The 72,089-nt window shown below is 43.5% G+C and overlaps 1 protein-coding gene across 1 annotated transcript; it reads left to right on the top strand.

Annotated features, from left to right (window-relative positions):
- The first annotated feature begins 26,046 nt into the window (after positions 1 to 26,046).
- On the top strand, positions 26,047 to 66,795 carry LPCAT4 (lysophosphatidylcholine acyltransferase 4). The gene is made up of 14 exons (XM_063454815.1): positions 26,047 to 26,242; positions 48,960 to 49,102; positions 49,317 to 49,534; positions 49,672 to 49,784; positions 51,414 to 51,474; positions 51,680 to 51,738; positions 55,438 to 55,472; positions 56,160 to 56,214; positions 56,305 to 56,387; positions 56,578 to 56,703; positions 59,024 to 59,165; positions 62,218 to 62,316; positions 62,419 to 62,572; positions 66,039 to 66,795. Exons 1-14 carry the CDS (start codon positions 26,123 to 26,125, stop codon positions 66,197 to 66,199), a joined length of 1,569 nt encoding a protein of 522 aa, XP_063310885.1. The 5' UTR covers positions 26,047 to 26,122; the 3' UTR covers positions 66,200 to 66,795.
- Positions 66,796 to 72,089: the final 5,294 nt, after the last annotated feature.

The raw sequence follows: 72,089 nt of genomic DNA, 5'->3' as shown, positions 1-72,089 counted from the left end.
GGGATTTAGTATTAGGCTAACTAGGGGTTAACGTTAAAAAAAGTTTAAAAATAAGCTTTAAAAAGTTAAAAAATTACGTTAAAAAAAAGTTTTAATAACGTTTAAGTAAAACATTTTAAAAAATAAACCCTTTACCCAGTTCAAATAAAAATTAACCCCTTCCCTGCCAGTCGATCACTGCCTACAGTGATCAAAATACAGATCACAGTATTATACTGTGATCTAATTTTTTTTAACCCCTGACGATTAACTTTTATTTATTTTTTAACTCTCAGGGGTTAAATTTATTTAATTAACTAATTTAAATATTGTATAATTAAATATTTTGCTAGCTGGGGTGGGTGGGAGTTATGGGAAAATGGGGAATTTACTGTTAGTGCTGCTTACTGCTAGTTAGGGGTTAACGTAAAAAAAAAGCTTAGAAAAATGTTAAATCTGTAAAAAAAAAGTTTTACGAAAGTTTAGGAAACTTTAAAAAAATTAATAAGCAAAACAAAAGTTTAAAAAATTGTTTTAAAAAGTAAAAAAAGTTTTAAACAGTAAAAAAATACATTTAGTAGCGCTCATTACCACAACACCTGGTACAAGCTAGCGGAAAAATGATCCCACGCTAAGGTTCAAAATATGCCTTTTGAAATACCCTGGGATGTCTTCTTTAAGAAATGGTATGGCTTTATGGGGTATTTGGATTATATCGCCTGGTAAAATACTCTAAAATGGGACATGGGCACAGCGTAAAAATGTAAAGTTTGAAAAAAAAAAATGGAATGGCTGTGTCCCAAATGTGCCCCTCCGATGTCCACATATACCTGGCAAAGGTACATACGGGGTATTTTTGTACTCAGCAGACATAGCTGAGCAACATATGAAGTATTATACAGTGGTAGTACACATATGTGTGTCAAAAAGGCAGAAAAAAAGGCTTATTACCACTACACCTGGTACACGCTAGCGGAAAAATTATCCCACGCTAAGGTTCAAAATATGCCTTTTGAAATACCCTGGGGTGTCTACTTTAAGAAATGGTAGGCCTTTGTGGGGTAGTTTGAATTTAAAACCTGCGAAGATGCTTGGAAATTGCACATAGGCCCGGCGTCAAAATTCAAAGTTCGGTAAAAACTGATATGGCTTGGTCTCCTATATGGCACTGTAGCTTCACAAAATAGTGCCATAGACATACGATGGGGGTGTCCTTTTACTCAGAAGACTTAGCTGAGCATAATTTGGGGGTTTTGAACTTAGTGGCACATATGAAATATACAAAATGCCCAGCAAAAATGCAATCTGTATGTAAAAAATGCACAAAATTATTTTTTACCACATACTTTGGCATGTAATGGTAAAAAAATGGGGGCATGTTAAGGCACAATATGCACCTTATGAGATACCCTGGAGTGTCTACTTTTACAAATGGTAGGCCTTTGTGGGGTTTTTTTGAACAGTCAAACTGTTATAATACCCCAAATGGAAGCATAGGCTCATTAAATCCGTCTCTCAAAATTCTACTGTGAATACTGAAAAGGACAGATCTCCTGTATTGCACTGTAGCTTCACGAAATAGTGCCAAAGACATACAATGGGGGTACCGTTGTACTCAGCAGAAGTAACTGAACACATAATAAAACTTTGTACAGGAATAGCACACACCAACTTTACAAAATACACATGAGAAGTTCTTTGTTATAAGTTTGTGTGCGAAAACCCCCCAAAAACACAATGTTACTCCAATATTTAGCAGAGGTTGGCGGTACAATGGCTACGTAGAAAGTGTCAAAACAACCTTAGGTAAATAGCCTGTGGTGTCTACTTTATATAAATATATACTTTTGTGTGGCAATTTTGTTTTCTTTTATGGCTATTAAGCTTACAAGACAAACATACCAAACTCTAAAATCGCTCCACATTAAAAGTTTATTTTACTCCTTGTGCTTTGTGACCTGTAACCAGGGCCGGATTAACATAGGGGCTGATGGAGCTGCAGCTCCAGGCCCAGGCCCATGGAATAGGCCCATTGGTTTTAAAAAAAAAAAAATTTTTTTTTTTTTTTTTTTTTACACACTACTCTTAGGGTTGCCAGGTATTTCTCATGTATTTCTTAGGGTTGCCAGGTATATCTCAGAAGTATTTCTCAGGTATTTGAGGCTGCCTAGCCGGTGCCGGTATTGCAGTAATACCGGCAATACAAATGTCTGTCTCAGTATAAACATAGATTATTCTGCAATACCAGCGCCGGCCAGTAGGGGTCGCTGTTTGTGTGGAGAGAGGCAGTGATAAGAAGTTACCGCATCTCCCTCCCTGCCTCTCTCTACTCACTGATCCGCGGGGGAGCAGCTCTGCACAGAGAGTCCAGACAGCAGCTCCGAGACATGGGGACGCCTGAGACATTGGGACACTGGGGAACATGGGGACCCTGAGCATGGACGTCCGCAGGAATTTTTCCGGGGGGGGTGGGGGGGGGGCATAATTGTAATGACATCCATGCTTGGCCCCCTTTTGACAGTGTCATGAAAGGGAAGGAGCATAGTCATTTTCACATAAAGCAAGGATGAATAGCGTTTTCACAACTATGGTGTCAGGAATATATGTTTGTATTCCTGACACTATAGTATCCCTTTCATCAAATTACAGGAACATTCTGGTCACCATAACAACTTTATCTAAATGAAAATGCTGTGCAAGGAGGCCCCTGGGTGCTCTTTCTTTGAAGGGGTGAAACCGCTCTCAAATGGTTTACCCCCAAAGGCTTCCTTCAGCTCCAGATCTCCAGGTCGCTCAGTGGTATTCGACTTCTGAAACAGAGTGTCAGGAAGTGCAGATTGACGTTGGGCATGGGTACCGCTGATTGGCTAGAGTGGTCAGCTGACACTCTAAGCCAATCGCTAGTTCCCGATTCATAAAAATGTTTTACGTTTTTATGAATGAGGAGCTACTGATTGGCTTAGAGGGCTAGCTGACCCATCTAGCCAATCAGCGGCACCCCTACCCAGTGGCCCTCTGTGTTTCCTGACACTCAGTAAATAAAAGTGAACACATTAACACTGATATTGTTTGTTTTTACCTGGGGAGATGAGAAGGTCCAAAGTTTCCCTGCCAGGCCCAGGTACCAACGCCTTATGATGTGGTGTCCAGAATGAAGTGCTCCAATCTCATTATCTTCTCCTTCATTTGACACAGTCTTCTTTGTCTTCTGAGGCTCCTTCTGCTCCTTTACCTTTCTGCTACTTTCTGCTTATTTTGCGCCCTTCTGCTCCTTTCTCTTTCTGATCCCTTTCTGCTTCTTGATGGCTCTTCCTGCTCCTTGATGGCCCTCCCTGCTTCTTGCAGACCATTCCTGCTTCTTACTGCCCTTCCTGCTTCTTTCTGCCCCTTCCAGCTTCTTGCAGCCCCTTGCTGATCCTTTCTGTTCCTTCTGATTCTTCCTGCCCCTTCCTGCTCCTTGCTGCCCATTCCTGCTCCTTGCTGCCCCTTCCTGCTCCTTGCTGCCCCTTCCTGCTCCTTGCTGCCCCTTCCTGCTCCTTGCAAACCCTTCCTGCTCCTTGCAGACTCTTCCTGCTTTTTGCAGACCCTTCCTACTCCTTTCTGCCCCTTCTTTCTCCTTGCTGCCCCTTCCTACTCCTAGCAGACCCTTACTACTCCTTGCTGACCCTTTCTACTCCTTGCAGACCCTTTCTACTCCTTGCTGACCCCGCCTGCTCCTTGCTGCCTCTTCCTACTCCTTGCTGCCTCTTCCTACTCCTTGCTGCCTCTTCCTACTACTTGCTTCCCCTTCCTACTCCTTGCTGCCCCTTCCTGCTCCTTGCTGCCTCTTCCTGCTCCTTGCTGCCTCTTCCTACTCCTTGCTGCCTCTTCCTACTCCTTGCTGCCTCTTCCTACTCCTTGCTGACCCCTCTTGCTCCTTGCAGACCCTTCCTACTCCTTGGTGACCCCTCCTGCTCCTTGCAGACCGTCCCTACCCCTTCCTGCTGCCCTTCCTATTCCTTGCTGACCCCCCCTGCCTCTTGCAGACCCTTTCTACTCCTTGCTGACCCCTCCTGCTCCTTGCTGACCCCTCCTGCTCCTTGCTGCTCCTTCTACTTTACCCTCCTGCTCCTTGAAAACCTTTCGACCCCTTCCTGCTTCTTGCTGCCCCTTTCTATTCGTTGCTGACCCCTCCTGCCCCTTTCAGAACCTTTCTGCTCCTTCTACTTTACCTTACTCTATGCAGTCTCCCCCACCCACCATCCCTCACTTACCTGCTCTGTAGGCTGCCTCTGTGCTGCTCCCCTGCGGTTTCAGTCATGAGAGAGAGGCAGGGATAAGCTGTAGCTTCCTGCCTTTCTCCATTCACAGCGCCACCTACTGGCCAGCGCTGCTATTGCACTGTATTCTCACACTAAAACGAAAAATAGCAGCACAAGCTGAAAAATCCGGGGGAGGGGGGGGGCAAGTACCCCCCTTTACCCCCCATTCGGACGCCCATGACCCTGAGACACTACGGATACAGTGGCCCCATGTCTCCCAGTGGCCCCTAGTCTGTGTCCCCATGTCTCCCAGCCACTGTCCCTTGTGGCTCAGTGGCCCCATGTCTCCCAGTGTCCCCATGTCTCTAAGTGTCCCCTAGTGTCCTAGTGACATCAGGACACTGGGATACATGAGTACACAGACTCTAAGGGACACTGGGAGACATGGGGATACAAACACTAGGGGACACTGGGCGACATGGGGACACTGGGCGACTTTGAGACATAGGAGACATGGCAGTGTCCCCATGTCTCCCAGGCAGTGTCCCTAGTATCTCAGTATCCCCATGTGTCCCTGGTGTTTCAGTGTTCCCTAGACTCCCAAAGTCCCCTAGTCTCCCAATGTCTCTGTGTCCCCATGTCTCCTAGTGTCTCAGTGTCCCCGAGTATAAAAGAAAAAATCTCAGGAACTCACTGTGATAGATTTAGGCAGGTTTATTGGACACCGCAACGTTTCGACCTGTACCCAGGTCTTTATCAAGTCTCCAATGTCCCCTATGTATCAGTGTCCCCTATGTATCAGTGTCTCTCAGTGCCCATGTCTCTCTGTGCCCATAGTGTCTCTGTGCCCGTAGTGTCTCTGTGCCCGTAGTGTCTCTGTGCCCGTAGTGTCTCTGTGCCCGTAGTGTCTGTGTCCCCTAGTATAAAAGAAAAAAATCTCAGGCACTCACTGTGATAGCTTTAAGCAGGTTTATTGGACACCGCAACATTTTGACCTGTACCCAGGTTTTTATCAAGTCTCCAGTGTCCCCTATATATCACAGTGTCTCAGTGCCCCATGTCTCCCCGTGTCCCCTCGTGTCTGTCACCCAGTATCCCCAAGAGTCTCAGATTTCCCATGTCTCCCAGTGTTCTCTAGTATCTGTGTCCCCATGTCTCCCAGTGTCCCAATGTCTCTCAATGTCCCCTAGTGACATGGGGACACTGGGAGACATAGGGACACATACATTCCCCCTTTTTGTGTATGTTCGCCCTTTCGGCCGTTCTGATAATGTGATTTGTGTCAGTAGCCCACCCTTTTACCGCATCCATAGACTTCCTGCTTTACTGGACACTGCTGTTAGGGGGTATGGGTTTACTTGAAAGATGAAAGCATGAGATTAGCAAAGGGTATGTGTTTTCTCATAGTTGCATCCTATGAGTTTCCCTACAGCATCATCTCCATCAGATACATGACGCTTAGGAGGTAGGACTGTTTTAGTGTTTTTGGTCAATAAGATTTTGTAATTAGGCCCATCATAATTATCAGCACCAGGCCCACTGGGCTCTTAATCCGGCCCTGCCTGTAACTACCAAAAAAAACTTAAAATCCCAGACACATTATATATTCTGTAAATCAGAACAACTAAATGAATTTATTTTTAATTACTTTCCTTAACCTGCACTAATTGTGCACACATTATTATTGCAAAAACTGTACAAAAAAAACACTTTAATTTTTTTTGCATTTTTCTGTATTTTTTTTATAATAAATAAGCATGTATATATATATATATATATATATATGTTACATCAAATGAAAGCCCTTTCTGTCCTTTAAAAAACGGTATATAATATGCGTCGGTGCAATAAATTAGTTAAATGCAAATTGCAGTTGAACGCAAACAGCAAAAAATGCAAAAAATGCCGTTGTCATAAAGTGAAAGACAAGCTTCCGAAGCTCTGTCCTTAAGGGGTTAAAAAATATAAAACCCTCGATGGGAGACAAGTCTCAAAGAAGTAAAGAAATTGTTTCACAAGGTTTACCTGGAGCACATTATGCATTCCAAAGTAATACCTGTTTTGGCTTCTGCATAAGCAAAAATATTACTGTACACCTGTTATTCCTATCGAGTGAAAAAAAAAAAGAATACAAAAAAAAAAGAATTGTTTGAGTTGTGTTTTATTTTATTTTGCATTTGGAGATTTACATTTAGCTAGTCTTTACTTTCTGTTTTAGTGAGGGAAGTCAGGAACCACCTAATCTAGTTGTGTCGCTGCCAGTGGCAATGCTTACTTTTTCATTGGCATTCACATTGTATCTGAACAAGTGAATATCCATCATAACACATATGATGGCCATACTGATGGCAAACATTGGCATCATAATTAAGTGAATCATGCACGCAAAAAATACAGTTTTAAATTTGTCAACAAATATGAGGAATTGATTACATCTTCATCTCTTGTCTGAAGCCTTTGCAAGTCCTCCCTCTCTAAACAGGTCCAGACGTTCTGTGGCTGTCCAATCACAGACTTTCCAATGCAGCTCCGTGAGAAGTCTTTGTAGGGCAGGTGATCTGAGCAATTGCTGCCTCTTGAGTTTAGCTTCACCTAGCTAACCAAACCAGGAAGTAACAGGACAGTTGTCTGATTAACTGCCAGGAAGGTATAACAAGGATAATTTATAAAAGAGCCTCATGTGGGGCTGGGACTTGGGCATGTATGGATGTTTGTAGCAGTTGGCCTACATCGCGCTGAGTCTTTGGGGTGCCTGGAGGCGACTTTTGCAAGCTTTGCCCCATCTCACCTGCAGTGTGAAGGCCAAATTTTGCTGGTCCACTGACCCGAAAGTGCAGCACGTTTGGGTCCCTCAAACAGCGTTGTGGGCTTGTGCGCCCATGCGGTAGGCCTTAAATCCTCGACTGCAGTATTTCATGCCGAATTAAGGAAGAAAGTCATCGATCGCTTCGTCAGAATGCCCAGTAATTGGGTCCAACACTATTTTAGCCGATGGGCTCCCAATGTGGTTGATATTAGACAGATTGAATGCCAAGTATAAACTAATAAATACATATGTAAGAAATTATTCTATATTGTTTTCATAGTGCAACTGTCACCGTCTGGGGATTGTAAAATTGCCTCTATGGGTCTGGTGGCCGTGTGGGCAGGGAAAGGTGAGTTTAACTTACCTGAACCTGTCACTCGCAGGCGCTACCATCATCTTTTGGTGGTCCTCTTCTGCTCGCACCAGGAGCTGAACTCTCGCACATGCATTGACGTCTATGGAGGATCTTGTGAGACCGCTGGATCCTTCATAGACAGAGCCAATTTCCTGCAGCCGTCAGTGGTGAAGGCTGGGGGAATGACACTTCTTGATGGCGGTAGCTTTCCCCAATATCAAGAAGTGTCAGCTGGAGGAAAAATACTGAGACAAAGTAGGGACTATCTTTACAGTGGGATTAAATTTCAGTGAAATTCCAATACAGTCAATGTGAGTTAACCTCTACTACTTCAGCTGGAAGGCTATTCCATTCATCCACTACCCTCTCAGTAAAGTAATACTTTACCTGATATTATTATTATTTTTTCCTAATTTATTGAGGAGGCAGAACATCTCATGCCCTGAGGAAGTAGGCGCTGTCCTACGAAACGGGTAGGCTTTGGATGACAGCCAAATCTATCACTTGTGGATCTGCTTGAACTCTGTAATTGCAGTGCTCCACCTGTGAGACTTGCCTTGCATGCATGGCTGCGAGCCGGAACAGAGGAAAATGCTGCCAGAATATAGAGGGATCACAGGAGGACACACATACATTTAAAAGGGACACTGTGGGCATTTTAACAACTTAAAGGAACACTATAGTCACCTAAATTACTTTAGCTAAATAAAGCAGTTTTAGTGTATATATCATTCCCCTGCAATTTCACTGCTCAATTCACTGTCATTTAGGAGTTAAATCACTTTGAACTTTAAACAGAACTTGCAATAAAGAAAGCCTAAATAGGGCTCTCTTTACAGGAAGTGTTTATGGAAGGCTGTGCAAGTCACATGCAGGGAGGTGTGACTAGGGTTCATAAACAAAGGGATTTAACTCCTAAATGGCAAAGGATTGAGCAGTGAGGCTGCAGGGGCATGTTCTATACACCAAAACTGCTTCATTAAGCTAAAGTTGTTCAGGTGACTATAGTGTCCCTTTCATTTTATTGACATTATTAAAGGGCCTGCAGCTCTGACCCTACTTTCCTAACCACTTCCCCCTAAGCACTTCAGTTCACTAAGTGGAAGCGCTGCATCAAGCCACACCTGTAACGGACCGTTTCACTTACAAGAGGATAAAACCCAGTTTAGGCGATATCCCCCTTTCCAGATGCACAGGCAGCTATTGCAAACACCACTCTCCCGAATGGAACCACACGAACACTGGAACAGCTGAACAAGAAAAGCAGACATCAGCTTACACTCCTGGCAGTCAGCATACAATCCAATTCCCCCAAAGAACGAGACGACACATCGCTTTGAGGGTTAAGCAGGAACTGAGGACTGGCTCATCCAGCCTGGCTTTTATTTCCAACTCACACATACAGGCCACACCCAGGGGGAGGCATAAAAGAACCAATGACATAGATGTTACCTCCCACACATCCCCTCCCCTTAGTATGACACATAATCCCATTATGCATACAGTTTAAAATATACTTTTACACAACTTTCCTAACTCTAAAACCATACATCACATTCACATAAAAATACACAATCAATCCATTCAGGGTAACAACATATTAAAAAATGGCATGGATCAGACCAGGGGTTCAAAAGTTAGTAAAGTATCTTTTAACACCCCTAGCTTTCCAGCTCAGACTGTTTTTTACAGAGCCTTCTCTGTGCTGGAGAAGTAATCCAATTATCTCCAGCACAGAGACAGACTCCATTAACCACATGGTTACAGAAAGACATAAAACACTTTAAAATACAGAAAGTTACTTTTTATCCATAACACACAGACATTTCACATATCCCCAGATAGCTGGGATCTGAGCGCACAAAACTACCGAATAGCGCGCAGATCCTATTCACACAGTAAAATTGCCATGGAGCTAAAGTCTTTCCCATAGTCTTTCATTATATGAATAGGCTCCATGGTATAGCTATCTGGGGTATCACATTCCCATAAAGTCTGGTCCATAGTCCAAAGGCAAGAGGCGGGCAATCAGCCCCCTCCAAAGACACGTGGCGAGGTTGGTTTCGCCACACTTCTCCCCTTTACCCCCCAGACTAACAGGGTATCTGACCTCCTGCCGGTCAGTGCCCTGGTTAGTCCAGCAACCCACCCACAAAGCAGAAACAGCAGTACAGCCCACCCACAATAACTGGTTACTACACCTGGGTAGAGGAGAACTTTGTCCAGGTCCAGGTGTCTCACCACGGCTGTGTGGGGGACTGGTAGTCTGCCTTGGTGGGTTGCTGAGTGGGCAGAGACCAGCGGTACTCTGCCCTGGTGCCAGTACTACCGCGGAAGTAGCCTGGTTGGAGCCTGGTTGTGGGAGGGAGAGACCGACTGTCTCCCCTCTGGCTATACTGCTCTGTGGCTGGGGGACAGGACCGACCGTCCCTACCCCTTGGGCTGTAAGTGCAGAGACTACGGTCCCATCTGCACAGTTGCGGGGCTCAACATCTCCCCTTGGTGGGTTAGGCTGCCGCTGGAGAGAGGGTTTAACAGGCTCCTCTCCCTGACACTCTCTCTGCTGGTGGAGAGGGGGACCAGCTGTCTCCCCTTTCATTATTTTGTCCTGCTGCTGGGGTGCGGGACTGACGGTCTCTGCTCCCTGCAGGACACACTGCCGCGGGGGAGGAAGAACTGCACCTTCCGCTCCCTGGGATACGCACTGCCGCTGGGGAGTAAGGATTGTACCTTCAGCTCCCTGGGATACACACTGCCGCTGGGGAGGAAGGACGACACCTTCAGCTCCCTGGGGTACACACTGCCGCTGGGGAGGAAGGACGGCACCTTCAGCTCCCTGGGGTACACACTGCCGCTGGGGAGGAAGGACGGCACCTTCTGCTCCCTGGGGTACACACTGCCGCTGGGGAGGAAGGATTGCACCTTCAGCTCCCTGGGATACACATTGCCGCTGGGGAGGAAGGATTGCACCTTCAGCTCCCTGGGATGCACACTGCCGCTGGGGAGGAAGGACGACACCTTCAGCTCCCTGGGGTACACACTGCCGCTGGGGAGGAAGGACGACACCTTCAGCTCCCTGGGGTACACACTGCCGCTGGGGAGGAAGGACGACACCTTCAGCTCCCTGAGATACATACTGCCGCTGGGGAGGAAGGACGACACCTTCAGCTCCCTGGGATACACACTGCCGCTGGGGAGGAAGGACGACACCTTCAGCTCCCTGGGGTACACACTGCCGCTGGGGAGGAAGGACGACACCTTCAGCTCCCTGGGATACACACTGCCGCTGGGGAGGAAGGATTGCACCTTCAGCTCCCTGGGGTACACACTGCCGCTGGGGAGGACGGACGACACCATCAGCTCCCTGGTATAAACACTGCCGCTGGGGAGGAAGGACGACCCCTTCATCTCCCTGGGATACACACTGCCGCTGGGGAGGAAGGTCGGCACCTTCATCTCCCTGGGATACACACTGCCGCTGGGGAGGAAGGACGGCACCTTTAGCTCCCTGGGACTTACTCTGCCGCTGGGGATCTGGGCCGACTGCCCAGCATCCCTGTAGGGCCGGTAGAGAGACCTCGGTCCCATCTCCACCTGCCTGCTGGGGGCCTTTCCAGTACCACTCTGCGCAGTCCTCTACTTTGGGTTTCTCTGGTTTGCGTTGGAGGAGAATATCGGCTACCTCATCTCCTTGACCATGTCTTACCATGAACAGGGTGAAATCGTGCTCGAGATCACGTGACCTTTGGTTCTCTTCAAGCAGTTGCTGCACAGCTGCATCAACAATCACCTTCAGGGGATTCGGGCCATATTTGGCTATTCTCCTCATTAACTCAGTAGCAAACTCTACGCCTTCATATCGATAGAACATGACTGCTGGTGGGGACGCTGTACGAGTGAAAACGTTTCCCTCAATTTGTAGCTCCAAGGAATTGGTGTTCTGTAGCTGTCCTTCTGGCCGTAGGAACGATCCCGCCGCTTGTCACCAATTGTAATGGACCGTTTCACTTACAAGAGGATAAAACCCAGTTTAGGCGATATCCCCCTTTCCAGATGCACAGGCAGCTATTGCAAACACCACTCTCCCGACTGGAACCACACGAACACTGGAACAGCTGAACAAGAAAAGCAGACATCAGCTTACACTCCTGGCAGTCAGCATACAATCCAATTCCCCCAAAGAACGAGACGACACATCGCTTTGAGGGTTAAGCAGGAACTGAGGACTGGCTCATCCAGCCTGACTTTTATTTCCAACTCACACATACAGGCCACACCCAGGGGGAGACATAAAAGAACCAATGTGTCAGGATCGGGACAGGGATCCAACACGCAGAGTACAAACAGTAGCCAGATACGTATACCGGACCTTAGAATGGCCGGACTAACGTAAGTAGTACAGTATAGAATGGTCAAAGACAAGCCGAGGTCGAGGGTAACAGAAGACAGGTAAGCGAGAGACAAGCCGAATCAAGGGTAACAGAGATAAGCAGAGTAAGGTAAACAAGCCGGGTCAAAACCAAAAGGGATAATAGAATACACAAGCACTGAGTGACTAGAACAAGCTAGAACCACGACAGGGCAATGAGCTAATGAAAGAAGCTCTGTTAAATACCCTGTTCAGAGCAGTAACCACGCCTCCGAGGCGTCCTGATTGGTCCTGCAGCAATTGACTGACAGGTCGTTCCGGGGGAGTGTCCTGATGACTACTTCCTGCCTAGATGCTGTAAAAGGCAGTCACTCCCTCGCGGCCGGCCTAGCATGACCGGATAGACCGCAGGGAAGGGAGCCATCAGACCGTCTGGATGGAGGAACAGCCAAGTCTCTACCTCTTTCGGAGGTAGAGACCACAGGTACCCTGACACAATGACATAGATGTTACCTCCCACACATCCCCTCCCCTTAGTGTGACACATAATCCCATTATGCATACAGTTTAAAATATACTTTTACACAACTTTCCTAACTATAAAACCATACATCACATTCACATAAAAATACATATCCACAATCAATCCATTCAGGGTAACAACATATTAAAAATGGCATGGATCAGACCAGGGGTTCAAAAGTTAGTAAAGTATCTTTTAACACCCCTAGCTTTCCAGCTCAGACTGTTTTTTACAGAGCCTTCTCTGTGCTGGAGAAGTAATCCAATTATCTCCAGCACAGAGACAGGCTCCATTAACCACATGGTTACAGAAAGACATAAAACACTTTAAAATACAGAAAGTTACTTTTTATCCATAACACACAGACATTTCACATATCCCCAGATAGCTGGGATCTGAGCGCACAAAACTACCGAATAGCGCGCAGATCCTATTCACACAGTAAAATTGCCATGGAGCTAAAGTCTTTCCCATAGTCTTTCATTATATGAATAGGCTCCATGGTATAGCTATCTGGGGTATCACATTCCCATAAAGTCTGGTCCATAGTCCAAAGGCAAGAGGCGGGCAATCAGCCCCCTCCAAAGACACGTGGCGAGGTCGGTTTCGCCACAACACCTCTAAGCCCTCTGGGTATGAAAGGAATCTTACTCCCCGGTTATGATGCCATAATATAAAGTGATGTTGAACGCGCAGTGCCGTCACAGGCGGCAATAGAGAATCATTGTTTTCATATAAATACATTGTATTCACATAAATAACATAAAAAAGGGTCTGTTGTCACATTCGGTTTCGGTCTACTGTAACACTTGTCCATCATTTTATCCAGGCGGTATCACCTGTATCGGCATGGAAAAGATCCTGCCCCATTGGAGAGGGGAGGACAGGGTCAAAAAGCTGGCACAGCGTACAGAAATTACAAACTTTAACACTGAAGGGATTGAATGTAGATATAGATGCAGTTTGCTTTCTGCATTAGATCTATTTAGACTGTATCTTAGATATTTTTTTTCCTTTTTCTTGTTCTTTTTGACAACTCTAACTGCATTTGGAAAACACCAAGGGGTGTTATCTAACAAGATTCGGGCTTAATAGCTGTGGAATGCACAGCCATCTTGACTCAAACTGACTAATGGTACGCAAGAAAGTGCGTCATCGTGAGCGAGGAAGTCAACGGAGGAAAAAGTCAAGAAGTGACAAAGCACCTAATTATCAGTCAATGAGGAAGTTCTCAAGGAATGAAAGGGAAGAAAGAAAATAAGACAACAAACCAGGAGCCCGAATAAGCATCAGGGGCTAATGGGTTGTCCCTAAATTAAGCCTATGGTCAACCTCCCAAAAAAGGAGGGGGTAACCCTCAATGAAATAAAAAAAATAGCTACAAGGAACCCTCAGGTAATTACGGTTCCTAGCAGGAGGGCGGCCAGTAAGAGAAGGGAAGGAGGCTTTACCTTTAATAAATGCTAAGGATTAAAGAGACTAAAAATGGCTAGGATGAAAGTCACAGGCAGCGGCGTACATACCACGGTCGCAGGGGTCGCAGGGGGCCCGGCCGCCCTGAGGACCCCTGTGACCGGGTATCCACCGCCATCATCTTCTGCAAACCGCCGGGGCCGCCGTCCGAGAGGTCCATCAAGTGACCCATGCTGTCAGGGCCACTCGATGGATATGGATTGCCAGTGGGCCCGGTCAGCGCTGGGCGCTTTAACAGCGCGACCAGGCCCCCTGTGAACATCACAGGCTGGGAGGAAGTGACTGCACGTCACTCCTCCCAGCCAACACTGAGAGCCGCGCGGGAGGAAGCAGAAGGAGTCAGAGTGTGAACTCTGACTCCCATTCACCTGAGCCACCACTGGACCCCAGGGAAAGTCACCCTCCTGCACCTTAAAGGTAGGAAACAGGAGGGTGACTTAAACATTTTGTGTGTGTTTGTATATATGTGTGTCTGTCTGTATGTATGTGTGTGCCTGTCTGTATGTGTGTGTGTCTGCCTGTTTGTATGTATGTCTTTGTATTTATGTGTGTGTGCCTGTCTGTGTATGTCTGTATGTGTGTGTGCTTGGCTGTTTGTATGTATGTATGTATGTGCATCTTGTGTGTGTCTGTCTGTTTGTATGTGTGTGTCTGTGTGTCTGTCTGTCTGTATGTGTCTGCCTGTGTGTATGTGTGCCTGTCTGTTTTTTTATGTGTATTTGTATGTATGTGTGTCTTGTGTGTGTCTGTTTGTATGCATGTGTCTGTGTCTGTATGTGTCTGTGTGTGTCTCTATGTATGTGTGTGTCTGTCAGGGGGAAATGGGGGGGGGAGAATAGGGAGGGGGAGAATAGGGAGGGGGGCCCACAAATCATTTTCGCACCGGGGCCCCATGGTTTGTGTGTACGCCATTGGTCACAGGACAGAAACATTGGATTCTCAGGGTTTAATAGCAGATACAGAGTGTCAAGAGAGCGAATAAAGCTACTAAAGATAACATCCATGTATTGAGTCTGCTGGAAAAGAGGAGTAATGTAGGTAAAACAGGAGGGATAAGGGAGGAGAAGAAGATACGGTGGTCCCATCCGCCGCTCAGGGGTGGGGGCCAGGGGGGAGGACCTTAGATCCCCCCTTATTAGTATTTAGGGTCCCCACCCGCCGCTGAGGGGTGGGGGCCAAGGGTGAGGACACTAGGTCCCCCCCTTATTACAATTTAGGGCCCCCACCTGCCGCTCAGGGGTGGGGGTCAGGGGGGAGGACATTAGGTCCCCCCCCTTATTACAATTTAGGGCCCCCACCCGCCGCTCAGGGGTGGGGGCCAGAGGGGAGGACATTAGGTCCCCCCCTTATTTTACTGTAGGGCCCCCACCCACCGCTCAGGGGTGGGGGCCAGGGGGGAGGACAATACGTCCCCCACCCCATCATTTTACGTTAGGGCCCCCACCCGCCGCTCAGGGGTGGGAGCCGGGGGGTGCTATTTTTTTTTTTAAACAGTGAGCAGCCACAGGCTGCTCACTGTTTACTAGACATGCCCCTACTCGCGGTATAGCGAGTAGGGGCAAAATTTACTAATACTAAGTCATTTTTACTTACATTTGGCTGAAAGACCGTGGGAATTAGGGAGTTATCTACCAAGCGGCTGCAAGAGAAGTCCCGAGGTGCCGAAGTCCCGAAATTACGAAATGCAGAAGTGTCGAGGTGTCGAGGTGTCGAAGTTCCGAAGTGCCGAAGTTCCGTAGTGCTGAAGTGCCAAAGTTCCGAAGTTGCCGAATTTCCGAAGTGTCAAAGTGCCGAAGTTCCGAAGTTCTTAAGTCTTGAAGTGTCGAATTGCCGAAGTCCCGAATAGCGAAAATCACGAATTTCGGAATGCCGAACCGAACCGAAAATTTTCCCCATGCACATGCCTAATAGCTATACAGGGAGTGCAGAATTATTAGGCAAATGAGTATTTTGACCACATCATCCTCTTTATGCATGTTGTCTTACTCCAAGCTGTATAGGCTCGAAAGCCTACTACCAATTAAGCATATTAGGTGATGTGCATCTCTGTAATGAGAAGGGGTGTGGTCTAATGACATCAACACCCTATATCAGGTGTGCATAATTATTAGGCAACTTCCTTTCCTTTGGCAAAATGGGTCAAAAGAAGGACTTGACAAGCTCAGAAAAGTCAAAAATAGTGAGATATCTTGCTGAGGGATGCAGCACTCTTAAAATTGCAAAGCTTCTGAAGCGTGATCATCGAACAATCAAGCGTTTCATTCAAAATAGTCAACAGGGTCGCAAGAAGCGTGTGGAGAAACCAAGGCGCAAAATAACTGCCCATGAACTGAGAAAAGTCAAGCGTGCAGCTGCCAAGATGCCACTTGCCACCAGTTTGGCCATATTTCAGAGCTGCAACATCACTGGAGTGCCAAAAAGCACAAGGTGTGCAATACTCAGAGACAGGGGTCAAGTCCTGGGGAAAAAAAGTGTGGGAACTCACCCAAGATTTCTGCACTGCACTATATGCATAGGAGTGTAATTTTTTGTAATTTTTTTTAAAGGGGGGGGCCTTAAAAAAATAAAATTACACTCCTATGCATATAGTGCAGTGCAGGGTGTGTATAATGAATGTAGTGTGTTTGTAATGAATGCAGAGTATGGATAATGAATGTAGTGTGTTTGTAGTAAGTGCAGTGTGTATAATGAATGTAGTGTGTTTGTAATGAGTGCAGTGTGTATAATAAATTGAGTGTGTTTGTAGTGAGTGCAGATTGTGTATAATGAATGTAGTGTGTTTGTAGTGAGTGCAGATTGTGTATAATGAATGTAGTGTGTTTGTTGTGAGTGCAGTGTGTGTATAATGAATGTAGTGTGTTTGTTGTGAGTGCAGTGTGTGTATAATGAATGCAGTATGTTTGTAGTGAGTGCAGATTGTGTATAGTAAATGTAGTGTGTTTGTGGTGAGAGCAGATTGTGTATAATGAAGTGTTTGTAGTGAGTGCAGTGTGTATAATAAATGTAGTGTGTTTGTAGTGAGTGCAGAATGTGTATAATGAATGTAGTGTGTGTAGTGAGTGCAGTGTGTATAATGAATGTAGTGTGTAGTGAGTGCAAAGTGTGTATAGTGAATGAAGTGTGTTTGTAGTGAGTGCAGAGTGTGTATAATGAAAGTAGTGTGTTTGTAGTGAGTGCAGAGTGTGTATAATGAATGTAGTGTGTTTGTAGTAAGTGCAGATTGTGTATAATGAATGCAGTGTGTGTGTGTGCTGGATGAAGTGTGTGTGTGTGCTGGATGATGTGTGTGTGTGTGCTGGATGATGTGTTTGTGTGTGTGTGCTGGATGAAGTGTGTGTGAACTGGATGAACTGTGTGTGTGTGCTGGATGATGTGTGTCTGTGTGGGCTGGATAATGTGTGTGTGTGTGTGTGTGCTGGATTATGTGTGTGTGTGCTGGATGATGTGTGTGTGTGTGTGTGCTGGATGATGTGTGTGTGTGTGTGTGTGCTGGATTATGTGTGTGTGTGCTGGATTATGTGTGTGTGTGCTGGATGATGTGTGTGTGCTGGATGATGATGATGTGTGTGTGTGTGCTGGATGATGTGTGTGTGTGTGCTGGATGATGTGTGTGTGTGTGTGCTGAATGATGTGTGTGTGTGTGTGTGTGTGCTGGATGATGTGTGTGTGTGTGCTGGATGATGTGTGTGTGTGTGCTGGATGATGTGTGTGTGTGTGTGTGTGCTGGATGATGTGTGTGTGTGTGCTGGATGATGTGTGTGTGTGTGCTGGATGATGTGTGTGTGTGTGCTGGATGATGTGTGTGTGTGTGTGCTGGATGATGTGTGTGTGTGCTGGATGATGTGTGTGTGTGTGCTGGATGATGTGTGTGTGTGTGTGCTGGATGATGTGTGTGTGTGCTGGATGATGTGTGTGTGTGTGTGCTGGATGATGCGTGTGTGTGTGCTGGATGATGTGTGTGTGTGTGCTGGATGATGTGTGTGTGTGTGCTGGATGATGTGTGTGTGTGTGTGTGTGCTGGATGATGTGTGTGTGTGTGTGCTGGATGATGTGTGTGTGTGTGTGCTGGATGATGTGTGTGTGTGTGTGTGCTGGATGATGTGTGTGTGTGTGTGCTGGATGATGTGTGTGTGTGCTTGATGATGTGTGTGTGTGTGTGTTCTGGATGATGATGTGTGTGTGTGTGTGCTGGATGATGTGTGTGTGTGTGTGCTCTGGATGATGTGTGTGTGTGTGTGTGTGTGCTGGATGATGTGTGTGTGTGTGTGTGCTGGATGATGTGTGTGTGTGTGTGTGTGTGTGTGTTTGTGTGTGCTGGATGATGGGGGGAAGCATTTGTTTTTTAAACTTTATGTGTTCAGTTTTTTTCTGTTTTATTCCCCCCTCCCTGCTTCTTACCTTGTCAGGGAGGGGGGAGATCGCCTGGTGGTCCGGTGGAGGGAAGCAGCCGCTGCATACAGGGGCCTTCACACGCTGTGTTCCTCTCCAGCACTAACTCTCGCGAGACTCGCCTGTGCGGAGTTACCGTGGCAACGCTCTTACAGCCGCGGGTCTCGCGAGAGTTAGTGCTGGAGAGGAACACAGCGTGTGATGGGCCCCTGTGTGCAGGTAGCAGGGCAAGTCCTGCAGGACTGGTAACGGGAATGGCGTTCCTGCTTTGGAAAAAGTGCAGGAACGCCGTTCCCATGCGTTCCTGCAGGACTCGAGCCCTGCTCAGAGACATGGCCAAGGTAAGAAAGGCTGAAAGACGACCACCACTGAACAAGACACACAAGCTGAAACGTCAAGACTGGGCCAAGAAATATCTCAAGACTGATTTTTCTAAGGTTTTATGGACTGATGAAATGAGAGTGAGTCTTGATGGGCCAGATGGATGGATTGGTAAAGGGCAGAGAGCTCCAGTCCGACTCAGACGCCAGCAAGGTGGAGGTGGAGTACTGGTTTGGGCTGTTATCATCAAAGATGAGCTTGTGGGGCCTTTTCGGGTTGAGGATGGAGTCAAGCTCAACTCCCAGTCCTACTGCCAGTTTCTGGAAGACACCTTCTTCAAGCAGTGGTACAGGAAGAAGTCTGCATCCTTCAAGAAAAACATGATTTTCATGCAGGACAATGCTCCATCACACGCGTCCAAGTACTCCACAGCGTGGCTGGCAAGAAAGGGTATAAAAGAAGAAAATCTAATGACATGGCCTCCTTGTTCACCTGATCTGAACCCCATTGAGAACCTGTGGTCCATCATCAAATGTGAGATTTACAAGGAGGGAAAACAGTACACCTCTCTGAACAGTGTCTGGGAGGCTGTGGTTGCTGCTGCACGCAATGTTGATGGTGAACAGATCAAAACACTGACAGAATCCATGGATAGCAGGCTTTTGAGTGTGCTTGCAAAGAAAGGTGGCTATATTGGTCACTGATTTGTTTTTGTTTTTGAATGTCAGAAATGTATATTTGTGAATGTTGAGATGTTATATTGGTTTCACTGGTAAAAATAAATAATTGAAATGGGTATATATTTGTTTTTTGTTAAGTTGCCTAATAATTATGCACAGTAATAGTCACCTGCACACACAGATATCCCCCTAAAATAGCTATAGCTAAAAACAAACTAAAAACTACTTCCAAAAATATTCAGCTTTGATATTAATGAGTTTTTTGGGTTAATTGAGAACATGGTTGTTGTTCAATAATAAAATTAATCCTCAAAAATACAACTTGCCTAATAATTCTGCACTCCCTGTATACATTTAACATTTAATGGGAGCATCTGCTTAGTTAAATACTGGGAAATAGTGTTAATCTGTACTCTTTGTGTAAGTTTCAGTGATTAATACAGAAGAAATTTGACAAACAACTTATAAATAATGTTTCTTGAAATATATCATAAACTACCATGTATGGCAAACAGCCTGCACTTCAGCGAATTGAGATGCAATGTGACCATAAAGCAAAGAATTCTGGGGCACATTATAAAGTACTACTATTAAATCACACAGAACTTTTTTGTGGTTTGCTGTAGGCCAGAGTTAGAACCAGAATGTGAGCAACTTTATTTTAAATTGTACAATTTTATTAGCTATGCCTTTAACATTGTCCTACAGTAACCTCAAAACTGGAATGTAATCCTTGAGGGGAGTGGTCGCAGGTTACGCCTCATCTTAACCCTATTAATGCCAGTGCGTAACATGTGTATTTTGTAATCAATGCATGGTAGTTGTATGTTTGTTTATTATAATTTATGGTCTTTTATCATGTAAAAATGATTGGCATAGAACTGTAAAAGTGTTGAGCACAAGACTGCATCTATAAGCCTTCTCCCTAGCTCAGACACAGCAAATGTCAAGTTTTTACAGAGCCGGAAAAAGATTGTCCAGGGTCTTAGCCTCTTCCTAGAGCACTGGGTTCTGTTTCTATGGGTGCTGCTTGTGTGTGGTGGCTGAGTGTTATATGTGTGTGTGTGTGAGACTGACAGGGTTATTTACTAAAATGAGAATTCAAAATTATTTTACAACTGAAAGCATGGCTGGATTAGCTATTCTAGCTATTTTGGCTATTCTGACCTTAAATTTAAATTCACTTTGAATTCACATTGAATCCCCACTTTAGGGAATAACCTTATGAGTGTTGTGTGATAGTGTGTGTTGTGACTGAGTGTTGTATTTGTGGAAGAGGCTGAGAGCTGTATTTGCGGGGGAGGATGAGTGAGCCTGTGGGTGCTGGTTGAATGTTATGTGTGTGGTAGCTGAATGGTGTGTGTGTGTGTGTGTGTAGGATAGTCTGAGTCTTTAATCTGCCCCTCTACTGTTTACCTTTTGGCAAGAGTGGGTGTATTTACTTGTGATCCAGTGGAGGCATGCATGGGAGCATGGTGGTCTGCAGATCGCTTTAATAGCTCCCTCATGCATGTATTCCTGATACTATGTTGTTATAACCACCACCTAGCCCCCCTGGCCTCACTTGCCCTCCCTAAATTTAGCAAAATCTAACTTCTATTCCAGTCTGTTGCTGCTGGCTATGCCTTTGATCTGCCTGCTTGGCTGACATAATCAGAAGTGGTGTTCTGAAAAAATCACAATGCTTTCATATAGAAAAGCATTGGATTGCCTGAGCTTGTCAAGGAGACAGATCAGGGGCAGAGCTAGCACAAGCCAAACAGAACCCTGGCCAATCAGCATCTCCTTATAGAAATTAATTGAATCAATGAATCTCTATGACGAAAGTTCAGTGTTTCCATGCAGAGGGTGCAGACACCGAATGGCAGTGCTGCACAGCCCAGGAAGCATCTTTAGTACCCATCTGAGGCATGGCCAGTGGAGGTATCCCTAGACTGCAATGTAACATTCCATTTTCTCTGGAAAGACAGTGTTTACTGCAAAAAGCCTGAAGGGACTGATTATACTTGAGTTGATCTGTTGACTACTATATGTAGTTGTTCTGGTGACTATAGAGTCCCTTTAAGAACATGCGCTGGGGGCTGTGACAAAGCTTCTACAGTGATCTGCACCCAAATGTCTTGGAGACCACGAAGCTCCCTTCAAACGCAGATTAGGGGGCACTTGGCTGAACAGTTAGAACGTTTGCTATCTCTGCAGACTCATATAGGATCCCTCACAGCCAGAGCTGGAACACCATTCCCCTATCTGAGCCCTGGCCCTGTCCACCTAGTGGGTAATCCGGTTAAGGGGTTTTAGATGATAAAGGCAGGCTTAGAGTGCTAGGTTCCTATCTAATGACATACGCATATGCAGTACATGTAGTTTGGTTCTGAGCTTTGGGATTTTTATATAAAAGGTGAATATTTATCACTCTATCTGCTCTTTACTACTGTTCATCAAAGCAATCAGGGCCGCCATCAGGGGGTGACAACCGTGACAGTTGTCACGGGCCCGGCGGCCCTGGGGGGCCCGGACTGCTCTGGCAGTCCTGGGCCCCACTTTCCCTCTCTGCACACATAGATAGCGAATATCGCTATCTATGTGTGCAGCCCCGGGCCCCCGGCTTCCCAGTTACCGCAGAGGGGGCCCAGGCAGCACACAGCTTCTCTTCTTCTCGTTTCTGCTAATAACTCTTGCGAGACCCGGTTGCCATGGCAACGCTCCGCGGGTCTCGCGAGAGTTATTGGAGGAGAGAAGAGAAGAGGCTGTGTGCTGCCTGGGCCCCCTCTGCGGTAACTGGGAAGCCGGGGGGCCCCACCATGCCACCGGACCACCAGGGATGGAATCTCCCCCCTCCCTAGACACAGGTAAGCAGGGAGGGGGGAGAAACAATTTAATTTTTTTTTTTTATTATTATGTTAAAATGCCCCCCCCCTCCCCCACACCCCAGCACATTTACACACACACACTGCATACACTGACACAACACACACACACACACACACACACACACACACACACTGCATACACTGACACAACACACACACACACACACTGCATACACTGACACAACACACACACACACACTGCATACACTGACACAGCACACACACACACACTGCATACACTGACACAACACGCACACACACTGCATACACTGACACAACACACACACACACACACGGCATACACTGACACAGCACACACACACACTGCATACACTGACACAGCACACACACACACACTGCATACACTGACACAACACACACACACACGCACTGCATACACTGACACAACACACACACACACACACTGCATACACGGACACAACACACACACACTGCATACACTGACACAACACACACACACACACACTGCATACACTGACACAACACACACACTGCATACACTGACACAACACACACACACACACACTGCATACACTGACACAACACACACACACACTGCATACACTGACACAACACACACATGCATACACTGACACAACACACACACACACACACACTGCATACACTGACACAACACAAACACACACACACTGCATACACTGACACAACACACACACACACTACATACACTGACACAACACACACACACTGCATACACTGACACAACACACACACACACACACTGCATACACTGACACAATACACACACACACTGCATACACTGACACAACACACACACACACTGCATACACTGACAACACACACACACTACATACACTGACACAGCACACACACTGCATACACTGACACAACACACACACATTGCATACACTGACACAACACACACACACACATTGCATACACTGACACAACACACACACTGCATACACTGACACAACACACACACACACTACATACACTGACACAGCACACACACTGCATACACTGACACAACACACACACACACACTATATACAATAACACAACACACACACACTACATACACTAACACAACACACACACTCTGCATACACTGACACAACACATTCTGCATACACTAACACAACACACACTGCATACACTAACACAACACACACTCTGCATACACTGACACAAAACACTATGCATACACTGACACAAAACACTATGCATACACCAACACAACACACTATGCATACACCAACACAACACACTCTGCATACACCAACACACTCTGCATACACCAACACAACACACTCTGCATACACTGACACAGCACACTCTGCATACACTGACACAACACACTCTGCATACACTGACACAACACACACTGCATACACTAATACAACACACACTGCATACACTAACACACACACTGCATACACTAACACAACATACATACTGCATACACTAACACAACATACATACTGCATACACTAACACAACAAACACACTGCATACACTAATACAATACACACACTGCATTCACTAATACAACATGCACTCTGCATACACTACACACTAACACTCACTGCATCCACTATACTGACACACACTCTGCATTCGCTACACATTAACACACTCTGCATTCACTACACTAACACACACTCTGCATCCGCTACACACTAACACACTCTCTGCATTCACTACACATTAACACTCTGCATTCACTACACTAACACACACTCTGCATCCGCTACACACTAACACACTCTCTGCATTCACTACACTAACACACACTCTTCATCCGCTACACACTAACACAATCTCTGCATTCACTACACATTAACACACTCTCTGCATTCACTATACTAACACACTTTCTGCATTCACTACACTAACACACTCTCTGCATTCGCTACACATTAACACACTCTGCATTCACTACACTAACACACACTCTGCATCCGCTACACACTAACACACTCTCTGTATTCACTACACATTAACACACTCTCTGCATTCACTACACTAACACACTTTCTGCATTCACTACACTAACACACTCTCTGCATTCACTACACATTAACACACTCTCTGCATTCACTACACATTAACACACTCTCTGCATTCACTACACATTAACACACACTCTGCATTCACTACAAATTTACACACACACTACATTCATTACAATGACACACTCTGCATTCACTACACCCTAACACACACTCTGCATTTATTACACACTAACACACACTCTGCATTCACTACACTAACATACACTCTGCATCAACTGTGCACACAGCATCCACTACACAAACATCCTGTATTCACAGTACACACACTACATCCACCACAAATTGAAACACTCTGCATTCACTATACACAGACACTGTGTCTAATACACACACTACATCCACTACAGACACTGCATCCACTAAACACATTTCATCTAGTACATACAAACACTACATTCACTACACAAACACACACTACATCACTGTACACACACTACATCCACTACTCAAACACTCTCTGCATTCACTACACATTAACACTCTGCATTCACTACACTAACACACACTCTGCATCCGCTACACACTAACACACCCTCTGCATTCACTACACATTAACACAGTGCATTTACTACACTAACACACACTCTGCATCCGCTACACACTAACACATTCTCTGCATTCACTACACATTAACACACGCTCTGCATTCCCTACACATTAACACACACTCTGCATTCCCTACACATTAACACACACTCTGCATTCACTACACATTAACACACACTCTGCATTCACTACACATTAACACACTCTGCATTCACTACACATTTACACACACTCTGCATTCACTGCACTAACACACACACTACATTCATTACACTGACACACTGCATTCACTACACACCAACACACACTCTGCATTCATTACACACTAACACACACTCTGCATTCACTAAACTATGCACACACTCTGGATTCACTATACTGACACACACTCTGCATTAACTGTACACACAGCATCCACTACACAAACATCCTGTATTCACAGTACACACACTACATCCACCACAAATTGAAACACTCTGCATTCACTATACACAGACACTGCGTCTAATACACACACTACATCCACTACAGACACTGCATCCACTAAACACATTTCATCTAGTACATACAAACACTACATCCACTACACAAACACACTACATCACTGTACACACACTACATCCACTACTCAAACACACTCTGCGTTCACTATACACACTGCATCCGCTACACAAACACACACTCTGCATTCACTGCACAAACAGTATCTAATACACACAAACACTACATCCATTACACACATTCTAATTCACTTCCACTATACACACCACATTCAGTCCCGCATCATTGTCAGCGGACTAGGTAGGGCGTGGGCGGGCCCGGGAGGGAGGGGGCGGGGGAGGGGGGGCCCAGACCTTGTGCTTTGTCAGGGGCCCCAAAATTTCTGATGGCAGCCCTGAAAGCAATTAAAGCATCTTTCATATTTTAAATATCAGCATCATTTTTCTTTACAAGTATAAGTCATTTTCACTTCAACCAGATAAACAGCAACATGAAATGACACAAGCTAGCTAAACTGGAAGCAATGCTGAATTAGAGAATGTTCGAGTTTGGCTACTTTGTCCTTAAATGTGAAAATTCTCTTTGAATTTACTAGGAATTCCTGACAGTTCTCACCTTAGTGAATACCCCTGACTGACTGAACGTCTGACTGCAGATTATCAGAAAGTTCAGGAAGGAAGGTTCCTAAGGAATGTATCATGGCTGAATATGTTTGGTTTTATTTTATCAGTACACTTTTTATAGGTGACACTTGAATCTGTGTATGAAATGATCTTTGTATAACAAGCAGGGGTGGTTTCAAACAAATCAAACGGGTTCCTCTTGTTCTGCAAACCTCACACAGTAGATCAGCCTGCACAAGAGCAGACAGGATGCACAGGGGTTAATTGAACATGGAATCCTGGCTCCGCCTACATCCTATGGGCTGATTCAAACCCTGTATGGGCCCTGGCTGTAGCAGTGAGAAGAACTAGTATCCCCTCCAGCCATGAGTGTAGAGGACGCAGAGGGTGAGAAGGAACCCATGGAGGGGGATAACATAGGGGGCACCCCCTTTAACCCTTTCCTTCACGAATTCGACCCGGAAGGCTTCTGGCAGAAATTTAGGGTGAGTTGTTTTTTGTTGGGCATGGGGAGGTCTGTGCATGTGTAATAAACCATATAGGGTAACTGAGTGAGGTCGTGTTTGTCATCAGTTTGGGCTCCAGGGTGCATGCTGGGGGTATTGCCAGAAGCTCTGCATTAGGGGTTTAGCCCTAACTGCGCATTGAGAGCAGCAATGCAGTGTTTTGGTTGCAGCATGCAGGGGAAAGGGAGGGAGGGGGGGGTGTCATAATGTATATTCCCCAGCTGCTGAATAACTAAAATTACTAGGAGTCTTTACTAGCCCTAAGGCTTCTGTGCAGGGTTGCATTTTCTGAACACCCATGAGTTAGGCGCTTTACATACTTTTGGGTGTTCTATAACGATTGCCCTGTTTTTAGTGTATGTTTGGTCTGTAGCATAATTTATTTTATACTTTTTGTTGTTTTGTGTATGGTATATCCTATACATGTAATATATATTGATATAGCTGGATTTTGGGTAAGTCTCTGCTTTACTGTCCCACAATTAAGAACTCCTGTTAATACAGGTCTTTTTAAGGCCCATACAGTGATGTTTTTTAAATTTTATTTTTTTATTTACTTTCTAGCTATGTATACATTTCATAGTGCTGATTTGTTACTCCACCAGAATAACCACACTCCAACCTTAAATGCAGCCAATTCTACGCCAAACCTGTTCTAATGGGCCCAGCTTTATTATTCTTGGTAACACTGTTTTGTTGTTGAGACTCATTACTGCCTTAGAATGATTAGATAACTTGTTTTTGGGCGATGCAGTATCTATGATATGAGTGTGTCTATGTTCTATGTTTCTATGTTTCTATGTGTCTAGTTATGACTGGCACGGTTGCACCCTGAGTTTCTCCCTGTAGTTAAATTGGGAGGTTGCAATCCCAGCAAGCCATTGAAGGGTTAAACTATGATTTTTTTGTGCTGATACTTGGAGTTATATGGGAGGCATCAATGCTAGCTGACCATGAAAGCGTTAAGTTGTGATAATCATTACTACTGGTACTTGGAGTTATATGGGGGCTGTAAGAGTTGCTTTTAACAAAGGGAGAGTTGTGTTAGGTATGTGCCAGGGATCAAATGGGATTTTGCACCTTTAACTGGTGGAAAAGTGGCCATATTATGAACATTTTTTTTTTATCAGTACTAGTACCAGGGAGTGTGTATGGGAGGTTAAAGGGTTTAAGATACAATGATCATATCTTTTGTTGTAAAATAAAACAAGGAAGCAAACAAAAGGCGGAGGTATATGTTACCTCGTAAGCGTGGACCCCATTCTTAATGTCTCTTTGGCAACATTGCAATGTGTGTGTTTGTTTATGAAAGCTTGGGGCCTGTGTATGAGGCCTAACCACAGCAACTTGTAATTAGTAACCAGGGAAACCTGAGCTGTTCAGGACAGTAATATCTCTCTTTACTTAGCTCATCTATGCGTGTTTAGGAGTACACACTTTCTATTAAGATGAGACATGACTAGGGAAATAGTGAAGAATTTAAAAGGGAATTCTCCAGCCCTGCCATTTGGCTTAAAATTTGCAATTATTTTGCGTGTTCTCAACACTTTACAGTTTAATAACTCCTGACTTACAAGATGTGTGTGTTTATACTGTAAATAAACATGACACATTGTAATTATAATCTTCCTATTTGCATGGCTTGTATTAATTCATTATGCCTCATTTTAAATTGAAATGTGATCCAATGAATTTTCTCTACAAAATTAGACTTTGCTTGACATACAAAAAACAAACATGCAAATGTATGCTTTAGAGGCCAAAATGCTGCTAATAATTCAAAGAGTCACATTTTGGACAGAACTTGGCCTGTTTCAGGCCTTCGTTGGCATACATGACTTATTGAATGATAGGCACTACTAGACTTCCTGATCTGCTGAGCAGAGCATGGTGACCTAGAATGGTAGTTTAAATAAAGTGCATCTGTTTATTCAAAATACAACAAACCAGGTTATTCACCAAAGTGAACTTCAAGTTTAAAGCGGCACTGTCACCAACTGGTGGGGACTTGGCATAATTTGCAAACACTGACTGTGACATTGCCATTGGGGGTCTGGTGGGTGGGGGGGGGGACAGACAGGCTAAGATGAGTTTAACTTGCCTTTCACATCAATAGCTTGGTATGGATGACTGGTACAATTTGACACTTACCTGGGGAATTCAGTGCCCTAAAGTTTGGCAGCTTTTTCAGTAGAGATTTCGCTTCGACTTTAAATATATAAAGTTTGTCCCTATTTGGTTGGAATTCCTTGGCTGCCGCTCACATCCCATTAATTCTGTCCAAAGTATGGTGAAATTGATGTTCCTAATGCAAACACAGGGACTTGCGCTATAGTGATCTCTAAAGACCGGGCCAGGCTCCTCTTTCTGCTATTGCCTTTCCCTCTCATTGATCAGGAGACCCAACTCAAGGTCATTAGAGGCAGACAGTACTTTCATTCATATTGGAAGTCATGAGACTGCTAATTCTGCACTTGAAAACACTAATTGACAGTTCAAGTAGAACACCTAAATAGTGCAGTCTTATCATACTATCATTATTTCACTATGTCTGTTTAGGCTTGTGTTTCACCACGTTCATTATAGATGCGATGACTGTGAAGCTGCGTATTCGTGGGGTGCACAAGGCCAGAGCTAGGAATAGGTTAGGCTGGCTACGAAGTATCTAATCAGTGTAATGTTTCTGTGCTTCTTTCAGACTGGATTTGATTAACTATTGCTTGGTTTGTGTTCTTTGTGTACACATAAATAGTGTTTGTTAGACAATTCGGCCAATATATTTCATTATTTTTTTTCACCTTGTTTTTACTTTTGTGTGTGTGAATATATTTCCTTTTTAGCTGTTATGAGCACAAGAGTTAATCTTACATCTGGTGCAATTCTATTCTATCACTGCAGTTATGAGTGACTCTGTGATATGGAAATCTCCTAATTCACTAATAATTTCTGCAATGAAAACTTGGTTCAGAAGTTTTGAAAATGCTACCTCCTCGTTGGTGAGATACCACAGAGCTGAATTTGCCAAACTTTTATCAGCGCTGGCTTTTTTTTCCAAAACATGTAGAATACCTAAAATAAATAAAAAATATAACACAATCAAGATATGACATACGATTTTAAGTACGTAGGTGTTTTGTGTTTTAGAGGAACAGATTTTTGGCAAAAGGTAGTTTCTTACGGCTTTTTCCTTCTGGAACTTTGAGTTTCCAATTGTCAGGCTCTGGCTGATTGGAACAGGGCTCTTCTTATGCAGTGCAAGAAATTTTCTCTCTGGCATCCTTGTCTCTTTTTTTTCATCTGAGGGAACAAATTTCAGGTCCTGCAGAAGGTCTTTTGCATTCAGCATGGTTATTAGAGAGGTGGTAGCTGCAGGTATAATAATAATCGGAGTACGTGATCCTTTTTTCTGGTTTGGAGGAGGCCTTGCTTGAGAAACAGGACGAGGCACAGGCTGGACAGCTGGTGTCTGTGTCTTCCTGGCAGATGCACCTTCAGTCACAGACTTCAAAGTCATGCCGTGGCTCCAAAGTGACAATATGGAAGCTTTAAATGAGGCTCTGTCACTTGTGGGGTCTTTACAATTTTTGCAAATAGGCACCAAAGGCGATGTGTTACCTTGCGTGGTGGTGCCTGGTGGCTAATGATGGAAATGTCTTTGAGGATTAACTGCCATTTCTGCTTTTAATAGTGGGTTGAAGTGTTTATGGTGCAATGAGTGCACTGGCATCCTCCCAGGAAAATCCATCAAACTGTTTGCAAATGGCTTGACATCTTGCCTGTGTTTCATCGGCCACCAACTCCAGGTTAGTTCATTGGCTGAGAATGTTCAGTTGACGTTCTAAGTCAATGAGACGGCCCTGCACGGCATGGATTAGCTTAGAGGAGCTAACAGAAGTTCTCTGCATTCAGCTCTCCTGGTGGCTGTGATTAGTATCTTGCCAACTGCTAGCAAGGGAGGGTGACAGTATTTTGCCTAGAATGGCAGACAGTGAAATGATTAACAGCGAAGTTCAGTCTATATCACATTTAGGACAATATGTTAATACTATGTCATGTATATGTGTATAACTAGCTTGTATATCTCCCTATTGGTAAACACTAAGCTAGTATCTGATTATGTTCTTGGTAATGCCTGATCATTGCTCTGTTATCTTATTATCACTGTAAAGATTTGATAAAAAGCTGTTAACTCATCTATGCTTCTGAAAAGATAAGTTTCAGAATTAATCAATAGGCATTTGACACTCCTTCAGTCTTAAATGGTATATTATCTTGTGTGTTAGTGCAGGTAGCATTTCTATGCGGAATCTGAACGTGATTGTTAAGGTTATTTTAGTGAATTCCTTATCATTTTAGATTGTAAGCTCAATAGTCACCTAGTTTTCCCATATGCCATACATGTTTGGTAGACTGAAATTTAGACCTAACATGAGATGTTTATTAGTATTGTTTAATTACCATCAATATATGGAGAAAAATATATACTGTTTCTTTATCCTTTTCGTTTGTAATCTTGTGCAGAGAATACAAATAACAAAACACAATGTATCACATACTGACTGCACTTTCAAGTATGCTGTGCAGCCCCAAGTGAATAAAACATTTTTTGGGTTGTTTTTAAAAAAATTTTTTTTTTTTTTAAAAGAATCTTTTTAAATGGAAACTTTAGTGTCAGGAAAACAAACACATTTTCCTGGCACTGTAGCTCTGCGTTGTGCAGAAGGGGTTAATGCCTTCTGTCACTTACCTGGGTCCAGCGCCGTTCAGCTCGGCCCATGCCGGCTGACCTCATTGCACTGGCTGCGCTCGCATTAGGATGTCCCCATAGGAAAGTATTATTCAGTTATTCCGGCGACGCTGGAAGTTCTCATGCATAGCGTGAGGGTGTCGTTTAGGCAACCGGAAGTCCTTTTTAGTGCCCATCTGGTAGACAGCGACTAGAGGAGGAGGTAACCCGAAAAGGCAATTATTGCAGTTTGTAAAAGTACGCGGCGGGCGTACTATGCCGTCCTTGAAAGGGTGTCTCTAAATGCTGGAGTGTGGCACCCAGCCGTCCTGGACTTACCTGGACCGGCGATCCCGCTCGGAGGGGACTGCCAGAGAGCCCCTGCAGCAGCTCTGGCCCTCCAGGGTCATGTGATCACCATGATGCCTTGGCGCTCAGCCTGACCCCCCACACCCCCCTCCGGCCATGTGATCCCGGGGTCCTCGCGATCATATGCCCGGAATAGTGTTTTCCTTATGCCTGTGGTAAAAATAAAAAAAGTTTTATAAAGTTATAAAACCGTTTTCAAATTAAATAAAAAGTACTTAGAAGAATATATAATTATACAAATCAGTGCACTCGCTTATTAACGTAACAGTGATTTCTGAGTGTGTGTGTGTGTGTGTGTATTTTAATATATATTAAAATACATTTAGAATAATGTTAAATATATATATATTAAAAGAATCAATAAATTGAATTTTTTTTGGGAAAATGTATATACCGGTTTTAATTTGTTATAACTGTATTTTGATATTAATATACATATATATTCAAAATACATGTAGAATGACATTATAAAAATGTGTGTTAATTACAATCTGAGGGACCTGCCCGACAACCCAGGCAGAAAGTCCAGAGAATTTGGCTCAGAAGCCCTATATTTAACCCTGTAACTTTCCAGGACACCATAAAACCTGTACGGGGGTTTCAGCGAAGTCTCCCGAGTATAACAGTACCCCCATGTATAGGTTTTTATTGTGTTTTCAAAAGTTACTAAGTCAAATATAATGCTTGCGTTTCCTTTTTTTTTTTTATTCTTTATTTTGGTTGTGCATGGATGGTACATGACCGCATTTCATACTGTTGAGCAACATAAACCATTGTAAACATGTATTGGGAAAACTAAACAGTAGAACTTATTCTGCACATTTTTATATTATTCAAATTAGAGACACAGTGCTAGTGCTGGATCATAGAGGGTTAACAGGCTAGTGTTTGAGGCACAGGCACTGGTTGCATAAACTAAATTGGCTTAAGGGCACTATGCACTTGAGTACTAGTTTGTCTAGACATGCAAGTTATAGGTAAATCTAAACACTGTGTGTCAGAGCGTTAGTAGGTTATAATGCATTGTTGAGTGAGGAGGTACTTGGTAAGAGTGAGCTGTGCAAAACTGGTGAGGAACCACGGCAGAAAAATTTAGTCCTCTAAAAAAGCTCATACAATGTAAGAGAGGTAATAGTAAAAGTAAATGGCTTTGTGCATGCGCTTGATTGTTTCAAAGCCAAATGTATAATAGCACATACTATAATGTATAAGAGCAGATCAAATAAAACACAGAAAAATCAGCTGTGGGCCATGTCTCCGCGTTGGGATACATGTCAGCAAAGCACGACCCGGGTGTAATCACCATCTATTAGCTGATACCCATTCTGGAGGTCAAAAGCGCAGACCCCACCTGAAGGCCACAGGAGTGCCGCAGCTGGAGATCATTGTGTTGTGGGTCGGCAGGCAGAATCCGACGGCCGTCTGTCTGGACGCGGGAGGAGATGTGAAGGTGAAAGTGACCCTTCACTGGGACATCTTGTCGCTGCTTATTATTCTTTCGAGCTTGGTATGAATTTCCTTTTTTTTCACATCGAAATTTGCATGATTGGGTATGTTGCCTTTGAGACCATATGGTAGCCCAGGAATGAGAATTACCTCCATGATGGCATACCATTTGCAAAAGTAAATAACCCAAGGTATTGCAAATGGGGTATGTCCAGTCTTTTTAGTAGCCACTTAGTCACAAACACTGGCCAAAATGAGCGTTTTTTTTTTGCATTTTTCACACACAACAAATATGAACAAAAACTGCTTCAGGAAGCTAAAGACTAGTGTCCCTTTAGCAGAAGTTAAGTATTGCTTCACATACAATTTTGTGTGTTCACTTGGTACAGCATGTTTTGGAGTGCAGTGTGCAGTATATGACATTGTGTTTTGTTGTTTTGTGCTCCTTGAAAAAGGTTACAAACTAAATTCTTGCAGAAACAGTGCATGTTTTAAAATATACAAAAAATTCCATTCCATCCATATATGGACGGTAGCTACACAATATTAACTACCTAATTTTAACACCTTTTGGGGGGTGCATGGTAGGTGTTATTTGGTGGACGGCTTTTCTATTACCTGTGCTTGCTTTTTTTATTTTTTGTTTGTTAGAATGATGTTTGTCTTGTTTCTTATTGTACAGCGCTGCAAATATGTTGGCACTCTATAAATATTTGTAATCTTGAGATTTAGTCTTGTTGGCATGCTTTCATTTGGGACTTTTCCTGGACAAACTTCAAATCTTTAGTTCTATCATTCTCCCTGATTGCCTCTTTTTTTTTCTCTCTACTAATTTTTGTGCGTGTGCCAAAATTAAATTTAGCCCACTGAGATTTTTGACTGTGGGGTGTTTTTAAAAAAAAAAATAAAAAAAAAAATACAAATTTTATAGGAATATTTTAACGTAAAAAGTTTGTTTATTTATTTTTTTTTGAGTGTTTTTCTATTTTTGTTCACACAATTTTTTTTGTCCCATGTATAAAATTTCACTTTTGAGTTAGAGAGGGGAAGGAATAACTTTATATACAAAAAACACATAAGGTCAAGGCCTCTTGTTCACCACTTGCTAGAATCAGGGCCGGTGCAAAGAATTTTGGGTACATAGGCGAAGATGCATTTTTCCGCCCTCCAAAAACATCTGCACCTGTGTGCCTCTTAACCTCCCTTTTGTGTTTCTTATCCCGTCTTTAAATATCTGACTCCATTTAGTGTATTTTATCTCCTATTTTTGCCTTTGTGTGTCTCCTATGTCTCCTCTTTGTATGACTCTTACATCCTCCCACATTTTGTCTTACTCCTCCCAGACCCTTTGTGTGACTCCTTTTCTCCCAGCCCTTTTGTGTCTTTTACTCTTCCCAGCTCCTTTGTGTGTGTCTCTTTCCTTCTCAAGCCCCACTGTGTGTTTCTTTCACATCCAGCCCCTCTCCCCGTCCCTTAATGGTCCCCTCCCTTCTCTGACCCTTACTGTTCCTCTCCCCTCTCTCCTCCTTTCCCTGTCCCTTAGTGTTCCTCCCCCCCCTTCCCCCTCTGTTCCCTGTCGCTTAGTGTTCCTTTACCCCCTCCCTCCTTTTCCTGTACCTCAGGGTATTTCTCCCCTCCTCACCCACCCCCTTCCTGGTGTGCCTCCTACCTTTCTTGTAGCGTGGCTGAGCGGAGCGAATCCCGGTACAGTGAGCTTTTCATGTCAGTCCTGCCAGGTACAGGAAACAGAAGTTCCTGTACCACCGTACACTCCGCTTGGCCACACTACAGTCAGGGGTGTATAAACACTGACAGTCACACACACTCAATGACAAACACACAGACGTCTCTGACAGCCAGACTCACTTATCTGACACACTCATTCATTGACAGACACTCACACGCACACTGACAGACACACACACAAACTCACACACACACACACACACACACACAAACTCGCAGGCGCGCACACTCGCGCACACTCGCGCACGCACACACGCGCACTCGCGTAGGCACACTCGCACGCACACTCGCGCGTGCACACACAAACTCATAGACACACTCGCGCACACGTCTTTGCAAGCCATTCGTATTTTCCCCAACTAAGACTTACAGTGACTGTCCAATCATAGTTCAACATGTATTCCTACCCCTATAGTGTTTAAAAACACTATTTAGGTCCCTGACTCCTCCTTGCCTCCCTTAAGGACACATGACATGTGTGACATGTCATGATTCCCTTTTATTCCAGAAGTTTGGTCCTTAAGGGGTTAAAGGACGACTATAGGCACCCAGACCACTTGAGCTCAATGAAGTGCTCTGGATGCCAGGTCCCCCTAGTTTTAACCCTGCAGTTGAAAACATAGCAGTTTTAGGGAAACTGCTATGTTTACACTGCAGGGTTAATCCAGCCTCTAGTGGCTGTTTCCCTGACAGCCACTAGAGGCCGCTTCTGCGATTTATACTCCTCACAGAGTCCAGCGTCAAAAAAGATCCCATAAGAAAGCATTAAGTAATGCTTTCCTATTGGTGGATTTGAATGTGCGCGCGCCTCTTGCTGCGCATGCACATTCGGTTCCACTCAGGAGCTGTTGTCGGCAGGGGAGGAGAGGTCACCTGTGCCAAGGGAGCCTGGCGCTGGAGTAAGGTAAGTGGCTGAAGTGTTTTAACCCCTTCAGTGCAGAGCAGAGGGTGGGGGGCACTCCAAGAGTCTTTGTTTTCCTGGCACTATAGGGTCTCTTTAAATAGTGTAAAAACTAACCTTTATTTCAGGGAAGTGCAGGTCTGCTGGCCCTGTCTTTGCCATGCCTCCTTGGCTGAGATCATCAAAATTAACTATCTCAGCCAATCCAATGCTTTTCTATAGGAAAGTATTGGGAGGCTAATGCAAAAGATGCTTTCCTCATGAATCAATGCATCTCTGTGAGGAAAGTTCAGCGCCTCCATGCACAGCATGGAGACACTGGAGGTGTCCCTAGGGAGCAATGTAAACAGTGTACACATGAAAATGCCTCCAGGGCAGGGCCGGACTGGCCCACCGGGACACCGGGAAATTTCCCGGTGGGCCGTCGGCACCTGGGGCCGGGCAGACATCTGGGTCTGCTGGCGGCCGCAGAAGGAGCTGTTCTGGCGGCCGCAGAAGGAGCTGTTCTGGCGGCCGCAGAAGGAGCTGTTCTGGCGGCCGCAGAAGGAGCTGTTCTGGCGGCCGCAGAAGGAGCTGTTCTGGCGGCCGCAGAAGGAGCTGTTCTGGCGGCCGCAGAAGGAGCTGTTCTGGCGGCCGCAGAAGGAGCTGTTCTGGCGGCCGCAGAAGGAGCTGTTCTGGCGGCCGCAGAAGGAGCTGTTCTGGCGGCCGCAGAAGGAGCTGTTCTGTGCTGTCTTTGCTGTCATATTCCGGCCCCGGTCTCATTCAGTAGCGCTCGAGGGCGGGGGAGCAGAGACAGAACAGCTCCTTCCGCGGCCGCCTCCCCAGCTCCTTCCGCGGCCGCCTCCCCAGCTCCTTCCGCGGCCGCCTCCCCAGCTCCTTCCGCGGCCGCCTCCCCAGCTCCTTCCGCGGCCGCCTCCCCAGCTCCTTCCGCGGCCGCCTCCCCAGCTCCTTCCGCGGCCGCCTCCCCAGCTCCTTCCGCGGCCGACAGCACTCCCAGCTCTCTGCCCTGCATGACCCCCTAGCCAATCACCCACAGGTAATCACCCACATGTGTAATGCTGTCAGTGTATGCATGTGTTTTGTCTGTCGTGTTGTCTGTCTGTCGTGTTGTCTGTCTGTCGTGGTGTCTGTCTGTGTCACGTTTGTGTGTGTCTGCCATGGTGTGTGTGTTTTAAAAATAGTGTTTTTACTCACTGACACAGGAAGAACCTCTAGTGACCGTCTGAGTGACGGTCACTAGAGGTGTCACTTGGAAGCAATGTAAACACTGCCTTTTCTCTGAAAAGTCAGTGTTTACATTGAAAAGCCTGCAGGGACAGGCTATAGACACCAGAACCACTACATTAAGCTGTGTGTGTGTGTGCGCCTGCTAGTGAGCTTGCTTGCATGTGTGTGTGTGTGCCTGCTAGTGAGTGAGCTTGTGTTTTTATGTCAATGAGCTTATGTATATCAGTGATATTGTCTATGAGGCTGTGTATCAATGAGCTTGTGCGTGTCAGTGAGACTGTCTGTGTCGGCATGTGAGTATGCTTACTGTATAATTAAATGTTTTACTCTGAAAGGACCAATATTTTATATTAGAAAAAGATAGATAGAGATAGAGAGAGAGAGAGATATATATAACTGTCATTAAATCTTTGATGTACAATTATTGACTGTCTCAGTATATCTTTTTAGTGAAATTACATGACAAAGTAGGGTACTACTTTTGTCGCAGTATTTGTCTTACGCTTGACACTGGGTGGGACTACCACCATCAAGAAGTGTTAAGCCCCCACTGTCACCAGGAAATTGGCTCTATCTATGGAGGATATCACAGGATCCTCAATGCTGTACTTTTGCAGGTGCGTACGTGTATAGCAATGACACCGGCTCCGGGCGCTTCAAGTGGATGCCTGCGCCCGCGAGGGACGGCTTCAGGAAAGTAGAACCCACATTTTCCTGCCTTCTTAGCCACCAGATTCCCAGTGTGAAAAGTCCCTGGATGGTGACCATTACACTTTTATATCAACAGATCTTTTTAGTCATGCCTGACTTGTATATATTCTATATTAATCATTTAGAACCTTCGTTATCGGACCCCACTTACAGATCCTTTTACTAACTAATTCATTTAATGCTAGAAGTTGCCTCTTAGCTTACACTGCTTCCATATAGTGCATGTGTATCTGATTTTTTGTGCCTATAAATCTAGCAGGATGTTTACAGTGCTCTCTGAATTAGATTTTCTTTGAAAAATGACACATCCTCCTCTCTGGCTATTCTGTACAATGTTAGGGCTGATTTTGGAGCTGTGTCAGGCTAGGCAAGAAATTGTCACTGTGCAGGAAGGCAATTTAAAATTAACATTTTCTACTATTGGGACCCCTCCAAATATGCTTCCAGACCACAGAACAACACTCTTACACCTTCGCTCAGTAGCAAAGTTAACATTGCTCTAGATTGAGAACAGTGCTGGAACAATGGGTTGGCATCACGGATTGTAATGGTACAGTATAATTAACTGGAGACTGACTGCATTGTACATGACCTTTTTATAACAATCCAATGTTGCTCAATACCTCTATAGCAATACTGTAGAGCCACCTGTGTTTCACGTTTTGATGTCTCAATTAGAACTGGATTGTGTAATCCTGGGACCGCTGGTGAAACTTTTAAAGAGCAATGCATCTCCTAACATTAGGAGGTAGAAAGTAAGTTTCCATAGGATCTACCTGAAATTAATTTTAAATATATTAACCTGGTTATAAGTTGATTGTGTTTGGAGGGCAAGCCATTATTTATTATAGCTTTGATGTTCTTTTTTAGGCAGAGTTCAAAATATTCATGCAAAATGCAGTTTTAAAATTTCATGGCTACTAAAAAGGTAAAGCGTAAAGCACTTAAAGGGCAACTCCAGTGTCCAAGGCCACTTCTGGTTTTAGAAGTGGTTGTGGTGGTAGGACTTTGTATGTGCAATGTTTCTGCACTTTTGTGCTGGGCGCTAGTTGCACCAAAGGAACACGTGACTTATGCAGCCCAGAACTCTCTTTCGGGCTGCCAAATGTGAAATCTCTGTAAAAACATCTGTCATCAGCACACTCTGCATTCTGGCGACAGACTTAATCATCTTCTGCCATGCCTGTCCTGTCCCTATTTAGGAGGGACCGTCACTATTTTTTGCCCACATTTCTGTCCTAATGACTCTATTTTCTAGGAACTCTATATTGTCGGTGTGTCTGAGTATATAACAGAGCTACACAGCGATAATACTCCAAATACTGTATCTTCAAACTACAGTAAATGTTTAGAAAGCAGTCTATGTAAATAAGATACATTGTTCTTGTTCTAAATTACATTTTAGCTGTATCATTGTTTAGTAAATAACCCACCCACCAAATATTATGGTGTCCTTCTTTTGTACATTTGAAATATTAAGCGTTATGTTCTACACTTGCAGGCAGCATTGAGTGCTTTGACTGCCTTTAAGAGGAAGCCTATATGTCTCCTCCCTTCCTCCCTGTCTCATTGTCCTTGAATTTCTTAATATTCCTCATTATTTTTTATCCATTCCCCTGCACAAAGCATGCACATTGGCTCAACAAAGTAAGTGATAATTAACTTCACCTCCACACTTTGTCAAAATGATCAAACATAGGAAAAAGACATATGATAAAGCAGTCCCTGCTTTATCTTATTTTTTAAAGAGCAATAGATGAAAAAAGGAAAAACAGATTCCGAAAGAGGGCGAGAAGATGAAACAATAGGATAAAGGTGTATATATGAGGTAAGAGAGCCACATTATGCAAAATAGTCTTGTCATGGACACCTTTGCAAGCCCTCTCCTTCAAACCCTGCCCAGCCTTTCTTTGGCTGTCCAATAACAGATTTACCAATACAAAGGGTCTGGAAAGCACTGGTTCTGAAAAACTGTCTGGCTCCCGAGGTTATCGCCACATACCAAAACTGCTTCATAGCAAAAGTTGTTTTTGTGCCTATTGTGTTCCTTTAAGAGTAAGCTTTTTATTTATACAGTCATGGGGAAAAAAAGTATGCCCTCTTTGAATTCTATAGTTTTACATAGCAGGACATAATAGCAATTATGTGTTTCTTAGCAGGACTTAAAGGGACACTATAGTCACCAGAATAACTACAGCTTAATGTAGTTGTTCTGGTGAGTATAATCATTGCCTTCAGGCATTTTTCAGAAAAAAATTACATTTCTCCTAGGGACACCTCCAATTGGCCACTGGAGGTGCTTCCTGGCTCAGTGCTGCACAGTAGGCAGCAGTGCCATTCAGCGTCTCCATGCTCTGCATGGGGACTGTAACGGACCGTTTTACTTACAAGAGGATAAAACCCAGTTTAGGCGATAATCCCCTTTCCAGATGCACAGACAGCTACTGCAAACACCATTCTCCCGACTGGAACCACACGAACACTGGAACAGCTGAACAAGAAAAGCAGACATCGGCTTACACTCTTGGCAGTCAGCATACAATCCCATTCCCCCAAAGACCGAGACGACACATCGCTTTGAGGGTTAAGCAAGAACTCCGGACTGGGACACCCAGTCTGGCTTTTATTACAAACAAGTACATACAGGACACTCCCAGGGGGAGGATGAATTTAACCAATCACATGGATGTACCTCCCCCACATTTCCTCCCCTTAGATTAGTACTTAACATAATTATACCGTACACCCTTTCCCCCAATTCCTGGATGTACCCCAAATACATATGCTACACCTCCAAAACAGGGGGACAACATATCCAAGAATCAGGTCATTCGGATGAATGGTTCGGGAGATATGAGGTTCCAAAGATTTGACCGACCGCATGGGTAAAGTATCCGAAAACAGTTCCATGCATTTTGGCCCTGCGGTCGGTCACAAACAAGGGAATGAAAACAGACGAATTGCCTGTGTTATAGAGCCTGGAGAGGGTTTGAATGAATTCCCTTGTTTGTGGGGTTCTTTCTACCGAACGGCTGGTCATTCGGTAGTTTTTATACGAATTTCTGGAAGTATGGAGGTCTCAGCGGTGTTTGCCTAGTCAAGTGTCCGATTTTAGTTCCAGACACTCGACGGCAAAACACCGCTGTTCGGTAGTTTAAGATGGCCGCCGCCACGTGTTTGTTTCCCGAATGGTGGCCACCCAGAGGACAAAGAATACATTACACTGATTGCCAATTACCCGTTTGCAACATTGTTGCAAACGGTAATTGGAGGCACACTTAGTCCTGGGTGGTCTGGTTGTTCGGTAGTTTCCTCAATACAATGAATGGAGTGATTCTACCGAACAATCAGATGAATGCTGCATATATATATATAACCCAGGTTAACTGCATACAAAAATACATACATGACATTAAAGTATTAAAGGCAGGATTACTGTACTACGCTCCACAGTCTTAAAGGTACAGTATCCCAAAAGTCCCCATAGATCCACGGATGGCCCTTAAAGGCCCAGTAGCAGTAATATACATTATTACATGCCCAAATATAGTTTTTCCAGTACAATATGTCCAGGGGCCATAGTCGCAGGGCAGGAGGCTAGCAGCCAGGCCTCTCCAGTTCACAGTGGCGAAGCTGGTTTCGCCACAGGGACATTGAATTTTCCTCATAGATGCATTGATGCAATGCATCTCTATGTGGAGGTGCTGATTGGACAAAACGTCTATTGGCCCCACCCCCTTGCTGATAGCATTGGATTGGCTAAAAATCTGCAATTCTGATGTCACCAGGAGGGCGGAGCAGGCACCGGCAGACCCATAGAGAGCTGAGGTGTTTTAACTAGGGATCGACCGATATTGTTTTTGGCTTTTTTTTTTTTTTTTTTTTTTTTCTTTCTTTTTTTTTTTTTGGGGCCGATGCTGATAATCTGTGAACGTATAGGCTGATAACTTACCGATATTCTGTACATTTTTAAAAAATAAACTATTTCTACACAAATCTACTGTTAACTGAACACGTTTATGATTTTATTTTTTAGCAAATCTTTTTATATATATATATATATATATATATATATATATATATATATATATATATATATATATATATATATATATATATATATATTAATACAATGTTGAACAAAAATCTGCACACCTGTCAAGCCATAAGACTTGCTTTTCCCACTGTGGGAAAAGCAAATCTTATGGCCAGGGGCGGACTGAGAACCCTCAGGGCCCCCGGGCAAAATAAATCAAGGGCCCCCTTACAGGCCCCACCCATACTCCGCAGCAAACGCCACCCATGTCCCGCCTCCATGCACCGCCTCCAGCCACACCCTACACAATCTTTAGACACAAGGAACAAAAGTGCAATAATCCCTTCGAGGCCCCAGTAGAGACTACAATTGAGGGCTAATGGGCCATGGAAGGGGGTCTTTCTAGCAGAGGCTATCTCAGTGTCCTTTAGAGAGTGTGTTAGAAAGAATCCCCTCCAGGCCCTATTAGAGACTACAATGGAGTCTAATAGGCTTGGAAGGGGGTCTTTCTAACAGAGGCCATCTCAGTGTCCCTGCTGGAAACAGTCGCCTCCAGGCTCCAGTAGAGATTACAATTGAGGGCTAATGGGCCATGGAGGGGGGGAGCATTCTAGCAGAGGCTATCTCCGTGTCCTTTAGAGGGTGTGTTAGAAAGAATTTCCCCCAGGTCCCATTAGAGACTACAATGGAGTCTAATGGGGCCTGGAGGGGGGTCTCTCCAACACTCTGGTTCCTATTCACAATATAGCAACACAACATAGCTTGCTGATACCTAGGCCAAGTTGGCTCCTCTTACCTTAATTACTGTTGCTGGCTGGTGGGCTTACTGGCTGCGTCTGGCAGGCTGTGGGCTTGCTGGCAGGCTGTGGGCTTGCTGGCAGGCTGTGGGCTTGCTGGCAGGCTGTGGGCTTGCTGGCAGGCTGTGGGCTTGCTGGCTGCGGCTGGCAGGCTGTTGGCTACTGCCGGCAGGCTGTGGGCTTGCTGGCTGTGGCTGGCAGGCTGTTGGCTTGCTGGCTGCGGCTGGCAGGCTGTGGCTTGCTGGTTGGCAGGCTGTGGTTTGCTGGCTGTAAGCCTAACTGGTGGCCTGTGGGCTGGCTGGCTGGCTACTGGGGCACTTGTAGATTATTTAAAGAAATAATCCATGCACAATAACCACTACTGCTCTGTGTAGTCGTTATGGTGCCAGGAGGGCCGGGCCCCCCTTTCAGAGTAAGTAGTCAAACCGTTTAAGAACAGTTTGACAACTTACCTGGGGTCTGCTGGGATATGAGGCTGTAGTAGGGTATAGGAGCAGTGGTGCAATGTGTAAGGGGTGCAGTGTGTGTGAAACGTTCAGTGTGTGTGAGGGGGTGTAGTGGGTGAATGTGTAGGGTGTGTGGGGCAATGTGTGTATGGGTGGGCAGTGTATGTGTGTGTGTGTGTGTGTGTGTGTGAGGCAATGTGTGTAAATGTGTATGGTGTGTGTATGGGGGGCAGTGTGTGAATGTGTATGGTGTGTGGGGGCAGTGTGTTTATGGGGCTAGAGTTCACTCTCACCACTGCGACCACCAGGAATCCCTGGTGGTCACAGTGTTGAGAGTGAACTCTAGCCCGTAGCTCCAGGGCTAGAGTTTACTCTCGTAAGAGCCGTAACGTTGCCGTGGTAACCGCGGCAACGATCTGTGCTCGCGCAAGAAGGACCCAGAGGAGCTGAAGACTGAGCTCCCGGGTCCTCTCTTCCTCCCTCCCCTGCAGGCTGCCCGCACGGTGCCTGCGGACAGGGGAGGGGGAAATTGCCCTCCTCTTACTCCCCCCTCACTCTCTTCTTACCCCCCTTCTTACTCTCCCCCTCTTCTTACTCCCCCCTCCCCTTCTTCTTACTCCTCCCTCTTCTTACTCCTCCCTCTTCTTACTCCCCTCCCCCCTCTTCTTACTCCCCTCCCCCCTCTTCTTACTCCCCTCCCCCCTCTTCTTACTCCCTCCCCCTCCCTCTTTCTTCTCACCCCCTCCCTCTTTCTTCTCACCCCCTCCCTCTTTCTTCTCACCCCCTCCCTCTTTCTTCTCATCCCCCTCCCTCTTTCTTCTCATCCCCCCTCCCTCTTTCTTCTCATCCCCCCTCCCTCTTTCTTCTCATCCCCCCTCCCTCTTTCTTCTCATCCCCCCCTCCCTCTTTCTTCTCATCCCCCCCTCCCTCTTTCTTCTCATCCCCCCTCCCTCTTTCTTCTCACCCCCCCCTCTTTCTTCTCATCCCCCCCTTCCTCTTTCTTCTCATCCCCATCCCTCTTTCTTCTCACCCCCTCCCTCTTTCTTCTCATCCCCTCCCTCCCTCTTCTCACCCCCTCCCTCTTTCGTCTCATCCCCCCCTCTTTCTTCTCATCCCCCCCTTCCTCTTTCTTCTCATCCCCCCTTCCTCTTTCTTCTCATCCCCCTTCCCTCTTTCTTCTCATCCCCCTTCCCTCTTTCTTCTCATCCCCCTTCCCTCTTTCTTCTCACCCCCTCCCTCTTTCTTCTCATCCCCCCCCCTCTTTCTTCTCATCCCCCCCTTCCTCTTTCTTCTCATCCCCCCCTTCCTCTTTCTTCTCATCCCCATCCCTCTTTCTTCTCACCCCCTCCCTCTTTCTTCTCATCCCCTCCCTCCCTCTTCTCACCCCCTCCCTCTTTCTTCTCATCCCCCCTTCCTCTTTCTTCTCATCCCCCTTCCCTCTTTCTTCTCATCCCCCTTCCCTCTTTCTTCTCATCCCCCTTCCCTCTTTCTTCTCATCCCCCTTCCCTCTTTCTTCTCATCCCCCTTCCCTCTTTCTTCTCACCCCCTCCCTCTTTCTTCTCATCCCCCCCTCTTTCTTCTCATCCCCCCCTCTTTCTTCTCATCCCCCCTCCCTCTTTCTTCTCATCCCCCCTCCCTCTTTCTTCTCATCCCCCCTCCCTCTTTCTTCTCATCCCCCCTCCCTCTTTCTTCTCATCCCCCCTTCCTCTTTCTTCTCATCCCCCCTTCCTCTTTCTTCTCATCCCCCTTCCCTCTTTCTTCTCATCCCCCTTCCCTCTTTCTTCTCATCCCCCTTCCCTCTTTCTTCTCATCCCCCTTCCCTCTTTCTTCTCACCCCCTCCCTCTTTCTTCTCACCCCCTCCCTCTTTCTTCTCATCCCCCCCTCTTTCTTCTCATCCCCCTCCCTCTTTCTTCTCATCCCCCCTCCCTCTTTCTTCTCATCCCCCCCTCCCTCTTTCTTCTCATCCCCCCTCCCTCTTTCTTCTCATCCCCCCCTTCCTTTCTTCTCATCCCCCCTCCCTCTTTCTTCTCATCCCCCCTCCCTCTTTCTTCTCATCCCCCCTCCCTCTTTCTTCTCATCCCCCCTCCCTCTTTCTTCTCATCCCCCCCTTCCTCTTTCTTCTCATCCCCCCCTTCCTCTTTCTTCTCATCCCCCCTTCCTCTTTCTTCTCATCCCCATCCCTCTTTCTTCTCACCCCCTCCCTCTTTCTTCTCATCCCCTCCCTCCCTCTTCTCACCCCCTCCCTCTTTCTTCTCATCCCCCCTTCCTCTTTCTTCTCATCCCCCTTCCCTCTTTCTTCTCATCCCCCTTCCCTCTTTCTTCTCATCCCCCTTCCCTCTTTCTTCTCACCCCCTCCCTCTTTCTTCTCATCCCCCCCTCTTTCTTCTCATCCCCCCTCTTTCTTCTCATCCCCCCCTCTTTCTTCTCATCCCCCCCTCTTTCTTCTCATCCCCCTCCCTCTTTCTTCTCATCCCCCCCTCCCTCTTTCTTCTCATCCCCCCTCCCTCTTTCTTCTCATCCCCCCCTCCCTCTTTCTTCTCATCCCCCTTCCTCTTTCTTCTCATCCCCCTTCCCTCTTTCTTCTCATCCCCCTTCCCTCTTTCTTCTCATCCCCCTTCCCTCTTTCTTCTCACCCCCTCCCTCTTTCTTCTCATCCCCCCCTCTTTCTTCTCATCCCCCCCTCTTTCTTCTCATCCCCCTCCCTCTTTCTTCTCATCCCCTCCCTCTTTCTTCTCATCCCCCCTCCCTCTTTCTTCTCATCCCCCCTCCCTCTTTCTTCTCATCCCCCCCTCCCTCTTTCTTCTCATCCCCCCTCCCTCTTTCTTCTCATCCCCCCCTTCCTCTTTCTTCTCATCCCCCCTTCCTCTTTCTTCTCATCCCCCTTCCCTCTTTCTTCTCATCCCCCTTCCCTCTTTCTTCTCACCCCTCCCTCTTTCTTCTCACCCCCTCCCTCTTTCTTCTCATCCCCTCCCTCCCTCTTCTCACCCCTCCCTCTTTCGTCTCACCCCCTCCCTCTTTCGTCTCACCCCCTCCCTCTTTCGTCTCATCCCCCCTCCTCCCTCTTTCGTCTCATCCCCCCTCCTCCCTCTTTCTTCTCACCCCCTCCTCCCTCCCTCTTTCTTCTCCACCCCCTCCCTCTTTCTTCTCACCCCTCCCTCTTTCTTCTCATCCCCCCTCCCTCTTTCTTCTCATCCCCCCTCCCTCTTTCTTCTCATCCCCCCTCCCTCTTTCTTCTCATCCCCCCTCCCTCTTTCTTCTCATCCCCCCTCCCTCTTTCTTCTCATCCCCCCCTCCCTCTTTCTTCTCATCCCCCCTCCCTCTTTCTTCTCATCCCCCCTCTCCTCTTCTCATCCCCCCTCCCTCTTCTCATCCCCCTCCCTCTTCTCATCCCCCTCCCTCTTTCTCTCATCCCCCCCTCCCTCTTTCTTCTCATCCCCCCTCCCTCTTTCTTCTCATCCCCCCCCTCCCTCTTTCTTCTCATCCCCCCCCTCCCTCTTCTTCTCATCCCCCCCTCCCTCTTCTCATCCCCCCTCCCTCTTCTCATCCCCCCTCCCTCCCTCTTCTCATCCCCCCTCCCTCCCTCTTCTCATCCCCCCCTCCCTCCCTCTTCTCATCCCCCCTCCCTCCCTCTTCTCATCCCCCCTCCCTCCTCTTCTCATCCCCCCCTCCCTCTTTCTTCTCATCCCCCCTCCCTCTTTCTTCTCATCCCCCCTCCCTCTTTCTTCTCATCCCCCCTCCCTCTTTCTTCTCATCCCCCTCCCTCTTTCTTCTCATCCCCCCCTCCCTCTTTCTTCTCATCCCCCCCCCTCCCTCTTTCTTCTCATCCCCCCTCCCTCTTTCTTCTCATCTCCCCCCTCCCTCTTTCTTCTCATCCCCCCCCCTCCCTCTTCTTCTCATCCCCCCCCCTCCTTTCTTCTCATCCCCCCCCCCTCCTTCTTCTCATCCCCCCCTCCCTCCTTCTTCTCATCCCCCCTCCCCTCCTTCTTCTCATCCCCCCCCCTCCCTCCTTCTTCTCATCCCCCCCCTCCCTCCTTCTTCTCACCCCCTCCCTCCTTCTTCTCACCTCCCCTCCCCTCCCCGTAGCGTGGCCGAGCTGCTGTGTGGTCCGCGGTCCCGGCCGGAGTGATAGGAAGGTGCTCAGTGTGCACCTTCCTATCACTCCGGCCGGGCACCGCGGACCACACAGCAGCTCTGCCACGCTACGGGGAGGGAAGGTGAGAAGCTGCAGCCACCTGAGGCTCTTAAGAGAGCGCTCAGGCGGCTGCAGCATTTAAAGGGGCGGCCGGGCCCCCCTCCCGGCCGGGCCCTCGGACCATGTCCGAAGTGCCCGACCGGTCAGTCCGCCCCTGCTTATGGCTTGACTGGTGTTCAGATTTTTGTTCAACATTGTATTCACTATCCAGCACCGATGTCCCTCGGCGATGGATCAGGCTCCACCAACGCTCCTCCCCTGCCGGCGGGGGAGGCTTAATGTGCATGGCAATGGCCGTGCGCATTAGACCTCCCCATAGGACCGTATTATTCAATGCTTTCCTATGGGAAAAATCTGAGGCTAAAGGTCTGTGAGGACATCCAGCGTCAGATAACGGACCAAAAGTCTGTAACGAATCCGGAAGCTCCCCCAGTGGCTCTCTGTTAGACAGCCACAGAGGGCAGACTTAGAGCTGCAATGTCATTCAGTCCAGCACTATTCCAGGTGAGATTATTGCTCGTCCCTCTGTGGTACTGGGAAAATAGCTGGTCCTCTTGTATGTAGGTGTTAGGCTGCTGTGCCAGAGCTCCTAACCCTTCAGAGCCCAGGCTCGGTGGGACTCCATCGCTGTGTTTCTGTGGACCCTCCAACTTCTCTTGGCAGGGTCTCGGGCCAGAGGCTAGACCAATGTGCAGATGTTTGGTTTTTGTCAAACACGGCATATCCGCACAAACACCTCATACCAGCTGTCAAGCATGGTGATGGAGACTACTTGATTTGGGCTTGTTTTGCAGCCACAGGACCTGGGAACCTTGAGGTCATTGAGTCGACCATGAACTCCTCTGTATACCAAAATATGCTATCTAGAGTCAAATGTGAGGCCATCTGTCCGACAGCTAAATCTTGTCTGAAATTGAGTCATGCAACAGGACAGTGATCCCAAGCACACCAGCAAATCTATTACAGAATGGCCTAAAAAAATTAAATCAGGGTCTTGCAATGGCCCAGTCAAAGTACAGACCTTTAACCCGATTTGAAATGCTGTTGCAGGACCTTAAGAGAGCTGTGAATAAACAACTGCCAGCAAACCTCAATGATCTGAAGCAACCTTGTAAAGAAGAGTGGGTCAAAATTCCTCCACAACTATGTGAGAGACTGAAAAAGTCATACAGATAATGATAACTTAAGGTTATTGCTGTTTAAGGTGGTTCTAAAAGCTATTGAATAATAAAGTGTATTTAGGTATTCACACATGGTTTCTCCATTTTGGCTTTCTTTTTGTCAAATTAATCATGACGGTGTAATATCATGTGTTATATTTACCTAATTTTGAGACCCGTAAAGGAACAGATGATTATGTCCTAATATGTAAAATCACAGAGTTCAAAGAGGGTGTACTTTTTTCCCTATGAATGTTCTACTGTGTTCTTTATTGTAGCAGAAAGCAGGCAGTGTTGTCTGATACATTTGACTGTCATATTTTTCCACTTAAGTATGGCCATAATTTGACCCCTACACAGGACTAATGTACAGCCTATTGCGTCATATGCATGTACTTTGAGAGACCTCAAAGACTTCCATGCATCCCTAAAAGTTAGGATAGACAGCAGATGGCTCCTATGCACAAGTGTCAGGACGAAATGATCATTTGGGGTTCCATGTCAACTGGGAGGCTGTTAAAGACCACTCTTTGTAAAGGATAATCTAAACACCATAGCCACTACTTCTGCACTGCCATACTAACCATGCCAGTTTGAAACCTTATTAATTGTTCCAAAAGGTGTTGTAGTGGTTATGGTGGCTATTGTCCCTTCAATAAAGTCCGTGCTTATTTAATTCCAGATGATATAACAAACGGTACCATGCAGTGAGGTACGTATTCTGAGCTAAATGGGTAGCTGTGTAATTGTTTATGTAAAAAAATGTTTATATATATATATATATATATATATATATATATAGTTTTAAATAAATTTGTACGTGTTGACACTTGTTCCCTAAGAAACAGGGAAATGTTCTACATAATTACTCAGAATGCTTTCTCTTGGTAAGTTTTCAGCCATGTTGTTCATGAACCACCCTCTGTTTTATCTTTTAGTTCTACGTCCTAGGTGTGATTCTCTTCCCTTTGCGTTTTCTGCTGGCATCCATCTTCCTCTTTCTTATGTGGCCAATTGCTGCATTAAGAGTAGCTGGGCTCACAGAAGAAGAGCTTAGTCGATCAATTCGTCACCGTCGCACGTAAGTTTCAAACCAGTTTTAGAATGGGAGAAGCAAATGGGGTATTATTTTGAAAGGGGTATGTGAAGGTGATTTTTATTTTATTTATTTATTTATTTTTGTCAAAGTAGAAGTGGATAGAGTTATTTGTTCATCATTATGGTGCAACATGTTCATTTCTACCCATCTCTCCCTTCACTTCCCATGCCATGTGTCTCCTCCCTTGTACACACAGCATCCTACATCACCTGATTTACCTTCTGAGCCGCACTATGTTCTTCATGTGTGGCTTCCACTGGATCACCATCCGTGGCCGTCGCGCACCCAGCTCTGAGGCCCCACTTCTGGTTGTAGCTCCTCACTCCACTTTCTTTGATCCCATTGTTACTGTGGTCTGTGACCTCCCATCCGTTGTGTCCAGAGTGGAGAACCTCAAGATCCCAGTGATTGGAGGTGAGTAGATTTCTAGCACTTGGAGAAGGGGCCTTGCTTTATTTGGAAGTATAGGATATAATATGTAGAAACCAAGACAGATCTGTTGTCTAATTGAATTTTCTGTATCCCTGTGCACATTTACTACTCTCCCACAGCTCTGCTTCGATTTAATCAGTCCATTATGGTGTCCAGACATGATCGTGCCTCACGGAAAAAAGTGGTGGAGGAGGTGAAGAGAAGAGCCACATCGAATGGGAACTGGCCTCAGGTAGGTTGTGCATGATATCAGGAATATTTGTTTTTGTCTTTAAAGTGCCATGATTCTGTCTATACTTGTCTACGTCGTTGTTCCACTTCTACCTTATTTTACCTCATTCATTAAAGTGGTAATGTCATCTTAAAGTGAACCTGTAGAGCAATTTCTCTTTTACACTGATACATTTTGTATTCATTCAATGTAAAGGAAATCACTCACCATACCTGACATGGTATGGTGAGTATGATGAAATGCCAACGCTGGCATTTCATCATCTTCGTGGGTGTCATTCTTCATGTAATACCTACATGCAGATCCCATATTTCATTTGTTCTGCTGAGGAAAGTTCACCAAACAGGTCAAGCCTGTCAGTCCCTCCATTCCTATACTCTCTAGAAAACGCTAGTGCTGTCGGTTATGGAGTTTCTCTAGCAACTTCAGCACATATGCTGTGGTTGCTGTGCTTTGGAGAGAAGACCGCCTGTGGTTGGTCTTTTCTGCTCTTCCATGTCAGTCAAATAGTCGCCATAGTATATACAAAAGATTTGACTCCTAATGCGAGAGACCTACTTTTACATAGGGGTTTTCTTCCAATATGTACATTTGCTAGCACAATGTTTAGATGAAATCTTATACAGTCATGTACCTGTTAATTTAGTTACCGGTACATATATCTGTGAAAATCAACATTAGTTTCTTTTTCATTTGAATGGAGGGGTGAAAAGGTGTTTCCTAAAGATAAAATCCAATGCAGTTAAAAGATATACAAAGTATGTCTTGGTATGTTCCGTATGCCTAATCCCCACCCCCAAACCATCGCTAGTGACTAATGTAGGGAAAAGGGCACTGCCTATGGAGATTCTTGTAAGATCCTTCAGAGAGCAGTAATCTAGCACATGTGAGAGTACAACACTGATGTTAACTTCTGATAGATGAAGCGCCAGGAGCTAAAGAAGTCCAGCTGGATGAAGGCGCCTTTACATGCGCCTCACTGCCAGTGGAGCAGGCACTATTGGAGGGTTTGGAAAATATTTAAAGACATGACACGGTGACAAAGCCATTTTTAACGCTGCATTTTTGCTCACTAACTGTTTTATCTCGTTTAGACAAGTTTTAACAGATTATCATGACGTTTCCCATACAAATGATTGCATGAAAAGGCAAAAAAATACCCTATGTCAACTATTCCCACTATTTGAGAGAGAATGCTAAAAATGGATCTTATTATATCGGTCTATTTGGCAGCGTGTGTCTACAAATGCATGTTGGAGTTTATTTGGGAATATGTATCTGTTGGCGTGTCTGAGTGAGTTTATCTCTGTGCACATGTGTCTGGGAATATGTAATTGTCTGTGAGGATAATTCTGCTTGCTTGTCTGGGAGTGCACCGGGAGGTGAGGGGGAGCCAAAACAATCTACAAGGAAACTTTTTTTTTTTTTTTAAATTTTATTTAACAATCTGGGCTTAAATATTAAAGGGAAATAAATTGTCAACCTAATTGAATACACAATCACAATTTGTTTGTTTTAGTGTCTGATCTCCTTATATTCTTTAAAAGTCTTAACTTTGCTGCCCCTCCACTTGTGTTTGTTATTCCCCATATCTGTCATCTATCTCATTTGGACTTGTTGTTTCTGCAGCTGCTGTTTTTTCCTGAAGGAACTAATGGTAATGGACAGGTGTTGCTGAAGTTTAAGCCAGGTAAGAAATTGATGGGTCACTCCTACAAACAACCATTTCATGCTCATCATGAATAGCACCTTTTCGTGGGGATAGGCTGATATACAGTTAGAATCAAAGTATGGTTTAACATACAATGGTTTTTTTGTGCTATATATGCATAAAATGCTTAGTATCTTATTTTGTGGTTTTTCCCAGCATGCCTGAGTTATGGTTTGTGTTCTAGGTGCCTTTGTGGCTGGAGTGCCTGTCCAACCAGTGCTTATGAGATATCCTAACAAATTGGTGAGTCCTGGCAGTGAGAGAGGCTGCCGGAGTCTGAAAATCTTGTCTTCATCACTTGTCTAGCTTTCTGTTTTTGAATTGTCTCTCTAAGGCGTAGATTTACCTTATTGCATGCAAGTACTTTAGTGTTGAACAAACCACCATCCATTTAAACAATGGATCTCATGTGGGTGTGAAGAATAAATACCCAGAAATCCTCCTTATAACTTTTAAGAGGATGTCCCCATTGGTGCCCTATGGTTTTTAAATACTTCCCTGTTTTTATAATCTCCTACGATTCACCAACCAAAATTAAACTACTGCACATGTCGTGTTTTTTTTTATTTTTTATTTTATTATTGTTTTAGTGTAGTATAGGTATTTGTAACGGACCGTTTCAGCATAAAAGGGGAAAAATCCGTTTAGGCGATAATCCCCTTTAGATAGACCAGCAGCTACCATAAGCACCAACTTCCCGAACTCCCAAACTGCACGAATTCACCAACTCTCGAACAGCAGACACACTAACCCTGGAAGCAGCCGAACAGGAAAAGCCAAATGAACAGCTTACACTCCTGGCAGTCGGCATACAGTCCCCTTTCCCCCCAAGAAAGAGACACACTCTAGCTTCAGGGTTAAACAGCAACAACCCTGATTTATTCACACACAGGCTTATGAGATTCTCCCATGCAAGGGAGGGGTTTACAGTACACCAATCCAGTTTAAGGTACAACCCACACATCTCCTCCCTCCAACATATCTGTTAACACAATTAACAGGGACATAGTTTTACCCAAGTTTTGGATGTACCCTAAATACTTGGGGTACATCCACAAATCCAATATCTCCAGATAGCCCTAGTCTGGAAGGACAACATATGTTAAAATCAGCCCATTCGGATAAACGGTTCGGGAGTTATGGGACTTTAAAGTATTGACCGACCGCATGGGTAAAGTATCCGAAAACAGTTCCATGCATTTTGGCCCTGCGGTCGGTCACAAACAAGTGAATGAAACAGACGAATTACTGGTGTTATAGAGACTAAGGGGGATTAGCATGAATCCCCTAGTTCGTACGTTTCTTTCTACCGAACGGCGGGCCGTTCGGTAGTTTCCCCACGAAATCCTGGAAGTCTGGAGGTCTCAGCGGTGTTTGCCTAGTCGAGTGTCCGATTTTAGTTCCAGACGCTCGACGGCAAAACACCGCTGTTCGGTAGTTAAAGATGGCCGCCGCCACGTGTTAGTTTCCTGAATGGCGGCCACCCAGAGGACAAAGACCACACTGCACTGATTGCCAATTACCCGTTTGCAACATTGTTGCAAACGGTAATTGGAGGCACACTTAGTCCTGGGTGGTCTGGTTGTTCGGTAGTTTCCTCGATACAATGAATGGAGTGATTCTACCGAACAATCAGATGAATGCTGCATATATATATATAACCCAGGTTAACTGCATACAAAAATACATACATGACATTAAAGTATTAAAGGCAGGATTACTGTACTACGCTCCACAGTCTTAAAGGTACAGTATCCCAAAAGTCCCCATAGATCCACGGATGGCCCTTAAAGGCCCAGTAGCAGTGATATACATTATTACATGCCCAAATATAGTTTTTCCAGTACAATATGTCCAGGGGCCATAGTCGCAGGGCAGGAGGCTAGCAACCAGGCTTCTCCAGTTCACAGTGGCGAAGTTGGTTTCGCCACAGTATTTAATTGTGCATTTATAGCAGGTGTTATGTAGTATATTGGAGAAATAAATTCTTTGTATGTCTGATATGACATTAAAGCGCTCCCTAATTTTTGCATAATTTGCAGCATTCTTGGCAGTGTTACCTGGATGTAACTGCCCATGCACTTCACCGTACACACATACAAATGTTACTATGAATTGAGTTTGAATACATTATATCTCTAGCTCAATAAAATTCTGAATTTAATTTAATTATTTTGCCTGGAGTGTGCATCTTAATGTAAACAATCCAGATTTGGACAACCTGTTCTAGTCATGAAAATATCCCATTATGCTGTTTGGTTGTACTGTCTATTTTCAGTTGTGTTCACTATGTCAGGTCTGTTCACAAAGTACATTCACTGCAGGATTTGCCACTAGGCATCGCTGTAGATTAGCTGTAAAGTGCGCTAGTTGGCCCATGGGATAATCTTTTATTCAGTGAAGATTCAAGACATCTCCCGTACGACATAGAATTTGTATATAATCACTCTTTTATATAGATTGCCATATGCTGTCAGCCAGGCTTTGTTGCTTAGCAGTATTTTAACTGTTAATTTTGCTATATGCCATGTGCCCAAAGATGTTTAGCTATCAAATATGGTTGCTCCACACAGTTTTACTACATAACAGGTCAAAGGATGGTTAAGAATTGTACGTTTTTAGATCAGCAGGTGGAGAGCTGCAGTTTAGCTCCAACATCTCGAGCACCATCATGTAAATGTAAATGTAAATAGTTTTATAGTGTGTGTGTGTGTATAATATATATACACACACACACACTCACTCTTATTATCAGGATTATGTGGAATGACACCTGCAATGCTGTCAGTTGGTTCCAACTGTTTTTTTTTTCTTTTTTTTCATGGTTGCCATTCCATTTTTATCCTATTTTTATGTTATAAAGATGTGTTTGATATCCATTGGCCTAACTCACTGGAATACTAAACAGGGAGTTGTGGTCAAGCAATAACCTTTTTAGATACAGATTATTATTTCCACCAGCCCTGTACTCTTTTAGGGACATAACCTAGATTTTACTCAAAATCCTTTTTGAGAATTCCGTAGTTTTTAAACTAAATGATATGTTTTAGAGGGTACTAATTTAGAAACCAGTCAGGGCCGGGCAAGCAGGTCATGCTCTTGTCGGTTCTAAGCAAACTGGACTTGTTACGACAAAAAAGTACTAATAGTTAAAAAATAAATAAAAAAATTGGCTTTCTCTTGTGCATCGATATTCGTCTGTCGATGTTTAATTTTTTTTTATTTTTTTTAACCAACGTTTCCTCTTTTCACAAAACAAAATCTTTATTGGACACATTTTGAGTGCTTATCCTCCATTATGAGTGGAGCTGCTTACTTGACTCCTCACTCACAGCCAATATATATCCTTTTTACCTGTATAGTATTTGAAAGCTGTGCTTAAGGGGAATGAATACAAATAATAAAATGATAGTGATTGGTATGGGACGGAGTGATGTGAGCAGCTCAGGTTCTGAGTATGTATTAAAAATGTGTGTAAAGAGGGAGTGTGGCTAAAATGGTACAGGGTTATGCTGCAGTGGAGTGATCTTTTTAAGCAAGGTTTCATTTTTGTCAAATGAAATTACCCACAACCCATCAGTCAAAAGTGTGTAGATTTACTTAATGTAGTCCCCTCACAGGGTTGAAAAGGTGATATGTTCTGTGCATACACAGAAGGACAAACTGCAGACATCCTAGCAGGAGGGGTCAAGTCATATAGGGGACTGTAATCCATAAGATACAAGGGAAATGAGGAAACTGGAAAACTGTAATGGAGAAACCTGAAATGATCGTACCGCTTTAAAAAGCTTGATTGAGACAAGTTCTTTCTTATCTTGCAAGGGTTCTAATGTACAGGATTCTTGCACAGAAGCATCCCTCATTATTTACTAGCGGTCTCCTTCCCTGCACTTATTTATCTTGCAAATAATGTGTTTGTATTTTGTTTTGTTTTCTCTGCAGCCTGCAACAGTTTGGACATGGAAAGGGAATGGAGTGTAAGTAAATCCTAGTGTGCGTGAAAGATCTCTGTAGTGAAGGGGTTAAATTGTTTCATATCAGTTCAATTTCCCTTGTCAATTAATTCATAAAAACCATGCACTCGTTTGTTTTCTGATTTTCTTTAAAGGTTCATGCATCACTTTGAGTCGATTTATGTCTACCTGCTTCTTTTTCATTATGCTTTTCACACCCACTCCTGGCGGGAGGGAGGGGGGGGGGGACTGATCTAATCAATCCGTGTCCTATCCCTAGGAATGCTGGAAATGTGCATTTGATTTACACATGTGCAATTGGAAGATTTCCTCACCTTGCAACATCCTGACAGGGGGAGAAGAGAGGGAGTCTGATCAGGATCATGCAGAGCATGCTCCGGTGTCAGGTTTCTCTCTTTCTTCTGCACTATGATGCCCTGTTTCTGTCATTGGTAGACTGAACTAAAACTGAGAAGGGTGGGTAAGAGGGAGTGTGGGGTGAGGCTGAAGAAACTCCCGTAGCTGAGAGGCGTGTCCAACAATGTAATCTGACCAAGTTTATAGTAAGTTTATAAACGTTTATTGCATACTTTCAACGTTTTTCTTGCTTTATTTTGTTTTGCATAATTAATATTGTTTTCTGTTTAAAAAAAACAAACAAACGTCAAGTGATGCATGTTCCATTCGATTATTTTCTCCCTCTTTCTTCAGACTTAAGGTTCTCTGGCTCACTATGTCTCAGTTCTTCATCAACCTGGAAATAGAGGTGAGATCTGCTCTTTTGTTTCTGTGAATGGCTTTTGCCTGATTGTTTCCAGCAATCACATTGGTTCTATGTGTAAATTTCTTATTGCAGTTCCTTCCTGTTTATAACCCATCACCTGACGAGAAGGCAGACCCTGTACTTTATGCCAACAATGTGCAGAAGATAATGGCCGAGTAAGTCAGGAATAACACTGGGATTGCATAGCAGAGTGACTTGCTGAAATGCCATATACTTGAGTTTGAGCTAGAACAGTAGTTTCTTGTAGTGGTGATCAACTGAGTGTGTGTTTGCTGTTTTTATTTAGCTTTTATGCATAAAGTATGGTTAATGTAGTGACATCCACCGGGTTTCTTTCTTTATTAGAGCACTTGGTAAACCAGCAACAGAATTTGAATTAATGGGTGATACACCTGTAACTCCCATTGGGCACCTGAAGGTGGCAGTGGATCCCAAGATCTGGGAAATCGGTAAAATCCTCAAGAAAGCTGGGTGAGTGAGTCAAGCTTGAGTGTTTGGAAGTCTCCACCAAGTCATATCTTACATAGTTAAATAGCTGAAAAAAGTTCTGCGTCTCACGTCTGTTTTTGCTGTTGATCGAAAAGAACGCAAAAATAATTATTTGAATCTCTTTCCAATTTTGGAAATAAATTTCTCATTGCTCCTGAATTGCCCCACAAATTAAAAAAAATATAACCCTGAATTTATGTTTTTTACAAGTATTCATCCAATTGCTGTCTAAACATCTGTACAGACTCTCATAAAAACCACATCTTCAGACAGGGAATTCCACATCTTTATTCTTACTTTAAAAAAAAAAAAAAAAACTTTCCTTTGCCTTAGACTAAATCTCCTTTCTTCCAGTATAAACGCATGTCCTATGTATAGTCCTGTTTATGAATAGATTTCCAGACAATGGTTTGTAATGGCCTCTGATATATTGGTGTATTGCTATCATATCCCCTCTGAGGTGCCGTTTTTCCAAACTAAAGACGTTTAAATTTGTTGACCTTTCTTTGTAGGTAAAATGTTTCATTCCTTTTATTAGTTTTGTAGCCTGCCTGCCCACTTTTTCTATTGCCATAATATCCTTCTTTACAACAGGTACCAAAATTGCACCGCATATTTAAGGTGTGGTCTTATCCTTGATTTATAAAGAGATAAAATTAAATTTTCATCTCGACAATGAATGCCCCTGTTTATAAATGACACTATCTAAATAACTTCAGCAAGTGCTGAGTGACATTGCACATTGACTATTTCATGTATTTTCTACATTCAATTTCATCTGCCATTTGAGTGTCCAGTCCTCCGATGTAAATTATTCTCCAGCAAAGTCATATCCTGCTCACATTGTATTTACAGAGTATGATAATTATCTATTAATTGCTAAATGACTTACATTACTTGTATTAGGTCCTGTTTTTGATGTACAAACCACTTGCATATAGATGGTTTTTGATTTTGCAATGATTGAATTTCTGTAGAGAGCAGAAGATTATGTTTTGGGTTGCTTCTAGAAGAGTTTGTTGAATTGTACCGTGCTGTCCACGATTTGAAAGAAGTTTGAATGTATTACTGGTAATGACTGTCGGGTCCAGAAGCACATGCACCGACTTGGTGCAGAAAACCTTGAAGCTATTTCAGTATATTCAGGAAGCATTAGTTAGGGTAATATTTTTAGTCCGTTTACTAATGGACTATTAAATATTAAAGTTTAGCAATATTGCTACTTAATGTATTACAAAACGGCCGGTGTGTTTTCTTCTGAGGTAATGTTCAGGAGCCCTGAGAAATATTTTTAAATAAGTCCTACTTTTTATCTCTTACTAAAGTAATGATGTAAAACATGAGGCATTAAACTGCAAAGCACTGTTCCGTTGTCGGATTCCTTAGCATTTCTGTGCATGTGATCAAGGGTACGAGCATAATTATCTGACACAGTCAGTGTTGGTGAATGGTGGTTTTGTTACTTCTGTCTGCCTCTTATTCACTTTGATTGGATAATGAATAGTATAGTACACATGTGAATATACAAAGTTTCACCACATTTTTCTCTTAAAGGGACACTCTGGTCACCTGAACAACTTTAGCTTAATGAAGCAGTTTTGGTGTATAGAACATGCCCCTGCAGCCTCACTGCTCAATTCTCTGCCATTTAGGAGTTAAATCACTTTGTTCATGAACCCTAGTCACACCTCCCTGCATATGACGACTTGCACAGCCTTCCATAAACACTTCCTGTAAAGAGAGCCCTATTTAGGCTTTCTTTATTGCAAGTTCTGTTTAATTAAGATTTTCTTATCCCCTGCTATGTTAATAGCTTGCTAGACCCTGCAAGAGCCTCCTGTATGTGATTTAAAGTTCAATTTTCCCTCTGTCAATCATAGCCAGGGGAGGTGTGGCTAGGGCTGCATAAACAGAAACAAAGTGATTTAACTCCTAAATGGCAGTGAAATTGCAGGGGAATGATCTATACACTAAAACTGCTTTATTTGGCTAAAGTAATTTAGGTGACCATAGTGTTCCTTTAACCAAGAAAATGTCTACTCCTCTAATGGATGTATATATGTATGCATATGTATTCTAACCTGATATACATCAGTGTTTTAAATCCATTAGATATTTATTGAGCTGTAAACAAAACTACAGTATCCTGTTAGTGTGGACTTTTTTTCTAAAAATATTAAGTGTAGGTAGTAGGCAAGTTTAAAGCCTTAATTTAAAGTTTTAAATGATCCTAGGGGATTGAAAGTGATGAGTAGAGGAGTTACTGACTCTAAACCGTGCAATGCATGTTCTTTGTCCCCAGGTTCTCCTTTGACAGCGTGCAAGGCCTGATAGATCTCTGCCTGGAAGGAGTGTGCTCTCGTGTGGGATTGGATGAGCTGGCAGAGAAGTTGGACATAAGGCAGAGTGATGTTATCTCTCGTGTATTCAGCTACTTTAACAAGGTAGGAACATTACCAAACCATGGACTTCGTATATCAGGTGTCCTGAGTTTGTGTGGAAAGCAGTTTTTTTTCAAGGCAGTCTCTATTTAAAGAGCCATTATAAATTAAAGTCACAGATTTGCTTTATTGTACATTTTGTAGTGTTGTATGTATCCTGTGTCCACAGAGTATGGCTGCTATCCTTAATGTTTACTCAAAGTGCACTTGCAGGATTAACTAATAATCCCATAAACCTCTGTTAGACAAAATATACCCCATAAAGCAAAATGAATTGCTTCTAAACATCTGCAGGGAACTTTTAAAGTAACACTAAAGTGCTAAAACCACCATATAGGTGACATGCCCCTCCCACCCCCCTCCCCCCCCCCCACATTAACTCCCTTAAAAGGTAATAAACTTGTGGAGAGCAAAAAACGGTTGCAAGAGTATTCGGAGGACGGACAGCAACTGAAATAGCCTGCCCTTTGGTGGGTCCCCGCTCAGGTCTCAAGCTGGTTTTTGCTCATCTTGTGCCATTACAGAGAGAACATATCTGAAGCATATCAGACTGGTCCCACCCATACGGGCAGACCAGATCCGAAATGCCGCAAGTTCCCTCTGCACGAGAGATACAGCAACCCCAAACGATCGTTTCAGCCTTGTTAGGCATCATCAGTGAGGCATAGCTAATATCTCTCTAGGCACCGTGGGCAAGGGGTCCACGTCTGGATTACCCTTTAAACTTATGGAGAACAAAAAAACGGGTCGCAAGAGTAATAAACTTGTCTTACTTCCTCCACAGTGCAGGTCCACCCACCCAGAGATCTGCCTCCTTGCTGACATCTGATTTTTGTTTTCTATGAAATCAGCTAGGAGGTGGATGGGGGCGGGGCCAGTCAGCACCTCCTCATAGAGATGCATTGAATCAATGCATCTCTGAGGGAAATTCAGCATATCAATGCATGCAGTGTGGAGGCGTTCACACTGTGCAGCACTGCCCCAGGAAGTACCTCCAGTGGCCATCGGAGGAGTGGCCACTGGAGGTGTCCCTATGGGGCAATGTAAACACACTGCCTTTTCTCTGAAAATGCAGTGTTTGCATGATACCACCTGCAGGGAATAATTATTTTCACCAGAACAACTACATTAAGCCGTAGTTATTCTGGTGACAATATTGTCCCTTTAAAGGTAAGTTTCTATATACTTCCCAATGTAATTTAATTGAATACAGATGGGTATCCTGTTTGAGACTTCCAAGGACCTGTTTGAAATACGCAGATGAAGATTAACAATTCATTTTTGTATTTACAATATTCTCTGGGGAGCTTTTTTATTTTATTTTTAAATCCTGTTTTGCTCTTACCACAACTTATTTAGTAATTCCGTATATTTCGGTATAATTGAAACTTTACAATTCCATGGTTAGTTTTGGGCATTGGTCCTTTTTGAATTACAACCCTTGCTTTGTGGAAAACTGTGCTCCATTGCTTAGTGCTGCAGAAATGCTGGGTATTGCTGAAAATCAAGACTGATTTTCAGCATTACAGGAATATCCCTGTGTTGCTGAAAACTGCCATGAGATGGCGCCAACATACCGCTCTCTAATGTATTATTTTGGAAAGCCAAGTGTTGGCAGTAGATATTTATGGTAGGGTAAATACTGTGTCAATGAGGTAAGGTTAAGGCGTGTATATGGTTAGTGTAAGCGCAGGATTCGAGATGAGGTTGTATAGTTTGGAGTGGGGATTGTATAGGGTTAGCAATCGCTACCAAGATCTAATTTAGATATTAGACATATGAGGCAAACCACTGTGAATCTATTTTGAGCTCTTCATATATAGTTGCACTGGATATGTAAAAAATTATAAAAAGCAAAAATGTTTGTTGTTTTGGAGGGAGGAGGGGAAGAGAGTTGTGTTGTGTTTTTTTTTTTTTTGTTTTGTTTTTATTTACAATTAATATTGGGTATACATATAGGATATTAAAAGAAAGCCCTTTCTGTCCTTTAAAAATGTGTTCATTCTAGATTTTGTTTTGGCTCTTGTTTTTGTAAGTATATTAACCCCTTAAGGACCAAACTGCTGGAATAAAAAGGAATCATAGCATGTCATGTGTCCTTAAGGGGTTAAAAGAACTTGATCTACTTATACTATTAAACTTGATGCTGCTGTTCGTTTTTAATTTTGTGTTTGCAATACCAATTGGTGCCATTACATTTGCATTGGTGCTGCAAGCTGTCACAAATAAAAGCTGTCCTCGAAAACCGTGGTTCCCAACCTTTTTTCACTTGAGAACCCCTTAACAGCCTATTTCCATAAATTGTACTTCTCATATTCGCAAAATGTTTGTAATTAATATAGTTGCACTTATTTCAAATGCCCTAGGCTCTCCCTGTCTCTCCTCTGACCCAGGCTCTCCCTGCTACAATCTGTCACACATGCAGAAATACACCCTGACATACAAAAACACATACATGTCTGTTTCCTACCTTTTGACTGGCTAGGTGTGGTAGGAGTTAAGGGCCCAATCCGCCCCACCTCTCTCCTGCAAGGCTTGCTCAATGTGTGGGCTGGGAGGAAGCAGTTCCATGCTGTTACTACTTCCCAGCTCTGGCTGCATTAACACAGGGGTCTGGTCGTGCTATTAAAGCGCCACAGTGAGCGAGCGACTGGGCCCCTGAAGGCACGTGTATTGGATGGCCCTAAGGGTATGGGCCACCCAATAGACTCAGCCTGAGGTTTCCAACCTGTGCGCACCGCCGCCATTACCAGAAACGTTTTGTGTACCTCCTGGGGCACTGAATTGTATGGATTCGTTGGGAACCCCTGCTCTAAAAATAAAGACTGACCTCTAAAGACTGGAAGTAGGAGTATGTGAGTAAATAATAAAGAAGTTCCATGGGAAGAACAGTGAGGTTATGTCATTGTCATCTCTATCCCCTTAAATTTTGTTCATTTGAAGACTTGAAACATTTTACCTATATAAGAATTCCAATAACTGGGTAGTTTCTTCTGTTGTGAGCAATTTAGTTATTAGTGTGTTACTAATTTGTCCCCTTTCTCTCCCAACAAAGGATGCTGCAGGAATGATTGATTTTCGGGAGGTCTCCTTGGTACTGGCTGCCCAGGACGCCACACGTTCTGCAGAAGAACTGGCAAAGCTTGCATTTGATGTAATTATTCTATTTGGCACTCTTCTTTTGGGACATATAGTACAGGAGGAGGTTTGTTGTTGTGTCCACCTCCCATAATTATTCCTCCTCTTCCTTTTTAAGCTGTTTGCTGTCTGTGATTCTGATGGATGCTTCCTCCTGTCTTCTGATGGATTCTCCTCAATCCTGCGCTCTCTCCTTGGCACTCCCCCTGCAGACAGTGGCAAGGTGTACACAGAATTGTTGACCCATACAGAGCCATGTGGTTTGACCTGTGGTGAGTAATTGGTGTTTAAAACAACAGGTTGATGACCATGATAGTAATCATTCAGTATTTGTGTATGTGAATTCTGTCTGGATCTGGGTTTTATTTTTACTTTGTTTCTTTGAGAATTTGCAATACACAAAAAAAAGCGCATTTTGAAAGTCGAAGAAATGCATCTTTTATGCTTATTTTTTTTCTTTTATATATAATTTTTTTTTTATATTTCACCATTGCAGCGTAACTAGTAAGTTAGCTTCTCACACACAGCCTAAAAGACTGGGAACAACAGTGAATTTGATCTAAATAGGACAGCATCTTCCTACCACCAAAATATATCTTCCATTTATGATGTATACCTTATTATGAACATGTGCAAAAGTGGGCTTCTGGACATGTTCTGTTTTTCAGATTTAAGTTTTGTTTATTTTGTTGTATGTGCATAAACATGGGTGATGGGGAAGGGGGGAAGGGGGGTAGGGGGTATACATATTTTTTCACATAAACAGTCGTTCTGTTTTTAAGTATACAGGCAGACTTTGTGTAGACTAGGTTTTTTGCCTTCTTTTGGATCAACAGCAAAAACATATATGTGAGGAAGGCTGAACTTGATGGACGCAAGTCTCTTTTCAGCTATGTAGCTATGTAACTATGGAAAAGGGGGGAGCGAGGGGGGGTTACATATACAAATATGCTCTAGTTAAATAAAGTTCACTGGTACTGGCAATCAGCCAGACTGTTTACAGAGATGACAACATAGCCCCCTTGGGACTAAATGAGAAATGTAATTATACCTCAATTATTAACAGATAAGAACAACCATGCTAGAGATATAATCTCTATATTATAGGTAAACAGTTACTGCCCTGTCTTTGCCAACTGTCCTCAAAGGTGGAATCAAGAGGGCAGGGAAGACAAGGAAGTGTGGTCAGGTGGTGGTGCCAGTTCCCACCAAAGGGCTTGTACCCAAATAGATTAATGAACCAAAATTGCAGAGAAAAAGGAAAAATCCCCTAAGGGGTATTCCTGTGCTGGCAATGAAGCAACAATGACACTTAAAGTAACAATAACAATTGCCTACATGTCCTAGGGAGTATAGCGTGGATGTTAGAGGGAAAAGAAAAAAATCAGAAAATCAAAATTATATAATGATAATAAGGGAACAAGAGTATTGCCTCGATGTGGTGCCCTCAGAAAATCAAAATTTATATAATGATAGTAAGAGAGCAAGAGTATATTGCCTCGATATTGTGTCCTTTGTTACACTAATAGTAGTGATAAATCTTTATTGAATCTTTAATTGATAACAAAGAGACACGGGCTTATCCCTATATCCATATATAGCTGCAGGCAGGGGATACGGAAGACCCAGTAATTGTTGCTTTAGAGGAGAGATAGATTGCTCTCTATCTCAATATAGCAGACAAACCTATGGTATCTAGAGTGAGTTATTGCCAAGTGCTAGGCTAGTAGAGGAATGAAGTAGTGAAAATGAGGAAAAAATAATAAAATAAAAATATATAAATCTTCTACTAGAAAAACCTCTATACTAGTCCCTAGTCTCCTGAAAACACCTTCGAGGGTGTTCTAAACTCAGTCTGAATCTGGGTATCTAAAGGAGCCACCTGCCTAATCAGCTTGAGCTTGCTCGCTAGGATTTAGCACTAAAAAATAATAAAGAATGGGTCTAGAAACCCATGGTGCAAGTAGATATTCTTGAGTGCATTAAGTGCATAAGTGCAGTAGTGAAGTGAGGAGAATAACGACGAGCTAATCGCCCCTAATCACTCTTGTTCCCTTATTATCATTATATAATTTTGATTTTCTGATTTTTTTTTTCTTTTCCCTCTAACATCCACGCTATACTCCCTAGGACATGTAGGCAATTGTTATTGTTACTTTAAGTGTCATTGTTGCTTCATTGCCAGCACAGGAATACCCCTTAGGGGATTTTTCCTTTTTCTCTGCTATTTTGGTTCTATAATCTCTATATGTCCGGTCTAACTTTCTGCTTAGACCGGACATTCTGATCATAGTTCAATGATCACTCACATGCTGTAAAATTCTCCTTACAAAGTGTTAATGTATTTTCTCTTTTCTCTGTACTGACAAATCAAACATCCCCATTGGACAGACTTGAAAACCAATATGCTAATGAGGTCCACATACTGTCTCCACCTCTCGAAACTTGCTATTGGCTAACCTAACTGCTAGTCACCTTTTAAACACAGTGATTGGTCATTGGGATTAAACCAATCTAATTATTTCAGTCCGATTTTATATGAACCGCTTTTGAGTCCTACCTTCACTCATCTCCCCTGAAGAGCCTGCCTGGCAAAACGCACGTTTGGGCTCGGCTCAGGAAGCTACTTACCTCGGCATCCCCAAAATTTGAGTTCTCGAACTCCTGCAATGATCTTGCCTTACTATCGGCACATTTAAGCTTAACATTTATATTATATTTTGTGAAGCCGCAGGTATACCGAGCCATCACTTCTAGAAAATCAATCCAGGTAGGAGCTGTCTCCACTCTAGGAACTTATCTCAATCAAGATGATGGGTGCCTGCGAAGGCACAGAATAGGATACTTGCCTTCACACATACAGCTCGAGATAATTGCTGTATAGTAACTAGGAGTTTTAGTTTTGATAGATTAGGTGCCCATGAAGGTACACAAATAAAATTGAGCTCACTGTATTTTTCAGTTGCTAAGCAACATCAATAGCTTGAATAACCGTAAGCCCTGCACTTTATATTGGCCAGTGAGCTATGTTACAAGAGAAAAGAAAAACGTTACCTGCGCTTTCTCCTTAATCCTTATGTATATTTAGACAAATGGAGGTCATTTAGTTGCTCCAATGGCCATTGGAGGGAATGCCCGCCTGCCAACGTCAAGGCAGACCCCCCCTAAGCGGGTCCTAACACTGACCCTTCAGCCTGCTTCCTTGAGCTTCTGGCAAAGATATCTCTAATGAGACAGAAAGGGGTATTTTTTATATACACCCCTATATACTTATTAACCCTTAATAGGGAACACATGGGATGGGCAGCAGCATTGTAACCAGGCTGTGTGATACAAAGTAAATACAAATACAAGAGAAACAAACATAGTAGCTGGGATAGAGGCAGGTAAGCTTTTGCAGACTTGTGTTCCCCTGGCAAATTAGGATTTTTATTTTATTTTATTTTTAAACTGAAAGCCATGAGGAAACCGTATCAGGAATATAAATAGTACAAACTGCAATTTTTATTTGTAAATACTTTCTCTCCTTACTTACAATTTATGGAGACATTGCTAAATGTTGATTCAAAAAGGAAAGTGGCCATTGACTTACTTCTGGTTTTGATATCATTATACCCAGGGAGTGCTAAACCATTGTATGAAAATGAGGATGTGCATATAGAACATAATTATGTGTGCAATAAATAATATTATAATGAATTCTTATTAGTATACATTTTTTGTGCCCCTTCTTTTAAGATGGATTCCTGAGGTTTGCCATGCACCACCATTGTTACCATCATCTCTTCCTCTTCTACCTTCGCCCTCCAGCTGCAGGACGCCGAAAGCCACCACGCAGCCAGCAAAATGGGGGGAGTGCCGGGAAATATAATCCCGGAAACCAACGCAAGTTGGATTGACCTAGGGAGGGAGGGGGGGGATATTTTAATGGGAAACTGGGGATGAGGGGGAAGGGTAAGACTCCAAAAAAAGGTGTTGAACAATTGCTTTTTCGCAGGTTTACTGTAATGAATTCAGGACAGACCTGCCCACAGCAAAGTGGTCTTCTACAGACTTCCCAGCATATAGTATGAATGAAAACCAATAAACTGGGTGTAGTGAAGAGGGTTCTCTATAGTGGGGTGGTTTATGCAGATTTTAACAAGTTTGGTTAAGCAGCAATATTCTGCATGTTTTATTATGAAAGGAAAGATGGTTAAATGTGCTTTTATGGGGAAATGCACTGAAGTTTGTATATTAAGAGGTTGCTCTGCAGATTCTATGATAACAGAGCAATGTCCTGCATAGTAGTTGCAGGTGCAGGTTGGGGAGGATGATGACACCCCAAATATATCAGCTCTCAGGGAAACAGCCTCCCCTTCCCCCAGAAAATTTTACATTTGTACCTTATTTGGATATTTTGTGTCTGACAGGTCCCTGTGTATTGGCACTATCGTTAGTGCGCTGAATGATTATTTTTAATAAAAAAAATAAAATAAAGTTATGCCATGTCTTATTTTAAGAAATGTTTAATTTGTCTTAGTGTCACAATCTGCCACTTTCTAGATATAAGAAACCGGATATAGCAGACTTTAATTGGAATGCAGAAAACAGATAATGACCTTTCAACCACGCAATGTGGCCTTTATCAAAATTGCCACTTTCTATTATGATCTTAAAACATGACTATACTCCGTAACATTAGGTATTTGCATGAAGTATAAAACATGCAGGCATATTGATGATCTAAGGGGTAATATATGTAAGGCACAGAAATTTGTATTTTAAATTTCCCACATAAATACCAATTTACTCAGCTGGTTCAAGTATTACAATGGGTTAGGCTAGGTCAGACAATGACGGCTAAACCTTGGCCTACACTACTTGATCCAAGATGCTCTGCTAGCCTGGACACTGATATCAGGCTCTTTACACCTTCTGTTTTGTGTGTAATGTATTTATTCTATTTTAATTTCCATGCCTGTGTGTTGACAAAAACTAATCTTGCTAGTAAGAATCTTTTAAACATGTATAATCTGCCTGTGTAATTTCTGAAGCTCTTAAAAGGAACACATGTTCAATGCTAAATAGCGGTGGCTTGTGCAATAAAGAATGTGTGTACATAAGCTAGTAAAGCTCTCTGCTGTGAAATAAAATGAGTAATGGGACATGAAGCTGCGTGATCTGACTACACCGACCTTCACTGTGTAAATAAATAAAGTGCAGTACCCTGAAGTTCGAAATCAAGAAACAAATATGCAGAACAGGGGACTATTACACGAGTGGTTTTTAGGTCCATCTAATGAGTAATTACCTTGGCTGTTCACTAAACATACATCTTTCCCAACAAGAATTCGAAATTTGGTGGGTCACTTTGACACTTGAGGAATTGGACCATGTGTTCATTAAATAGCTTCTCCAGAGGGAGCTTGTTTTCTAAAATTTGAATGAAGCCCTAACAATCCAGGATTTAGGGATTTCCCAGTTGTGTTGTGTCGGGGGGTGTTTTTAGGGAAAAAAACAGTTTAAACACAACTGGGTAATCCCTAAATCCTGTACTGGATGGTGGTACTTGAGGACTGGGTTGGGAACCCCTGGTCTAAACCAACTTTTCTCGACCCAGTCCTCAAGACACATCAGGGGTAGATAAGCCCTTCAACCACATCACAAACAATGTTTACTTTTAACCCCTTAAGGACACAACTTCTAGAATAAAAGGGAATCATGACGGAATATATCCGTCATCTGTCCTTAAGGGGTTAAGAAACAACCCTGGCTTACATATATTAATAAATACGATTTTAATAAGCACCACTCCAGATCGGAGTGAATAAACCTCTGAGTGCTTTGTTTTAAAGCAGTTGAGATAATGTTTAGTAAATGCTGATTACTGAGAGGATAATAACTCTATTGTACTTTAAATTACTTCTATAAGATTCCTTAGCATATATTATATAGGTAAATGGCTCTTTTGTGCTGCCCTAAACGGCATTCACAGTTTTATTTAACCCCTTAAGGACCAGACTTCTGGAATAAAAGGGAATCATGACATGTCATGTGTCCTTAAGGGGTTAAAGGAACACTATAGTCACCTAAATTACTTTAGCTAAATAAATCAGTTTTAGTGTATAGACCATTCCTCTGCAATTTCACTGCTCAATTCATTTCGGATTTAAATCACTTTGTTTCTGTTTATGCAGCCCTAGCCACACCTTCCCTGGCTATGATTGACAGAGCCTGCATGAAAAAAACAAAACTGTTTTTTACTTTCAAACAGATGTAATTTACCTTAAATAATTGTATCTCAATCTCTAAATTGAACTTTAATCACATACAGGAGGCTCTTGCAGGCTCTAGCAAGCTATTAACATAGCAGGGGATAAGAAAATCTTAATTAAACAGAACTTGCAATAAAAGCCTAAATAGGGCTCTCTTTGCAGGAAGTGTTTATGGAAGGCTGTGCAAGTCACATATGCAGGGAGGTGTGACTAGGGTTCATAAACAAAGGGATTTAACTCCTAAATGGCAGAGGATTGAGCAGTGAGGCTGCAGGGGCATGTTCTATACACCAAAACTGCTTCATTAAGCTAAAGTTGTTCAGGTGACTATAGTGTCCCTTTAACTGTTCATAGCCTTTTGTTATTATGCCATATGGAAATAAAAAGGAAAAAAAAATTCTACTTCTACATCCCAGAGGAATATTGGATTCTCTGTGAGGAATAATTGAGGCTTTCCCCAGCTCATATAACTATCATAATATAAAATATATCCCTTTCAGCTCATTATTTATTTGAATATGTTAATTCTGATACCAAAACCATTTATATGCAACAGAGTACTTACAAAAAATAAATGATGCCCTGCAATGTATGCTATTTGCATATCTACTGTCTAATACACATGATGTATAGTATATGTAGTATGGAGACAAGGGTAAACCGCTACTTTTTGTAGGTTCATTACCTGAACATTCATAAACTAACAACTTTTGTATTCATTTGCCTTACTACACATGCTTTTTAGAAGGGTTTATTTTTTTTATTTTTTTTTTTGCAACTACCTAAGTAGGAAGGTATGTAGCAATTAGGATTTAGTTATTGGGTAATTTGTGTCATGTAGTGCAATTTAATTGAAAATATGGATGGACGTTAATACACAGAATTAAGTGCAGGTGATTTAAAGTTGGCTTTATCGCTTTACCCCCAGCATTCAAGAGAACATTCCATAAACCAGTAATCCATATTATGTTAAACAGGTGATTGCTAGCAGTGGTCTGGATGGTTGTTATTTGTTTTTTTTAATCCAGCTCTACAGAACAGACTGAAACACATTTTAAAGGAAAATTGTCATCAAATTTCACTAATCAGTTATTTTTTTATTTTTATTTTTTTAGTTGATTAAATTTGATGGAACACTATGCCAGGAATACAAACATGATGAAGGAGTTTCTTGATGATCTCAGCCAGTCCAATACTTTTTCATAGGAAAGCATTGGGAGGCTGTTGCAAATGTGCTTCAAAACATGCTGCACCAATCAGCATCACCTCGTGGAGATGCATTAAATCAATGCATCTCTATGGGAAACATTTGAGCACTTACACGCAGAGCGAGAAGACGCTGAACATCAGTACTGCATACTGTACAGCACCGAACTAGGAAGCACCTATAGTTGCCGTCTGAGTAAGTGCTACTAGAGGTGTTACTAGGCAGCACACTCGGCATGCAGGGACAGGCTATGAACACCAAACCACTACATTAAGCTGTAGTGGTTCTGGTGACTAGAGTGTCCCTTTATTTTAAGTATTTTTAAATCTGGCTGTTGGGTAAGACTGGTCGGTTAAGCAGCAGTTGGTCAGATAAGTCTGATCCAACATTACTGCACAGCCAAATGAAGTGACATTTTCTAAAAGAAAAAAAATTATTAAATGTAAACTGTTTATTTTTTGTTTTTTTTTTAATACAAAGTGAAATTTTTATGTTAATTGTCCTTTAATTTATGACTTCACAAACTGCTGTTTCACCCTAGAGCGATTTATTTATTCAGACATGTGTTTTTCCTCTTAGATAATGCTAGTGAAAGCAGAAATACATCATCTATATTGCATTCAAATGGATTCATCATTAACCTCTCGTCAAATATAAAAATAACTAAAGCACTTTCATGCGCTTATGCTGTAAACCACAAAATGTTTTTGTTTGATGAACCGATAAAGCTGCCAGGCTTTGTAAAGCTGTAATCAGAGTAGGTTTTAATTATCCTGAAATTGATTGGTGAAATGGAACATGAAGTCCTGCTTAGGGGAAATAGGCTTTGGAACATGCTGAGAGGAAATGCAATGGGTCTGTGATGACTAGGCTTAGCCGTACTTTCTGCACTGCTTCTCTTCAAACACTACACAATTTCTAATTACTCTTTTAAATCCAGAATCCATGGCCTGTTTTGTCTATATTTCAGAGTAAAAGATTCAAAAGGCCTTTCAGCTTCAAAGCTGTCACTTACCGTATGTATGATGTAAAAATAAATGTGTATGTAAGGGCAGGCAGTGCGAGAAGACTGTCATCACAAGTGCCTGTTCAGGATCTTCTGTAGAGGTCTGTCTGGTGTTTTTGTACATGCACAAGAACACATCTGTGGCATAACTCCTGGCAAATGAAACTGTCAAAACAGGCAATGGTTATGGGAAGAAAACAAAATTATCACTTCCTCCCCTCACTACCTAGATTATGTTGAAGAATTATTTATGGTTTTTTTTTATTTCTAAAAGTAAAAACAAATCATACTGACCTGTAATAAAAAAAAAATTAAAAAAGGAACAATCTTTGCATCTCTCTAATTGTTTAGTTACTGGAGGTCGGGGGGAGCCCAATCTTGATATAATCTGTTTTATTTATTTTGTTATTGGTATTTAGCGTCATTTATTCCGCTGCGCTTTGCAATATTATGAAAGGTGAAATTTTAACAATAAATGGGACAATTACAAAATGATACAGGAACAATAGATGTAGATCCTCAAACAGTAGATGAGGAGCTTGGTCAGACAAGCTTACATTCTAGAGGGATTTTGAATATTATAATTTTACAGTTTCACTTCACTAAAATTTTGAATTTGATGAATGAACCCTAGTTGGTACCTATATTCAATCATTATGTGGTACCTCAAAAACGTCAAGGTTTCTGGTCAATGAGAATTGTGGAAAATCTTTACAGCTGTTTTGCTTGAATCACTAGAATTCAAAAAGATGGGCCTGGCTCTCCAGATATTTATTTATATAAAAGAAGGTAAACTGTGCAGCTTCCAGTCCCTCTAAACCGGCAAATCGTGGATAAAAAAAAAAAAATACTATATATTAATGGCAAATATGCTGTTACGCAGAAGGCCCAATTACCTATATACCAATAGTATTTATAATGTAATATCTTATCTGACTTACTTGCCATATACTAGTAGTAACTTGGGATATGTAACCTGTGATAAGATGCATTATACAAGCTCAGAATATCACTGTTAATGGGATTGTTTAATGGTGAGATTTGCAGAGGATGGACATAGAGTAAGAAGCTGGAGAGAAGTAGATGGCCAAGTTATATCTGGTACGCAGCATCAGGATAAAAAGACAATGAATAGTGTAGTTGTTGTAAGGACAAACAGTATATGAGAATGTGTTGTCGGGAAGAGATATTCTGCTCCAAATGCACACAAATCCAAAAACCTATGAATACTGAGCACAAATGCAGAGCTTTCCTTTTGTGTTACATGTCCAAAACATTTGTAAAACAAACCCTCCCTAGCTTGCACTTTCTTTTCTAGA

This window comes from Pelobates fuscus, chromosome 5 (genome assembly GCF_036172605.1).
Source record: "Pelobates fuscus isolate aPelFus1 chromosome 5, aPelFus1.pri, whole genome shotgun sequence".
Taxonomy (NCBI): domain Eukaryota; kingdom Metazoa; phylum Chordata; class Amphibia; order Anura; family Pelobatidae; genus Pelobates; species Pelobates fuscus.
This window is presented reverse-complemented; position numbering and strand designations above follow the sequence as displayed.

Bases quoted from the DNA above. Each gene is read 5' to 3' on its own strand.
- LPCAT4 (XM_063454815.1), top strand. From the start codon at position 26,123: ATGAGTGTAGAGGACGCAGAGGGTGAGAAGGAACCCATGGAGGGGGAT. The intron at 49,535-49,671 runs GTGAGTAGATTT...ACTCTCCCACAG, and splicing joins CAAGATCCCAGTGATTGGAG to CTCTGCTTCGATTTAATCAG. The intron at 62,317-62,418 runs GTAATTATTCTA...TTCCTTTTTAAG, and splicing joins TGGCAAAGCTTGCATTTGAT to CTGTTTGCTGTCTGTGATTC.